Source organism: Pelodiscus sinensis, chromosome 27, assembly GCF_052426305.1.
Source record: "Pelodiscus sinensis isolate ZL-2025 chromosome 27, ASM5242630v1, whole genome shotgun sequence".
NCBI classification, from domain to species: Eukaryota; Metazoa; Chordata; order Testudines; family Trionychidae; genus Pelodiscus; species Pelodiscus sinensis.
In genome coordinates, this window is record NC_143078.1 from 18,607,265 (window position 1) to 18,677,204 (window position 69,940).

The 69,940-nt window shown below is 52.1% G+C and overlaps 2 protein-coding genes across 2 annotated transcripts in view; one reads left to right on the plus strand and one right to left on the minus strand.

Annotated features, from left to right (window-relative positions):
* The window catches only part of ALX3 (ALX homeobox 3), a 7,413-nt gene extending 3,138 nt beyond the window's left edge, over positions 1 to 4,275 (plus strand). Inside the window, exons 2-3 of the mRNA XM_089773568.1 lie at positions 2,215 to 2,350; positions 3,968 to 4,275. Coding sequence (XP_089629694.1) covers positions 2,215 to 2,350; positions 3,968 to 4,275 — 444 coding nt within the window. The remainder of the gene's footprint in view (positions 1 to 2,214; positions 2,351 to 3,967) is intronic.
* A 12,788-nt stretch (positions 4,276 to 17,063) lies between these two features.
* Positions 17,064 to 37,499, minus strand: STRIP1 (striatin interacting protein 1). The gene is made up of 21 exons (XM_089773575.1): positions 37,344 to 37,499; positions 35,678 to 35,747; positions 32,732 to 32,806; positions 31,939 to 32,073; positions 30,904 to 31,024; positions 30,258 to 30,326; positions 29,188 to 29,294; positions 28,607 to 28,734; positions 26,745 to 26,927; positions 24,188 to 24,405; positions 23,611 to 23,676; positions 23,222 to 23,285; positions 22,800 to 22,871; positions 20,956 to 21,030; positions 20,559 to 20,656; positions 19,781 to 19,907; positions 19,552 to 19,652; positions 19,219 to 19,285; positions 18,798 to 18,902; positions 18,459 to 18,663; positions 17,064 to 18,072 (listed from the first exon to the last, which is right to left on the minus strand). Exons 1-21 carry the CDS (start codon positions 37,458 to 37,460, stop codon positions 17,825 to 17,827), a joined length of 2,451 nt encoding a protein of 816 aa, XP_089629701.1. The 5' UTR covers positions 37,461 to 37,499; the 3' UTR covers positions 17,064 to 17,824.
* Between the last annotated feature and the right edge of the window lie 32,441 nt (positions 37,500 to 69,940).

Below are 69,940 nucleotides of genomic sequence, written 5' to 3' on the forward strand. Positions count from 1 at the left end.
TGGGGTATGTCTACACTACAGAGTTAGTTCGAACTAACTTTCATAGGCGCTACACTAGCGCTCCATTCGAACTTAATTCGAACTAACGGAGCGCTTAGTTCGAACTAGATAATCCTCATTCCACGAGGATTAAGCCTAGTTCGAACTAGCTAGTTCGAATTAAGGGGTGTGTAGCCCCTTAATTCGAACTAGTGGGAGGCTAGCCCTTCCCAGGTTTCCCTGGTGGCCACTCTGGCCAACACCAGGGAAACTCGTCTGCCCCCCTCCCGGCCCCGGACCCCTTAAAGGGGCACGGGCTGGCTACGGTGCCCGTGCCAGGTGCAAGCCTGCCAGCACCCAGCCAGCAGACCCTGCACCTGGCACGGATCGAGCCACCCACCCGATGCCCCCCAGCCCTCCCACTCTTCCCAGGACCAGGCTGGCGGCTCCCGGGAGCTTGCCCGGGACCACAAGAGGCGGGCACCCGCCTGGGCTAGTGTGGACATCGTGGACCTCGTCCACGATCTCCGCACTAGGCACAGGAAAGTGGCTGGCTAGGGCAGGAGAGCTGCCAGCCTGGCCACCCAGGAGCAGGTGTGCATGAAAATCAAGGGGGTCCACTGAGACCCCCAACCCTGAGCCCTGAGCTTACAATGGCCGTCCTGGGTCAGACCAAAGGTCCATCTAGCCCAGTAGCCTGTCTGCCGACAGCGGCCAACCCTAGGTACCCTGGAGGGGATGGACCGAAGACAGTGACCAAGCCATTTGTCTCGTGCCATCCCTCTCCAGCCTTCCACAAACCTTGGGCAGGGACACCATTTCTACCCCCTGGCTAATACCACTCCATGGACCCAACCTCCATGACTTGATCTCACTTCCCTTTAAACTCTGTTCCAGTTCTAGCCTTCACAGCCTCCTGCAGCAAGGAGTTCCACAGGTTGACTCTTTGCTTTGTGAAGAACAACTTTCTGTTACTAGTTTGAAGCCTGCTACCCATTCCTTTCCTTTGGTGTCCTCTAGTCCTTCTTTATGGGAACTAATGAACTTTTCTGTATGCACCCTCTCCACCCAACTCCTGCTTTTAGAGACCTCTATCCTGTCCCCCCTCCGTCTCCTCTTTTCTAAGCTGAAAAGTCCCAGTCGCTTTAGCCTCTCTTCATATGGGACCTGTTCCCAACCCCTGATCATTTTTGTTGCCCTCCCCTCTCCCAGCCTCTCTCTTCCCCTCTCCCACCTCCCAGTCTCCCCCAGTTTTGTTCAATAAAGACAGATTCCATTTTGGAAGACACGTTATCTTTATTTTGTACATCAGGAAAGGGGGCTAGGGAAGGGTAAGTGGAAGGAGGTGAGGGAGGAATGGGGTACGAGACCCCGATGAGGAGGACTGGGCTGGCTCTGCGGGCTTCTGGGGGTGGAAGCTCTCCTGCAGCCCCCCAATTGCCCCCTCTCCCCAGATGGCAGCCTGCGGCAAGTGCAGCCGGGCTGATGGCCGAGTGCTGTGATGTGCCGAGTGTGGGTACTCCGGGCACTCCAAGCCAGGACTGCTTTACAAGCGGGGAACCCTGAGAACTGTCTGTCCGGGGTGGGGGTCGGGACCCTTTAAGCACAGCCCTCGGCTAGCCTGAGGCAGCATCTCCACGCTCTAAGTCCTCCTCTGATTCCAGCCATCCTTAAGCCCAGTTCAGGATCCACTTAATGTGGACGCGCTAGTTCGAATTAGCAAAATGCTAATTCGAACTAGTTTTTAGTTCTAGATGCGTTAGTTCGAATTAGCGCTGTAGTGTAGATGTACCCTGGGAGACTACCCAGGGGAGAGCCAAATGCCGCCCAGCTGATTAGCAGAGCGCCCACAGCCAGCAGGGTGTGTGTCTCCTGGTGGTGCACATCCACACAGGCCTCAGTGTGCAGAACAGAATTTATTCCACATATAGATGGAAAACATGAATGGAAACATTGTGTGAGTACCGCACATTTCACTGCAGAATCCCCCCTTAGCAGCCAAAATAAGTCCTCTGCACCATACCTCATATGACACAGACCCCCTGGATACTGCAGTGCTCCCTAAGGCCCTGCCACATATTCCTTGGGGGTCTCTTATCTCCTGCCCCTGTAAGCCCTTGGTAGGTCTAAAGTTGATCCCTTTCCACTGGGGCTCTGCTAGCGCTGCCCCTTGGCTGGCTCCATGTCTCTGTGAATGACAGTCCGAGCTCACCTGGCATTTGCACCGTTTCCCAGGTTTGGTTCCAGAATCGGCGAGCCAAGTGGCGGAAACGGGAACATTATGGGAAAATCCAGGAGGCGAGGCATCCCTTCGCAGCCACCTACGGCCTCTCTGTGCTGCCCAGGGCTGACAGCTACCCTCAGGTACAGGGCCAGCCCTCACTCCCCTCAGAACACACTGGGTCGCATTCGGGTCTCACGTCCACAGGTGTAACCTGGGGGTGCGGTTACTGCTGCCTGCGGCCGTGTGAATGGGCAGGCCAGTAGGCCCCGGCTCCCTCCGAAAGGGGAAAACTGCAGCAGTGGACAATGTCGTTTCCACAAAACTGACATCTTCCAAGGGGAGATTTTTGTTTTTTTCCTAAAATTGTTTGATTTTTGGTCAAGGAAAAACTGGAACAAACTCTCTGGGGCCGTTCTACCTGACTCAGCGCTTCTCCCTCGGGGGAGCGGCCGCACCGTTCTTCCCTCACCCTGGCACCCCGTCTAAGCTGGCCTCCCTCTTTCCCAGCCACTACCCAGCTCTCCCCCCGGCTGGGTTTCTTCTTCCTCTGTAACAAGGCCTGGCCGCCCTGCCGGTGGCTGGGATTATTGGCCTCTCTCATAGACTCAGACTCCTAGACTGTAAGGTCAGAAGGGACCATTCTGATCATCTAGTCTGACCCCCTGCACAGTGCAGGCCACAGAATCTCACCCACCCCTCCCAGAATAATCCTCTCACCGATATCTCCGATATTGAAGCCTTCAAATACTTTGAAGACCCCAAGACGCAGAGAATCCTCCAGCTGTGATCTGTGCCCCATGCTACAGAGGAAGGCAAAAAACCTCCAGGGCCGCTGCCACTCTACCCTGGAGGAAAATTCCTTCCCGACCCCAAATATGGCGACCAGCTAAACCCTGAGCATGTGGGCAAGACTCACCAGCCAGACACCCAGAAAGTTCTCTATAGTAACTTCTATCATCCCTCCATTGACCTATTTCCACTGATAATGAATGGTCAATTAGTTACCAAGATCCTGTTATCTCATCAACCCATCCCCTTCATAAACCCATCTAGTTTAATCTTGAAGCCAGATAGATCTTTTGCCCCCACTGCTTCCCTTGGAAGGCCGTTCCAGAACCTCACTCCTCTAATGGTTAGAAACCTTCGTCTAATCTCGAGTCTAAACTTCCTACTAGCCAGCTTATATCCATTTGTTCTTGTGTCCACATTGGTATTAAGCTTAAATAATTCCTCTCCCTCCCTGGTATTTATCCCTCTAATATATTTAAAGAGTGCAATCATGTCCCCCCTCAGCCTTCTTTTGGTTAAAGTAAACAAGCCAAGCTCCTTGAGTCTCCTCTCGGGTCCACATTAACCCGTAGAGCCAGGTGTACAGCCCCCCCAGCACAATCTCTCATGATCCCCCGAGTCTCCCCACCGGTGGAGTGGCATCATGGGAAACGTAGTCCATCAAGGGCATTCTAGGGCCCAAACGGCCACGCCCAGGAGGCAGCGGCCCCACGTGGGAACACAGGCTAATGCTGAATCGGCTCTTTTTGACATTTCCGACTCAAAATGTCAGTGGTTGTTATGGAAACAGCACCAGGGCAATTCATTGGGGGAAGGGGGTCAGTTCATGGTAAGCCTGGGAAGTTGAAACTGGAATTCCCAGGGAGGGGAGGGATGGAAATTTCCGTTTGCACTCTGCCGCGCTCCAGCCCGGCCGCAGGAGGGACCAGGCGCCCAGCTGCTAACCCAGCCTCCTCTGCCTGTTTCTCGTTTCAGCTGCAGAACAACCTGTGGCCCAGCGCAGGCGCGGGGAGCCCGGCAGGCCCCTGCCTGATGCCCCCGAGAGCGTCCCTTCCCCCTGCGTGTCTCCATACCCCCACGCCCATGGGACCATCGCTGAGTTCATGGGCATCCCTGGTTCTCCCAGCCACCACCACGGGATCAACTCCCTCTGCGGCTTCCCGCCTTCCCTCAGCAGCCCCGGCTTCGAGCCCCTGCCGGACAGCAACCGCAAGTCCCCGGGCCTCGGCACGCTGGGGAGGAGACCCAAAGAGCCCGCCGGCCTGCTGGACTGGACCACGTGAGGACACAGCCGCCCGGCGGGGTGGGGGCAGAGCGCACCCAGGCTGTGCTTTTCCTCCCCTGGCTCAGGACCTGCAGCTGCCGCCTCAGAGGGCCTGACCTACTGTGGAGCCCAGTAGCCCCTGCCTCCTGGTCGTGGTTGTGGTGCCGTGTTGCCAGCCCCAGGGATTCCTGCAGGGCTCTTCCTCTCACGCTCTTCTTTGGTCCCCCTTCCAGAATCCCCAGGGCAGCGCCACATTTTCCACCCTGGCGGCCCCACAGCCAGGGTAGCAAGTGCAGGAGGCCTAGTGTAGACGGGGCACGCTCACGGCGTAGGGCAGGAAAAGGCCAGTGGCCCCGATGCCCTGCCTCCTCTGTGGCCACCACGGTGGCACGGACACAGACACCCGCGTCCTACTCCAGTCGGCCCCTTTGCTCCCACCCAACCCGGAGCCCGAGTAAGAGAAGCCACCTGAGATCCTCCCCCTCCAGCCCACTGCACCACGGCATTGCTGCAAAGCTTTCAATGCTCCATGGGCAGAGACAGGGAGGGGCCGGGCCAGGAGAGAGGCAAGAGCCGACCAGGGAGCGACCACCCCCCATTTACCATGTAGCTGAGGATCTGCTGCTGCCTGTGCTTGGTCCTACCGGAAGAGGAAGGGGGAATCTAGGCCAGGACGGATGGGGGCAGAGTGGAGCCTTGCCCTGTGCCAGGACGGGTGGGGGATTTGCTCCCAAGCTGCAGCTGCCTTTGATGCAGATTTCCTCTGGTTGGAGCCGTTGGCCTGCACTGGAGGCCTTGCTGGGGAAGGGTCATTTCCAATAGGAGGAAACATGGACCACGCAAGGCAGGTACATTCTTCGATGCATCCCTGGTTATTGACTAAGGCCAGGTCTGCATTGGCGGGGAAAACTGCTGCAAGATTCACAACTCCACACAAATTGCATGGCGGGGGCCGACGAACTTAGCAGCAATTTTCTGGGGCAGCCCCACAGCCAGAGGTCGAAGGGAGAAATACTTCTGTCGACTTCCTTCACGCCTCATGACAGCAAGAAGTGCTGGCGAGGATGCCTCAGCATTCAATTTAGTGTGCCTTTACTAGACCCACTAAATCGAACCCTGCAGGGTCAATCACCAGCACGTCAGTCTTCCAGTAAGTAGAGACGTGGTCCTGTTCTCCTGAGCGCTGCAGGAACAAACAACAGCAAGAGGGTCTTTGCTCACAGTCTCCACACTTGCCCCTCCAGCCAACGCTCTGCCCAAAAGTTTTCTTGGTTCTCTCCCAGAGCCACACTCTGCTTTGGCCTCTCGCTGCCTGCTCGCTGTTATTCCCTTCACACACAGCTGCAACCAAAACCAGTTTCCCAGGTCCTGTGCTTGCAGTCGGTATTCAGGGAGACCCCTCATGCTGCTGGGCTTTGCTCAGACCTTGCCTTGCGGGTCAGTGCCTTGAGCGGTGGCTTCTATTGCTTCAGCTATCACTAAGCAAAGGGTACTTAATTGCTCCCTCTGCTTGAATGAAAGCCTTGCCCACTGGCTTCCAGGAAATCTGTGACTGCCCACCGTGGAGCAAAGACCCACTTGCTGGCAGCCCCCAACACAACGATAATAAAAATGTAACGGGAAAGCTAAGGGAGTGTCTATACTGCTGCTGCTACAACAGCACAACTCCAGGGCTACCCTCACAGCTAGAGCACGGCTACAGAGACACTTCCCACGTCAGTGGATGGGGTTTCCATGGATGTAGCTAACCCACCTGTCTGAGAGGCAGTAGCTAGATTGGTGACAGACTCCTTCCATTGCTCTAGTTGTGTCTACTCTGAGGATTAGGTCATCTTAACTGTTCCCATGTGTGATGGCGCGTTGGGGGTCCCCCACCTCCTGCACCCCCGTAATGGCATGGACAGACTCCACCAGCCAGTAGAACAGAGGGAGTTTATTGCTTCTCCAGGATACAGCACAGATGGAATCTGATTACAGGGCAGGCCTAGGATGCCTCAGCCCCCCTTGAGATGGGGGAGCCTGGGCCCCTAAATTCCAGCCCCTTTCCCTAGGCTGCTTCCTCCATGCTCCCAGCCAGAAACTAAACTCACTCATTTCCAGCCCTGCCCCCAGCCAGGGCCCCACTCCCCTTCTTCCCATTGTTCCGCTCCCTGGGAGATAACTGGTCAGACAGGTTTGAAGCCCCCTTGCATAATGACTCATCCCCTGCCCTGCTGCAGACAGCAGCCAGTGGAGGTCACCCACAGCCCGCTGCCCAGCATAGCAACCAGCAAGGTACCCCCACTACATCACACCATGTGCAAAAGGTTTCTCTTGCTCGAGAGACTCAGTGATGTCATCCTCAGTTTTGTGTGTAGACCAAGCCTAAACCATCCCACCAAAAACTGTGTGATCAGAGCAGGAGCCTGTCCCGTGTCTGGAGCAGTTTGCCACCCCAAGCCTCAGAAGGAACTCAGTCTTTGTCCAGAAACCAGCCTACATCAGGGGCTCATACAACTGCACATTTTCTGGTGTGAGCTAGGCCAGCAAGACCCCTCTGACGTTGCATTGGCCAAACTGGGCTGTCTCTGACAGAGGATAAATGGACACGAATCAGGCATCAGAAATGATAACACACAGAAACTTGCAGGGGGCCATTTTAACCTGCCTGCGCACTCACTCCTGGATTGAAAAGTAGCCATTCTTCTACAAAGGAATGTCACTAGCCAGTTAGAGAGAGAGTGCAAAACTGGAATTCATCTGCAAATCCGACACTGCTATGCTGGGTTTGAATAAAGACATGAACTGGATAACGCACTACAAAGCCAATTTCTCCTGCCTTTAACATCCACATTTTCACATCCAAATCTATGAATGGGACTCATCAGGCCACTTAGCTAGCTTCATTAACACAGGTCCTACAACTGACAGGTGGTACTTCTCCTGCTATTAGCTATATCTTGGTTTCTGTTATTTCCACTCCAACTCATTTGATGAGTTGGGTCTTACCCAGGAAAGTTCGCGGTACTGTATGTTTTGGTTAGTCTCTAAGGGTATGTCTACACTACCCCCCTAGTTCGAACTAGAGGGGTAATGTATGCATACCGAACTTGCTAATGAAGCCCGGGATTTGAATTTCCCAGGCTTCATTAACATAAAGCTGGCACCGCCATTTTTAAAAGCCGGCTAGTGCGAACCCCGTGCCGCGTGGCTACACGCAGCACGGACTAGATAGTTCGGATTAGGCTTCCTAATCCGAACTATCTGTACACCTCGTTCCACGTTCCACGAGGCGTACAGATAGTTCGGATTAGAAGCCTAATCCGAACTATCTAGTCCATGCTGCGTGTAGCCACGCGGCATGGGGTTCGCACTAGCCGGCTTTTAAAAATGGCGGTGCCAGCTTTATGTTAATGAAGCCTGGGAAATTCAAATCCCGGGCTTCATTAGCAAGTTCGGTATGTATACATTACCCCGCTAGTTCGAACTAGCGGGGTAGTGTAGACATACCCCCAGGTACTTGTCGTTTTTAAAGTTACAGACTTTTTAACATTGCACAGCTAATCATCCATCCCCGGGGCAGCCAACAGCTTTGAAGCAGGCTCAGCTGAATAAGGTCACACCACAGACCTTTTCTACAGAATTCTACAAGTGGCGGATTACTTTGCGGTGAGAAGCACAGGGCTAGTGGTTCTAGCACAGAGCCAGGGCACAGGGCATAGTTTACTTCTGGATAACAAGCCCAGAAGGGCTCATTAGCTGTTCTGGATCATTTTGTCAGACCTACAATGCAGGCACCTGATCCCCACACTGCCAGCAACCTTGGGTAAGTCACTTACAGGTAGCCTCCATCAGGGGAAAAATAAGGGTCAGCTTTTTGTGCCAATGTGCGGGGCTTTGATCTACCAGCTACTTATCTAATGATTTCCCCCAGCTCTGCTTTTATTTTGGTTTATTCGCGCTCATCAAAAGCAATTAGTCTACAAAGAGGATTGAAAAACATTTCATGGGGAAAAAATTCATTTCCAGACCAATTCTTTACCTCCAAAGTCTCAAGTTCTACCGGGGGGGGGGGGGGGTTCCTGGCAATACTCAGAAGTTCGATTAGAAACTCTTGCAGCCCTTAATTCTCACTCCTGAATAAACGTTTTCTGAGGTAAACGCGCAGCCCTGAAAACACAAGCCACGTTAAGCAGGCCAAATCCAATCCCACCAGCCTTCCCTCCTAATTCAGAGAGGCCAAGCACAGACAAGGCCCCGGTGAGCAGCGCTGGCCCGAGAAACAAAACTTTTTGAAAAAGGGGAGGGGGGAGCAGTAATTTGGCATTAATTTGGGAAACCACCACAAAGACGACTCCAACAAAACCGTGAGGAACAGCCCTGCCCCAAGTGGGCTGGCAAATGCCCTTTTCCGCTCAGGCTTGTAAGGCCAGCAGTGTGAACGTCCCTTCCCACGCCCAGCCCTTCTCTGCACCCCACTCCCAGTCGCTGTCCTTGGTCACTCACCCTCCTTCTGACTTAAGGGTGCTTATGGCAAGTCACCTAGTCTGACCGCGGGCTCCGTGTGGCGCTGCTCCTTTGACGTGCCGCAGCGGCGTTTCAGAGGGGCAGCTCCGCCCTAGCGCCTATTCGATTAGTGAACTACTTGATACTTAACATCCCTATTCTGAATTGTGCCCAGCAGCCTCAAATAAAGCAGGAGCAAACTGAATTTCCATAGAGCCCCCCACTCCCAGGGTGCCCCTCCATTCCAGCTGACTGTGAGGGAAGCCTGCTTCCATAAGTCAGACATGAGCCACTCTCTTCTGCGCTGATCAGGCCTCAGCTGGAGTACTGTGGCCGGTTCTGGGCACTGCATTTTGGGAAAGATGTGGGCAAACTGGAGAAAGTCCAGAGAAGAGCAACCAAACAGATTAAAGGGCTAGAGAGCATGGCCGGGGCAGGGGGAGGGGAGGGAGACGGAAAGAACTGGGTTTGTTTGTGAGAAAGCAGAGGGGACGTGCCAGCAGCTTGCAAGCCCAGAACAGGTTGTTGTGAGGAGGAGGGAGTCAGTTCTTAGCACACACCCCTAGAATCGCGGGGGGGGGGGGACCTCAGGAGGTCCCCGAGCCCAAGCCACGGCGGAAGCAGGGCCGGGTTGCAGACTTTGCTGGGTGATGCTGAGTACGTCAGACCCCCCTCTCGGGGGGGGGGCGCTGTTGCAGGGAGACGGGAGAATCTTTGTCCTAAGCAGCACTGGGCGCACCAATGCAGAGAGCCAAAGCGCCCTGTCCTGGGTGCCCACAAGTGGGTGGCCCGCGCACTAGCCTGGGCTGCCCAGCACTGGGCTACAGAACAGTCCTGCTGTGAGGGCGGGGGACTGGCCCTTTGTTCTGTGCTGTGGATCGCCGGCCGAGGCTCGCAAAGCTCTTAGCAACTGCAGTGAACGTCTCCCAGCCCCCAGTGCCATTCGGGCCTGGCCTGGGGTTGCTGTTTGTGCCCCAGTTCCCAAGGATGGAGCCCCCCAGGGATTTGTGCATCAGAAACACTCCCGGCAGCTTGTCTGCTTCCCCTACAGCTACCTGAGCCCTGGGAAGAGATGAGAGCCAGAGCTTAACTGCTCCATCCTGCCTCCGGGACCCCACCCAGCTCTACAAGCCAAGCTGCACTGGGCCCCGTTCCCCAATAAACACAACCACATTTCTCCAAGATCGGCTGCCCCTCCCCCTCCCCGGCCCGGGAATACAAGGTCACTAAAGGAACTCCACATGCCAAGGCCTGGCCAATCGCTCTGTGCAGCAAGGAGAAACAGGGCGCTAAATACCAGACCTGCCTATCAGTAGTACTCGAGATGGGGGAAACTGAGGCACAATGTGGGGCAGCCAGCCAGGGCCAGGAACAGAACCCAGGTGTCCTGTTGACCAGTCACAGAAGTATTCCTTCCGTCACATGGACCATTGTTCCTCCGTATCCAGGGGCAGAAAGGAAATTTCCATTACTTAGATTGGCATCTCTTTGGGGCACAGACCATCTTTGTGGTTGTACAGTTCCTAACCTGCTCTGTGCTTGGGGCAATGCAGTGGGGACAGGGGTCCAGAGAGACCCAGTGATTTGACCAGGGTCACACAGTGAGTCTGTGGCAGAACTGGGCATTATACCCAGATCCTCCCCAAAATATGCCACTTCACTCTCTGCCAGTCTGGGCACCCAGACCAGAAGAACAGAGCCCAGGCAAGAAAGGGGCTTCGTTTCCCAGCAAACACTGGCTGGGTTAGGAGAGGTTAGAAGCTCTGGAGCTAACTGAAGACAGAAAGACCCCACATGGAGCTAGCAGTGCCCACTGGGAGGGAGCACCAGGACTGCGGAGCCCAGAGGACCCTGAAGTCCGTGAAAGTCCTTGCGTTGCAATGGGCCTGCCACTCCAGTTCCACGGTGTGTTTATGAGACAACCACTTCCCTGCACAGCCTGGCTGGGGGCTACTGAGTGTCTCCGGCTTGAGCTAAAGGGGCAGCTGCCGGAGGCGGCAGTAACTGGACTTACTTCCATGATGGGCCAGGCCACGGAAAGTCACATGCTTATGTCACGCCTGGTGCAGCTCCGGGGTGGCTCTCTGTGGCCAGCCAGCCAGGGCTTATCTACACTGCACACTGAGCCCCGCTGACTCAGGTCACCCCGTCACACACCAATCAGTCTGGCCTGGGCCTAGCCAACACTCGCGACTAGGGTCATAGTGTAGGGATAACATATCAATGTATTGAAAAGGATTCCCCCAAATGGAAGTGACTCCCCAGAATTTGTTCCCCACAAAGTGTTTAGATTTATTATTAATTCTTATTATTATTATTTGTTAAGATTGTTAAATGTTTAGATTTATTATTATTATTGCCCCTTTAGAATATAATGTATTAGGTCATGTAACTTAGAACTGTTAAGAATATAATCCTATGTAGCCAGAAACAGCCCCCCCTCTGTGCCCCAGGGCATGCTCAAGCTTGTGCAAGGGGCTGCTTGAAATTGACATTGCAGAGATACATTGTATCAATGCACTGTCAAGCCACTAACTGCTATGGGAGCCAAGCCCTGTAATTGACTAAGGGCATTGTTACATAATTGACGCCTGTTCTCTTTAAAACATTGTAACTTTACTCAGCACTCGGAGAATGTTTTAAGCAAAACCACCCAGAAACTTTTGTAACTACAACTCTGATATATGTAAAGTTGTTATTATACAAAAATATTGTATGGGAAACATTAATTAGGGAATGTACGTAAGAGAGAGAGTGCTTGGATGATGAGTGAATGGTTCTGAGAGGTGCCAGCCTGAGAATGCAGCAACAAAGGGCTGAAGAAGGCGTCAGGTGCCAGTGCAATCAAAAGGTGTCAAGTGGAGAAAACCAAGTACTGGAGATCCACCCGATGAGATCACTGACCAGCACCTGGCAGCCACCCTGGACATCAGCATGATGCAGCAATTCCCATAGACTGGCCTAGGAAGAAATTCCTATAAGAACTGGACTAAAAAACTATGGAGTCCAAGGTTCTGCTGCCAGCCCACCAGGAGCCTGAGATGCGCATCTGATCAGGACTTCGCTCCCCACTCCCATCACTTGTGTACAGAATACCTGGCCAGTATTCGGTCACAAGCAACTTCCAGGCTGGGAACTATAACAAATACACAGAACCTGAATGAATGTTTCTATGTATATGGGTTAAGAAGTTAAACAACGTTGTTTGCTTCTATCTTTTCTTTATTTTTTTTTATTATTTTTACAATAAATGTGGCTTTTTGCCTTATCCCCCTCATAAGATCCTGCTTGCTTCTATTTGGTATAACAATAGGACCCTGCTAGCAGGGCGGGTCAGCGCTTGAGTCCTGAGGCCAGAGGTGCAAGCCGTGTCATTTTGCAGGGTGGGTGCAGGTCAAGCCATGCACCCAGGTCAGACGGTCTGTGCAGTCTGGACGTGTCTGCACGGCTGTGACACATGGTTCACAATGCAGTGGGGACATGTCCATCTGGACCCCATTAGTGGGGTTTGGGCCCCTTAAGAGAAAACATTTTTCACCAAAAAATGTGGACCGAGGGCAACTGAAACATTCAGAGAATCTGTGCTGCTTTTCCCTGGTTGAATGAACGCGCGTGCACACGCACACACACATGCACACACACACGCACACACAAACACACACACAAACACACACACACGCGCACACACACACACACTTTTTGCTTCTAAATTCCCTCTCAAGTTTTACTTCAGTTTTATTCTAGTAATTTTAAATAGTTTTAACCCCCCCCCCCACACACTAAATGCAACCACCCTTTTTGTTCCATCCGCTCGTGACATGTGAACCCAGCTGGCCACACAGCGCTGGCCCAGCCACCTTGGCTGGCGGGGGAGAGCGGCTCCTTGTGGCAGTCAGTGGTTGTAGCACCTCTAGCCAGCGGGAGCAGGTTCGATCGCTGCTGCCCACGACCCAGCCAAAGACCTGGCGCGGTATTAGCGAGGGTGCAAACGCTGGGATCACAGGGACCGACAGGATGGCGGGAAAGCCCCAGGAGAAAATCTAAGGGGGCTTTGGAGTAGGCCTTCGATGCAGACAGCGGCCACAGGGCATGTATGGGCGCAGCCGTTCTCAGCCCCTTCCAACTCCACGAGCCCCGGAGGGGGGGCTAACGCCTGAGCCACCCGAGCCCGGCTGCCCCAGGCGGGGGGTCCAAGTACTGGAGCCCCTGCAGGGGCCTGTAACCTGAGGCCTATTGTCCAGGGCCGAAGCCAAACGCCAACACCTGATCGTAGGGCTGATGCCCCGGGGCTTTGGCGCCAGACCTCAGCAAGTCTAAGGGCAGCCCTGGTGACCCTATGAAAACAGCCCCCCCACTTTGGGCTCCCGGCACTGAGAGCTGCTGGGTTAAACCCTGCCTGGGACCCCCTCTGCACTCCCGGGGCACCGTGTCCTGGCACATCCCCTGGGAGGCAGAGGGGCCGGACGGATCCGTGATCTGCACCAGATGGACAGCGCCCGACCTGCCCTGAGCAGCTGGGAACGGGGTCCCTGGCAGAGCGGGGCTGTTTCATCTCCGCCAGGCCAGGGAATTCAGCAGGGAGACGCGGGCCGAGCTCAAGAACCAAGAGAACTCTCGGTGCAAACAATCATCTGGTTCCAGGGCAGGCCTAGGATGCCTCAGCCCCCTGGAGAGGGGGGAGCCTGGGCCCCTAAATCCCAGCCCCTTGCTTAGGCTGCTTCCTCCATGATTCCAAACAGAAACTAAAACTCTCTCCCAGCCCTGCCCCCCAGCCAGGGGCTGGTCTCTGCCCCCCTCCCTTTGTCTCTCCCTGGGGGGCTGAGCCTGGGTGTCTGGTTAATCCACATTTGGGAGAGTCAGTGAGAATCTCCCATCACAGCACAGGGGGACCCTGGGTCACAGAGCAGAGATCCCCCCCCCCGCGCCACAGCGAGCACGGGTCTGTACAGTACAAGATGGGCGTGCGAGTGGGCTGCGACCCACAGCCAGCCGTGCGAGTGCGGGTCTGTGCAGTACAGGATAGGCGTGGGAATGGGCTGCGACCCACAGCCAGGCGTGCGAGTGCGGGTCTGTGCAGTACAGGATGGGCGTGCGAGTGGGCTGCGACCCACAGCCAGACGTGCGAGTGCGGGTCTGTGCAGTACAGGATGGGCGTGCGAGTGGGCTGCGACCCACAGCCAGCCGTGCGAGTGCGGGTCTGTACAGTACAAGATGGGCGTGCGAGTGGGCTGCGACCCACAGCCAGCCGTGCGAGTGCGGGTCTGTGCAGTACAGGATAGGCGTGGGAATGGGCTGCGACCCACAGCCAGGCGTGCGAGTGCGGGTCTGTGCAGTACAGGATGGGCGTGCGAGTGGGCTGCGACCCACAGCCAGACGTGCGAGTGCGGGTCTGTGCAGTACAGGATAGGCGTGGGAATGGGCTGCGACCCACAGCCAGGCGTGCGAGTGCGGGTCTGTGCAGTACAGGATGGGCGTGCGAGTGGGCTGCGACCCACAGCCAGACGTGCGAGTGCGGGTCTGTGCAGTACAGGATAGGCGTGCGAGTGGGCTGCGACCCACAGCCAGGCGTGCGAGTGCGGGTCTGTGCAGTACAGGATGGGCGTGCGAGTGGGCTGCGACCCACAGCCAGGCGTGCGAGTGCGGGTCTGTGCAGTACAGGATGGGCGTGCGAGTGGGCTGCGACCCACAGCCAGGCGTGCGAGTGCGGGTCTGTGCAGTACAGGATGGGCGTGCGAGTGGGCTGCGACCCACAGCCAGGCGTGCGAGTGCGGGTCTGTGCAGTACAGGATGGGCGTGCGAGTGGGCTGCGACCCACAGCCAGGCGTGCGAGTGCGGGTCTGTGCAGTACAGGATGGGCGTGCGAGTGGGCTGCGACCCACAGCCAGGCGTGCGAGTGCGGGTCTGTGCAGTACAGGATGGGCGTGCGAGTGGGCTGCGACCCACAGCCAGGCGTGCGAGAGTGGGTCTGTGCGGTGCAGGATGGGCGTGCGAGTGGGCTGCGACCCACAGCCGGGCGTGCGAGAGTGGGTCTGTGCGGTGCAGGATGGGCGTGCGAGTGGGCTGCGACCCACAGCCAGGCGTGCGAGAGTGGGTCTGTGCGGTGCAGGATGGGCGTGCGAGTGGGCTGCGACCCACAGCCAGGCGTGCGAGAGTGGGTCTGTGCGGTGCAGGATGGGCGTGCGAGTGGGCTGCGACCCACAGCCAGGCGTGCGAGAGTGGGTCTGTGCAGTACAGGATGGGCGTGCGAGTGGGCTGCGACCCACAGCCAGGCGTGCGAGAGTGGGTCTGTGCGGTGCAGGATGGGCGTGCGAGTGGGCTGCGACCCACAGCCAGGCGTGCGAGAGTGGGTCTGTGCGGTGCAGGATGGGCGTGCGAGTGGGCTGTGACCCACAGCCGGGCGTGCGAGAGTGGGTCTGTGCGGTGCAGGATGGGCGTGCGAGTGGGCTGCGACCCACAGCCAGGCGTGCGAGAGTGGGTCTGTGCGGTGCAGGATGGGCGTGCGAGTGGGCTGCGACCCACAGCCGGGCGTGCGAGTGCGGGTCTGTGCAGTACAGGATGGGCGTGCGAGTGGGCTGCGACCCACAGCCAGGCGTGCGAGAGTGGGTCTGTGCGGTGCAGGATGGGTGCGTAAGCGAGGCTGAGACCCGTGGCCGGGAGGGAGACGAGAGGCCAGACCCTGGCAGGGCTGAGCTCATGGCTGACTCAGCCGGTGTTTCTCTGTGCAGCGCCAGTGAACAGCCGCCCGCTTGCCAGCGCCTGACTGAAGGGTAAACCCAGAACCTGCTTCCCGGCCTTCTCTGGGACCTGCCAGCGCTAGGCCGGGGGGCGGAGAACTCAGGCCCAGCACTGGGGAGCCCACGCTGGGACTCCAGTCCCACCGCCACCTGGCGCACACGAACCTTACGAGCCTGGGCTCCCTCCGCTCTGTGCGAGGGGAACGGGACGGGGGGGCTGGCTTGGTTGCTTCTCCCCTGCGTGCAGCCCCCGCCCCAGGAAAGGTCCACGCCCTGTGCTAGGCCACCCTGCCGTGTGGGACTGGAGCCAGGGAACCCGGCTACTCTGGCCCCAAGAGATCTCTGCCAGCTTCCCTCAGGCCTGGGGCTGGGAAAGCAGAGCCGGGGCGGAGGGGGTCCCCAGCCCAGAGCTCTCATCGAACCAGACCTGGATGCACAGCCCTTCCCCCCAGCCCCTCGGGCCCCTGGCTCCAGCCCAGCTGCTCTGTGGCCACCCCGGCTCCCCAGCCTGGTGCCGCTCGCTGGCTGAGCTCAGACGGCTCGTCCCGGGACTGGGCCCCAGGGTCCTCGGGTGCAGGGATAGCGGCACCTCCAGCATCCCAGGAGCCTCGGCTCCTTCTGGCCTCCAGCAAACCTCAGCCCTGTCATTAACCGCCCCAGGGCGGTGGCCCCTGCTTCCCTGGGGGAGGCCCTGCCAGAGGCCGGCAGATTTCAGGTGCATTTTCCCGCAGCCCTCCTTGTGGGCAGGGCAGGGCAGAGCGGTGCGCCACACCCTGCAGCGGTTCCCAGGCGGGTGCAGAACACCTTTTGTTATGTGCACCAAGACAGGGGCAGATGGGCACCACCAGGAGCAACACGCTACGGGCTGGAGGCGCGCCGCTAATCAGCCTGCCGGCCTTGGAGCCTTTGCTAGGCAGCTGCCCAAGTGCTCAGCTTCCAGGGACGGAGCCAGGGGAGGCCAGACGGGGGCGGGGCTGGGGGCTGGCTCCAAGGCCAGACGGGGGCGGGGCTGGGGGCTGGCTCCAAGGCCAGACGGGGGCGGGGCTGGGGGCCGGCTCCAAGGCCAGACGGGGGCGGGGCTGGGGGCTGGCTCCAAGGCCAGACAGGGGCGGGGGCGGGGCCGGCTCCAAGCACTGCAGGGTTGAGGGGCTGGGCTGTTGCCGGGGGCGCCGGCTGTGCGAGGGGGCCAGAGGGGGCTCTGCTGCCAGCCCTAAGCGCCCTTGAGACAGGGGCCCACCGCTACTCTCCCTGCTCGGCGCTGGCCCCAGCCCTGCTCCCAGGCCTGAGCTGCCATTTTACCCAGCCCTGGACAAAGCGTATGGGCCCTGCCCCCCAGAGCCAGGGAGCTGGAGCCACAATGTGATCAGCTACTTGCTGCCCCGGCCCGCGGCTCCGGCCGGCACCCTGCGGCATGGGCTGGCTGAACAGAGCCAGGCGTGTGTGGGAACCCAGCCGAGCGCTGGGTCGCGGCCCAGGAGAAAGCCCTCGTGTGCCAGCTAACGCAGGGCGAGGGAGCAGGGCCAGCTGCCTGGGGAGCCGGGCGCCCAGGCGGGCACGGCCAAAGAGACGGCTGAGGCTGGCCCGGGGCCACAGTAGGACAAGTCCCACCCCTGACTCAGGCCCAGGTCAAGAGGGAGAGACCGTTTAATGGCAAGTGTGGCACAGACATTGAACCCCCGCGGGGAGTTACAAGAGGAACAGGCCCAGGGCTATGTATAGCTACGTACAGCTCCAAGCGCCGCCCCGGGGGCACAGCAGCCCACGGCCCCTGCAGCGGCAGCCGCGTTGCTATTCCCTGCCCTGAACCCCCTCTCCACTCCACCCGCCTCCCTGGCCTCGTGCCTGGCCCCTAGCCCCTGCCTGAACCCCAGGCCGCTGCCCCTGCTTCACCCGCTGCCTCGGCCCTGCTCCCTGGCACCCGCCCCTGCCTGAACCCCAGGCCGCTGGCCCTGCTCCCTGGCGCCCGCCCCTGCCTGAACCCGCTCTCCCCCTCTGCCCAGGCAAGGAGTGTCAGCAAGAAAAGGCAGAAGGGCAGAACGATTGCTCCCCTCCCCGCAGGCCCCGAACCCAGGTGAGGGGGCAAAGCTGGGGCAGACTCACGCTCTGCTGGGGGGGCAGCGCAACACCCTGCCTGGGCGGGAGCGGGGCTGGATTTGCAACAGAACCAGCAGCCACCCTGCCTGCTCAGGAACACGCAGCCCGCAGGTGGGGCTGGCCTCCCCCAGAGCCCTCCCCAGGATCTGCCGGGCCCCGCGGCGCCTGAGACTGGGGACCATGGGGGCGGGATAAAGTCCTTTGGCTGGGTAGCCCAGCTCGGAGCCGCTGCTGGCCCCTGGCGGCACCCGGCTGTTACTGCAGCAGCTCCTCCCAGGAGATGGGCCGGGAGAAGACCTCCCGCTCCAGCCACAGGTCATAGTTCAGCTGGAAGTCCTCCGGCAGCTCCACCCGCTGGCCCAGCACGCTCTGGAGGCAGTTATCCACGGGCAGGAAGTCGGGGTTGCTGTGCGCCCGGTCGTAGCGCCGCGAGTTGAAGCGCTCGATGCTGGCGCGCAGGGCGCACTCCTCTGCCTGGAAGTCCCAGGGCCGTGCGTCCAGGTCTGGGGTGGGAGGGGGGGGGGCACGTTAGGACGGGACAGCGGCATCCTCGTCTCCCCTCCCTTGGCCAGGCAGCTGCCCTGTCCCAGCCTGTAGCTGTGAGCTGGGGGCGGGGGGCAAGAGAACAGCCCTCTGGGGTAGGAATCCCACGTGCCCCTCTCCCAGCATGCAATGCCCCAAGCCAATGCCCTGATCTTTCATGTGGGGCTCAGTCTCCTTGAGACTCCAAGTCCCAGCATGCAATGCTTCCCCTCCACGGTGCATTTCATGCTCATCAGCAGAGTCCCTGGGGCTCCGGACAGACACCAGCCTGGCCGGCTGCCCCGGGCTAAGTGCTCCCGGCGGGGGGAAGGGGCGCGTGCGCGTGTGAGTGCGCGCACACACGTACCGTTTCCATAGGCCCAGTCGTCATTGAGCCGGTGCCGCACTTTCTGGTAGATGGCCGACATGGTCTTCATGTTGCTCTTCCTCCACTGCCGCCCCAGGTACTTGGTCTGCACCTTCAGCAGCTTGAGGACGTAGAGCTGCATCATGGCCTGCTTCACCTTGAGTGCCCGCTTCAGGATGGGCGCCGACTTGAACACCACCAGCATCTAGGGGGCAGCAGACCCGGCACCGGCACACAGGTTTGGCTCAGCCTCACGCGCCGGCTTTGTAAGGCGACAGCCTGCCCAGCTCCCACCCACCAAGGCCTCTGCAGCCTCCCGGCCCAACGGCCCCTCCTCACCATGGTCCTGGAGTGTTTCCACTTGGTCAGCTTGTTCAAGATCCTCAGCAGGTTTATGCAGGAGAACAGGTTCCGCCAGCAGAACTGATTGTTGTCCCCGGCTTCCTGCAGGGACAGAGACCGGGCAGGGGGTGAGCAGCTGGCTGGGGGGAAGGTGCAAGCAGACGGGCAGGGCTGCCTGCGGGAGGAGGCTCCTGCCAAACGGCACGTCTAACGGACGGGACTCGCTTCCCACCTTGCACTACTCAGAGCCGTCCAAGTGCGGGAAAGCCTGGGCTGCCATGGCAGGGCCCGGCCCCGCGCTGCCCCACCCTCTGCAGGGAGCCAACGGGCCGGCTAGGCCTCCCGGTGCCGCAGAGCGCTCTCCGCATTCCCCGGCAGCACCAGGGACACGCGGGCTGGAGGGGAGGGGAGGGCTCACCAGACTCTCTGCCGTCAGCTCAGGAAGCTCGTGCACCACGCAGTAGGGGTAATCCAGGACTGATATGCTGGAAGGAGAAGAGAGGCCTCAGCTCCCCTGCTTGCTCATGCACAGCCCCATCCTTGGAGGGGGGGAGGGTCTGGGGCGTCCTCTGCTGCCCCCAGGGCAGCTCCCTGGAAGATCCCACGCTGGGGACGGCTGACAAGGTGCAGCCGGGAATTGAGCAGTGGGGGAGGGACCAGCGCCCTTCCTGTGGGCCCCACGGCAGGAGCAGCACTGGGGTACCCACGGCAGGGCCAGTGACAGGGCACCCCCAGGGCCCCGCCCTGTTACCTGTTCTTGGCAGTGATGTAGGACATGATGTTCTGATTGAAGAACTTGAGGATGAGCGGGATGCAGTTGGCAAACACCAGGTGCTGGGCCATGTACTCGAACTACGAGCAAGGACAGGCGCAGGTCAGCAAGCGGGCAGGACCACCACCCGCCCCCCCGGGGCGCTGCAGGACCGCCCCCCCCCCCCCCCCCCCCCGGGGCCACTGGGCATGCGGGGTGGAGCCTCTACCTGATACACGTGGTTCAGCTTGAAGTGCTTGAGCAGCAGCAGCAGGACAGCAGAGATGGCCTTGACGATGATCTCTTTGTGGCGGTTCACATCCACGCCCAGCTTCATGCTCTGCAGCACCGTGGTCCTGGAGCACACAGCCCCGGCTCAGCCCGCCTCGGGGGGATGGGAGGAGACAGCCCCCCTCCCCTGTCCACAGTCACCTCCCCGCCACCTGGCCAGCCTTCCCGTAATTCACACACAAGGTTGCATGGGACATTTCAGCCCCAGGATCCCAAGGGCCCAGCTCCGTGGGCGAGGCCCTGGGTGAAAGGCAGCGGCCAGGCCTGGGAATGTCCTAGGGCAGGGAGCGAAGACAGATCCCGTCAGACTGAAGCCAGGAGTTGGACTGGCCCTGGCACTTCCCCAGCTGGAGCCAGGCCAGGAGCTGGGCTAAGGCGCCCTGGCACCTGCCCCTCCGCTCGCACAGTGCGCCTGGAGCTGACTCCCAGGGAAGGTCCCAGTGCTGCCGGGGCTCTGAGCCAGGGTCTAGCCACAGCCAGGCTGCACCCGGCTTCGCCTGGGGCTCCGGCTGAGTCGAGGCCCAGTCCCTAGAGATGCTCCCTTGGCACAGGGAGCCGAGTCCCCTGCCGCGGGCCTAGGACCCCGCAGCGCCGGCGCAACGAGCCGGTCCTCAAAGCGCTGAGCCAGGAGGGGCTGCCACCTACCAGAGACCCCCCGTTATCTCAGCCCCGGTCACCCGGCGGGGCGTCTCCGGCCACCAGAGAAGGGCACTCACGGCATCTCCTCCGGCAGGACATCGGCCAGGATGTTGATGGAATCCGTCTTGGCTTTGGAGGTGGGGGCTGCGGCCAGCAGCAGCTTCAGCAAGGCAATCTGGGAGGGCAGCGGAGAGCGGGGTGAAGGCGGGATGGGCCGCCGGGCGAGGGCAGGAGCGACCAGACACTCGCCAGAGAGAGGGGTCTGACGCAGCCGAGGGCACAGCCAAGCGTATGCCAGGCAGGACGAGGCGCGGGCCAAGGCACGTGGCGAGGACCCGTTCAAGAGGGGACGCGATCACAGGATCAGCCTCCCCCCTGTAAGCCTGGAGAGGAGAGTCCAGCCGTCCTGGCCACGGCGGAGGCATGGGAAGGGGTGGGGCTCTGCCTAGGGTCAGCGGTGTGGCCACAACTCACCATGTACTGTGGCAGGCTGGGAAGGAGGCCCTGGTACAGGGTCTCGGTGGGAACTTGCTTCACTTCCTCTTCCCCCTAGCACAGAGACGAGAGAGAACATCAGAGCGGCCAGACGGGTCAGACCAACAGTCATCCAGCCCGGCGTCCTGTCTGCCCACAGTGGCCAGGGCCAGGTGCCCCAGAGGGAGGGAACACAACAGGGAATCCTCACGTGATCCCTCCCGTCACCCGCCTCCAGACAAACGGAGGCTAAGGACACCATCTCTACCCAGCCTGGCCAGTAGCCACGGATTAATAACCTCCATGAATCTATCTAGCTCTTTTTTCAACCCTGTTGAAGTCCTGGCCTCCATCACATCCTCTGGCGAGGAGTTCCACAGGTTGACTGTGCGCTGAGTGAAGAAAAACTTCCTTGTGTTTGTTTTAAACCTGCTGCCTGTTCATTTCATTTGGTGACCTCTAGTGCTTATATTGTGGGAATAAGTAAATAACTTTTCCTTATTCACTTTTTCCATACCAGTCATGATTGTATAGACTTCTACCCTATCCCCCCCTTAGTCTCCTCTTTTCTAAGCTGAAAAGTCCCCGTCGTCTTAATCTCTCTGCACATGGGACCCGTTCCAAACCCCTCAGCATTTTTGTTGCCCTTTTCTGACCCTTTTCCAATGCCAATAGTTTTTTGGGGGGATGAGGCGACCACATCTGCACGCAGTACTCAAGAAGTGGACGTACCATGGTTTTGTATAGAGGCAATAAGGTACTTTGTCTTATTCTCAATCCCTTTTTTAATGACTCCTAACATGCTATTTGCTTTTTTGACTGCTGCTGCGCACCAAGTGGATGTTTTCAGAGAACCATCCACAATGATTCCATGGTCTCTCGAATAGTTGTAGCCAAATTAGTCCCCACCATATTGAATGCATAGCGGGATTATGTTTTCCAGTGTGCATTACTTTACATTTATCAAGACTGAATTTCATTTGCCATTTTGTGGCCCAATCACTGAGTTTGGTGAGATCTTTTTGAAGCTCTTCACAGTCTGCTTTGGTCTTAACTATCTTGAGCACTTTAGTATCACGTGCAAATGTTGCCACCTCCCTGTTTCCCCCTTTCTCCAGATCATTTATAAATAAGTTGCATAGGACTGGTCCCAGGACAGACCTTGAGGGACCCCACTAGTTACCTCTCTCCACTCAGAAAACTGACCATTTATTCCTACCCTTTGTTTCCTGACTTTTAACCAGTTGTCAATGCATGAAGGGACCTTCCCTCTTATCCCATGACAACTTACTTTACTGAAGAGTCTTTGGTGAGGAACCTTGTCAGAGGCTTTCTGGAAATCTAATTCAATTCCTGATTGAATTTACCTCGTTATCTCCAGCCTGATTCTTGCCTGTGTATTTATACCTGCCTCTGGATATTTCCACTACATGCATCTGACCAAGTGGGTCTTTGCCCACGAAAGCTTCTGCTCCAACAGATCTGTTGGTCTATAAGGTGCCACAGGACTCCTTGTCGCTTTTGCAGATCCAGACTAACAGGGCTACCCCCGACACTGGAAATCTAAGTACACTATAGCCACTGGATCCCCCTTGTCCACGTTTGTTGACTGAGACCCCCCAGAGTCTGTCCTGAGAACAGCTCCAGCCCGGGCAAGGCGGCTCATCCGGGTTGGGCTACAGGGGGCCACCTGGCTCATGGCTCTGCAGAATCAGACACGAGCACTGCTGCCTCCCAGGGCGTGGGCACCCCAAGGGAGGGGCTGGCAGGGAGCACAGGCAGTGACAGGCTCCTGCTGGGGGACCCAAAGGAACCCAGCCCTCGCTGCCCCGTGGCGCACTCACCCCGGAGAGTGGGGAGCGCAGGTACTCCTCCTCCATCTGCACCTGCACCTCTGCGATGGACGTGTACTTGTGCTGCGCAGGGAGCGGGGAGGTTAATGCCAGCGCACAGTGATCCCCCCAGACCCCTGCAGCCTGCACCGTCCCATCTGCCTGCCCTGTGCGGTTTGCTACCACATCACAAGGGGTTCACTCCAACAGGCAAGTGAGTGGGCCTGTCGGGAAACCCTCCACTGGCCTCTCCGGCCCAAGGAGCCCTGCTCCTCAGAGAGCCGGCTCAGCAAGCCATCCCCAGGGGAAGGAACTTGGGGGGGCAGAGGGCAGCCCTGGGAGAACAGGGGAGAGGGCAGGTGGGGGCCCGGCCCAGGCACAGCCGCTCGGTGGCAGGGCGAAAGGCAGCGGGGAGGGGAGCTGCGGGCACTCACCAGTTTCAGGGTTCGGATGCTCTCATGGATGGGTCTGGGCAGCCCCACCACTGTGTTCGTGTCACTAGAGGGAGGAAGGAGCCAGTGTGACACGGAGGCCAGAAACGCCTCCTGCCCCGGCCGGCCAGCGGGGAGAGGGGCAGGGCAGGAGCCAAGCGGGCGCATCACCTTGCTAGCACGTCAGGCCGGCTCTGCCCGGGCCCACAGAGCTGGCGCCTCCCGGCCGGCTCTGCCCGGGCCCACAGAGCTGGCGCCTCCCGGCCGGCTCTGCCCGGGCCCACAGAGCTGGCGCCTCCCGGCCGGCTCTGCCCGGGCCCACAGAGCTGGCGCCTCCCGGCCGGCTCTGCCCGGGCCCACAGAGCTGGCGCCTCCCGGCCGGCTCGACTCACCTCCCCAGCGTGTAGCCGATGAACTTGCTGCGGCTGGACTCCAGGAACATCTCAATGTCCTTCTCCCTGGGGGAGGAGCCATTAGCAGGTGGGCAGGCCCAGGCCGCCGCCCTCCGAGTGAGACCGGAGCCAGCAGAGCCCCCCAGCAGGTCCCACCCCCAGGCAAGCTCAGACAGCAGCACCACGGCTAAAGGTGCCGCCCTCACGGTCCCAGCAGCTCCCGCCAGGACCCTCCCCCCCCTCCCATCACAGCCCCAGGGCAGCCTGCACCCCAAGCCCCTCATCCCCAGCCATAGCCCTGCCCCACACTCTCTGCCCTAGCCCAGTGTCCCTCACACCCTCAGCCTCACCCCAGAGCCTGCCCCTCCCCCTGCCCTCCAGCCCAGAGCCCCCTCAGCCCGTCACCTCCACAGTGGTGACAAACCCACGCTGCACGTCAGGGGGATCGCTGGCCACAGCCCACGCCAATACCCCGTGGCCCAACCGTGGGGCGGCTGCTGGACAGCCGGTTCCCTGCACGGGGCCGGGCTCCTCAGGCACAGCGACCCCAGGGGCCCGACCCCTCGCAGACACTTACCTGACCTTGGGGGCCCAGGGCAGCCCCTTTGGGCAGGTGAGTCTGTCGGTGGGCGGGTGCTGGACGGGGGGCGGCATCACCTCGTCTCGCTCCAGCGGGAAGGGCTCCCCCTCCAGGCTGTTGTCATCGTCGTTCTCCTCCTCGTCCTCCCGCGCGTCGTCCGCTTTGTACGGGTCCCGCTCATTGAAGGCGTCCAGGTTGTCTTGCTTGATCAGCGCCTGGCGCCCCGGGAGAAGGCGGCTGAGCCCGGGGCGCTCGCAGGACTCCCCAGCATGCCTTGTGCAAGGAGCTGGCTGCCCTGCGCAACCCTCCATCTCCCTGGCCCCTTAGGGCAGGGGCCACCAGGCAGTCGGGATCCTGGCTGGTTTGGCCAAGAGGCTCAAGTGCAGCGCTTCAGCTGCCCCTTCCCCCACTGCTGTGCACCCCCTGCCCTTTGCCTTGGAGTTAGCTCTCCCCCCCACCTCCCCGAGCTTGCTGGGCAGGGCAGGGCGAGGAGGACGCCCACCTTGGAGTCTATCTCCACAGAACAGAGGGGGCACAGCAGGGCTTGGGACAGAGTTTGCTGGCTGCTTTGGGGAGTGGGGCAGGGCCAGGGCGGGGGTGAGTCGCCTTAGCCCCACTGCACCACCTGGGGTAAGCGGTGTCCAGCTGAGCCTGCACCCTGAACCCCTGCCCCAGCCCCGAACCCCTCCTGCACCCCAACCCCTGCCCTGAACCCCTCCTGCACCCCAACCCCTGCCCTAGCCCTGAACCCCTCCTGCACCCCAACCCCTGCCCCGAACCCCTCCTGCACCCCAACCCCTGCCCTAGCCCTGAACCCCTCCTGCACCCCACCCCCTGCCCCGAACCCCTCCTGCACCCCAACCCCTGCCCCGAACCCCTCCTGCACCCCAACCCCTACCCTAGCCCCGAACCCCTCCTGCACCCCAACCCCTGCCCCGAACCCCTCCTGCACCCCAACCCCTGCCCTAGCCCTGAACCCCTCCTGCACCCCAACCCCTACCCTAGCCCTGAACCCCTCCTGCACCCCAACCCCTGCCCCGAACCCCTCCTGCACCCCAACCCCTACCCTAGCCCTGAACCCCTCCTGCACCCCAACCCCTGCCCTAGCCCTGAACCCCTCCTGCACCCCAACCCCTGCCCCGAACCCCTCCTGCACCCCAACCCCTACCCTAGCCCTGAACCCCTCCTGCACCCCAACCCCTGCCCCGAACCCCTCCTGCACCCCAACCCCTGCCCTAGCCCTGAACCCCTCCTGCACCCCAACCCCTGCCCTGAACCCCTCCTGCACCCCAACCCCTGCCCTAGCCCTGAACCCCTCCTGCACCCCAACCCCTGCCCTGAACCCCTCCTGCACCCCAACCCCTGCCCTAGCCCTGAACCCCTCCTGCACCCCAACCCCTGCCCTGAACCCCTCCTGCACCCCAACCCCTACCCTAGCCCTGAACCCCTCCTGCACCCCAACCCCTGCCCCGAACCCCTCCTGCACCCCAACCCCTACCCTAGCCCTGAACCCCTCCTGCACCCCAACCCCTGCCCTAGCCCTGAACCCCTCCTGCACCCCAACCCCTGCCCCGAACCCCTCCTGCACCCCAACCCCTACCCTAGCCCTGAACCCCTCCTGCACCCCAACCCCTGCCCCGAACCCCTCCTGCACCCCAACCCCTGCCCTAGCCCTGAACCCCTCCTGCACCCCAACCCCTGCCCTGAACCCCTCCTGCACCCCAACCCCTGCCCTAGCCCTGAACCCCTCCTGCACCCCAACCCCTGCCCTGAACCCCTCCTGCACCCCAACCCCTGCCCTAGCCCTGAACCCCTCCTGCACCCCAACCCCTGCCCTGAACCCCTCCTGCACCCCAACCCCTACCCTAGCCCTGAACCCCTCCTGCACCCCAACCCCTGCCCCGAACCCCTCCTGCACCCCAACCCCTACCCTAGCCCCGAACCCCTCCTGCACCCCAACCCCTGCCCCGAACCCCTCCTGCACCCCAACCCCTGCCCTAGCCCTGAACCCCTCCTGCACCCCAACCCCTACCCTAGCCCTGAACCCCTCCTGCACCCCAACCCCTGCCCCGAACCCCTCCTGCACCCCAACCCCTGCCCCGAACCCCTCCTGCACCCCAACCCCTACCCTAGCCCTGAACCCCTCCTGCACCCCAACCCCTGCCCCGAACCCCTCCTGCACCCCAACCCCTACCCTAGCCCTGAACTCCTCCTGCACCCCAACCCCTGCCCCGAACCGCTCCTGCACCCCAACTCCTGCCCTAGCCCTGAGCCCGCTGAACCCAAACTCCCTCCCAAAGGCTGCCCCCCCCCACACCCCAACTCCCTGCCCCAGGCTCAGCTCAGAGCCCCTCCCACTCCAAATCCCTTAGCCCAAGACCAGAGCCTGCGCCCCAGCCCCCTGCCCCACCTGCTGAAAGTGAGGGAGGCTGGAGTGAGCAGGGGCGGGCCCTTGGAGAGGGGGCGGGGTATTTGGGTTTGATCTCGTGCTTAGAGGTTGGAGCGCCCAACCTTAGGGCCGGGCGACAATGCCCGCGGCCCCGCTCTGCCAGACCTTGTGCTCCCGCCGCCCGCGTTTCTGCTGCTGCTCGATGAGGTCGGAGGCGGAGGCCGGCGGGGACGCGGCCCGCATGCTGCGGATCACTTTGATGCTGTCCTCCGGGAGGGGCGGGAGGCCCAGTATCTCCCGCTTCTCAGCCTTCATGGCCTGCAGCTCCTCGAAGCCTCCCAGCGTGCACTGCGGCAGAGAAGGCCCCGGTGACGGCAGGGACACGGCTCCCTCCTCGCTCCTCCGCCAGGCAGGAAGTCACATGGACAGAGCCCAGCGACGAGGGGCTCTGCCCACAAAGCCGTACGCACAGGCCTGCCATTTCACGTCGAGCCTGGCTGTACCCTCGAGTATCGGGCACCGCGCTGTCTGAAGGCAGCCGCCAAGCCAACGGCTGGAAAGCTGCAGAGGCACCGCTGGGTTCTAGCTACAGGACATCCCAGGTCTAGAAGTCACAGACGCACTTCCCCTTGGTCAGTAAGCCATTCAGGAAAGAAGGATCTGGTCTAGAGGTGGGAGCCCAGAGCTGCTCTAATCCCACTGCTGACACCATCTCCCCTCTTGCACCCTGAGCATCCAGGACTCTTGGCACCCCAATCCCCCATCTGGACCATGAGGATAGCAGGCCTCCCCACAGAGGGAGAGGACCTCTGCGGAGCAGTGACTATGGGCTACTGCTCCAGGGCCCTACCGTTCTCTCTCCTCTGTTTGCTCCAGGACACAGCAGTATGCTGCACAAGGGAAGCTGGAGTCCAAGACTGCAGAAAGTCAGTCACACAACCCTTGTTATTCATACCCAGAAGGTGCCTTCAGCTGTGACTGCTGGTGATGTGTTTAGCAGCATGGGGAGGGGGATTGTGGAATTTCACCAGCCCCAAGCCACGGCCTGGGGACTGCCCACGTTACGGCGCTACGGAGAATGACACCATCTGGACCTCACACTGTGCGTCCAGCCAGTTATCACGTCACTCCTTGTGGCCAGGGGTGACGTGATACGACTGCCTGTGAGCAAAGCCGCCACTCGCTTGTTCCGACGGCTGTTTGCTCTCCCTGTCACAAACACCGTTTGTCCCTGTTCCAGCCAGCAGGCGTACAGCTTCAATTCCCAGCCACTGGACCCTGCTCGGCCTCTCTCAGGTCTATCAAGGACTCCAATATTACACGTGAATGCCTGTAATGGATGGTCACCACGTCACCCAGTCCCCTTCTCAGCTAACTAGATCGACGTCCCTGAGTCAATCGTGCCGAGGCAGCTTCTCTAACCCTTCATGCGTTCGAGATTCTTCTCGGACTCCTCCAATTTGCACGGGACACGCATTTCCAGCGGCGGTGGCAAGAACTCCTGCGCTCCTACTCGAGATGCCCATCTGTGCCACCCAAGCCACATCGGCCCTTTCGACCGGCACGCTGGGCCAGGAGCTCGCGGAGCTGTGTCCACCACAACCCGCAGCTCTTTTCCAAAGCTGTCGCTTCCCCCGCTCCTGTCGCTTTGACCTGCGCTTTGTCTCCAGGGGGACCCGCTGGCGTCTAGCTGCACTCGAAGGCTCAGCTCGCCAAGCGGCAGACTGCGCCGACTCTTCACCCCTCGCCCCAGTGTGCGTCATTTGCACGCTTGCGCAGGGATGGTTCTCGTGGACAAGTGTCAAAGAGCGAACTGGTCCCAGCAGGACCCCGCTGGAAGGCCCCCAGGCCATGACGCCCCCGGTCATGGTCACTCAGCTGTGCGCAGGGCAGACGGACACAGCATGCCAGTCAATGCCTCGGGCCTGCTTCAGGCCGAGTGGGTCCCAGCTTTCCTGCCAAGGAGAGACTCACTGGAGGCCAGCTCCAGGCTCGCGGGCTCCCTGCTCCCACCCCGGGGCTCTTACCAGCACGGTTTTCCAGAGCAGCAGCAGCACCTTCTTCATGGGGAAGTGCGGGGCGTGGCCGCTGCAGAACTTGGTCACCATCCCGAAGAGCATCACGGAGAAGGGCTCGTGGGTGTGCTGCGGGGCTCCTGGAAGCACGCACACCATGACAGCCACGCTGGCCTGGAGAGCCCCGCCCCCGGCCTCTCAGACACCCTGCCAGCTCCTAACCTCCCCTCCAGTGGCTCTTTCCTCCCCCTGCGTGGCCACAGCAGAGATGCAAGCCGGGCAGTGGGGATGCCGGCCTGCTTGGCTCCGCCCCCGCATGCTAAGCCCCGCTCCAGAGAATTCTCTGCCAAACGCCAAAGGATCCTGTCTCCACGGCTCATTCAAGCATCGGCGGATTTGCCCAGACAGACGAGGAGCAGCCCTGGGAGCGGAGTCCATGGCTCCTAGGCACTGGGAGGGGGCCCAGGAATCCACACGGCCGAGAGGACCTGGGCCAGATCTGAATTACGAGGGAGCTTCCAGGTCCCAGCTCAGCATCTTTAGAGGACACTGCGGTGGCCTGCCCGGCCCTGCTTCCCGCCCCAGGCTCGTACCTAGCTCCGCTCGGAAGGTCTCCCTCATCGTCTTCCACTCCGCCTTGTCTCCCTCAGCCTCCTGCCGGACGGTCTCCACGGCCAGGTACATGATGTTCAGCAGCACCCTGCAAAGCGCGGCATCAGACAGAACCGGGCAGGAGCCAGGGCAGGCAGGTCTCAGCCAAGCTGCCGAGAGCCTTCTGGATCCAACAGCACATCAAAGGCAGCGCTACGCTCTGCTCCCCCGAGGCACGGCTCAGCTCAGGTCCTGGAGCTGGGGGCGAGGAAGCCTCCAGAGGCGCGCACGTTCCCCAACTGGCAGGCCACAGCCTCCAGGGCAGGGGAAGGAGCCCAGGATGAGGAACATTTTGCTCCAATCTAAAGCCAAGACTCTTTTCCCCTCCCCACACAGATCCTTCAAGGTGACAGAGCTTAAGGCCAGAAGGGTCCCCAGCAGATCCGTCTGACAGGCTGTACGTGACAGCCGCCGAACAAGCCCCCGGTCAGCCCCGCACCAAGCCAACAACTGGAATTAGACCAAAGCATCACGACCTTCCCAAGCCAAAGCACCGCGCGCCCCAGGCCGAAAACTGGGCAGGCTCCCCTTTCCGACAAACCAGCCCCGCTCCGGAGCAGTCTCCCTGACGCACGCGCTATTCTCAGCGAAGCGTGTAGCTTCCGAAAGGGCCACCAACCCGAGCAGAGCGCTCCCTCCGCCCCGGCTTTTGACCCAGGCAAAGTGAGTCCCTGCGTGCGCACGCACTGGCTTAGGACACGGTCTGCCCGTCTGGCAGTCCTACTTGCCCGTCAATCCAGCCTCCAGCCTGGCATTAACGCTGCTAGCACGGAGCCCAACTCGCCGTGACAAGGCGGGTCTCAGGCCCGTCGCGTAGGTGGGGTAAACGAGGCGCAGAGCCCATGGCGAGTCCGCACTCCGGAAAGAGCGCCTGGCCTGCGGGCCACCCCGCCCCTCAGAGGAAGGAAACACTCCCGAGCGCCCCCGGCAGAGCTCCTTTCTGAACCCCCGGCCGTGAGGCCTGACCTTCAGGAGCCTCTCCTCACCCTGCCCCAGGACAAAGGCCACTCACCTCAGGTCCGTGCTGTCGGCCAGGGAGATGGCCGGCTTCCTCACGGCACTGCTGCAGGCGGCACTGTTACTGAGGCAGGAGAGAGTCAGAGCCCCGCATCAGGATGTGCACATCTCCCCGGGGAGGTCTCACCACCGCCGTCAGCCACCCGAGAGAACACACAGGAGAGCTGGCCACTTCCCCCTACGCCCCCCGGCACTGGGCGACCAAGTCCCTCAGCCCCAGCCCCTCAGAGCCAGAGGAAGGACACGCCTCTCCGAGGGGCACAAAATCACATTAGCAGTTGCTGCAGCTGCGCTTCCTCAACGGCTCCCGAACCCCCTCCCCCGACTGAGCCCATTCTCAGATGGAGCCAGACACGGCACGCAGGGATCCGCCTGCCTCTCCACAGGATGCCACCTCAGGGCCAGGACTCCTGGCTCCCAGGCCTGTCTCAGAAACCCTCCCTCCCACGCAAAACTGCCCCCTGCGGCGCCAGCTGCTGACGTGCCAGGGCAGATTCTCCCCACGAGGGACTTGCAGCCGTGAACCTGGCGCCGATGGGAACGGGATTGGGGGCAGAGCTGCTAGCGAGGGGGCATCTTCCTCAGACTGGACACACAGCCAAGCGAGCTGCTCAGGGGCACCCCTGCGCCAGGGTACTCACTCAATCTCCATGTTCAGAAGCTCCACCAAAGCATTGAAGGTCCCAACTTCCAGCAGCAAGAAAATGTTATAGCGCATCCAGGCCTGCACTTCCGCCTCGGAGCCACACTCCCCGAAGGTGCCTGCAACAACGGGACTATTGGCCCCTCTGCCGACCCCGCCAGGGATCCTCGCCTCGCAGGCAGGCAGGCCCGCACCGAGAGCGGGGGAGGGCTTGCTCCAGGGGCCAGCAGGGAAAAGTAAAGTAGCGGCTGAACTGGGCAAAGGATGCAACAGACTCCCATCCCGGCGGCCCAGCGCCTGCACTGGAAGCTGGACAAGTATTTAAGAGAAATGCTTTTCGGTTCAAAGGATCCAGCTGGAGTTAAAGATTCCCCTGAAGCTTTCACAACACTGAGCGAGTGCAAGAGAACCAGGGGCCAGATTCTGGCCCAGCCCAGAGGCGCTTGGGGCACTTCTCCTGTGGCAGCTGGGTGCGGCTCAGGTGCACGGCCATGCTGCCCGAGCAGCAGACACCAGGGCTGGGGGCGCGGGAGAGAGTGTCTGTAGCGTTCAGCATCACGGCCACTCTGGGCTCCGCAGCATTCCACCGGCAGCCAAAGGGAGGCTACTTCTAGCCCCCAAGCTGCTCCTAACTTGGCTGGGGCCACATCAGCCCTTGGTGCAGGCAGAAGGTGGGGACAGCCCAGGTGGCTTTTAAACATCATTGTTATTATTAGAGGCCCCTCTGGAGAGTGCATCTCGGCAGCTCAAATCCACCTTTGCCTAGACAGACGCCCCCGTCGGCCACATTGGGGGGTCTGTGCTGTGCTTCCGAATCCGGCCCTAAGCAAGACTCCAGCTGGGAACAAAGGGGAAACTGACTATGTGACGTTGTTGCCCGGCCTGAGTAAGAGGCACAAAGAGATGGCGGCAGCAGGCAGGGGCGGGAAGCTGGTTATAGACAGATGGTTCTAACCTAAGTGTCCCGTTAGCACAGAAAAGCTCACAGGGATTTCAGAAGAGGACCCAAGCTTTTCCCAACACTGCAACGCACCTTGCGCGACGTAGAGGATGGCTCGGGCCACCTTCAGCCTCTTCTCCCTGGCAGTGACCTCCAGCCCATCGAGGAGCCGCATGGCATGAGTACGATGCTGGTTGTGGTCCAGCTCGGTCCATTTTTTATCCGGCACTGAAAAGCCGAGCACAGGTCGTTTTAGGAGACGTGGTTCCCCGGGACGTATCTTCATCTCTCCAAGAGCAGGGAACGAGAAAGCAGGTAGAGCTGCAATTCTCTCATAGGACGTAAGATGGAGAGAGAAGATACAGAGCATTCACCGGAGATGGAGAGCCAAACCCTCAACTGCAGGGCCGAGCCTTGGGACAGCATTGCAGGGCCAGCAGAGAGAAGAGTTTAAAGCCTTCTAGCAGGCCAAGATTAATCAGCCTCTGTCTGACTCCGCATCAGAAGTCAGAACAGCCAACAGCCTTCTTGCAAGGAGATGGCTGTTCTTAATGGGCAAACTTGCCAATTTTACAGCACAGCTAAGGCGGACCCAATTAACCACCTCGTCTATCGAAGCGTGCTAAGTGCAGAGCAGGTCCCAGCTGCTAACCTCCTCTTTCTGCTCCAATTCACAGAAGCAGCACATCACAACATGTCTGGTGAACACTGAAGTTCGTCAGCAAACCCAACCTATGGGAAGCAAGGAATCAATGCATGTGGCTGGTTCCTTCCTTCTGGCACAGGGACAGTGGCACATCCACCCTTCTGTTTCCTATTTATGATGTTCTAGTACAGGTGACAACACCCCCCCAGTACAACGTGGGAGGGAAGAGAATTCTCTTACCATGGACCCTAAAATCCTCCTCAAAGCATTTTCGATTCAGCTGGAACTCTGGACCCTCCGTGTAACTGTACAGTTCTGCCAAGAGAGCATCACTGGTGTCACTTTAGTGTCACTTTATTTCCGTATCCAACTAGAAAACACCTCCCAAAAACTAACCAGTACTCAACTGTGAAACTAAGGAGCACAGATTGCATTTTTGTCCCTATCGCTCCTCATGCTTATTTTAATCTGAGACCATTAGAATCTGTATGGGGATGTCTACACAGCAAAGTTATTTCGAAATAACTTTACTAGCGCTTACACAGCCAAACCGCTATTTCAAAATGAATTCGAAATAGCAGAGTGCTTATTTCAGATTTGGTAAACCTCTTGGTAACTAATTGACCATTCATTTCCAGTTGGAAATAGGTCAATGGAGGGATGATAGGAGTTGCTATAGGGAACTTTCTGGGTGTCTGGCTGGTGAGTCTTGCCCACATGCTCAGGGTTTAGCTGATCGCCATATTTGGGGTCAGGAAGGAATTTTCCTCCAGGGTAGATTGGCAGAGGCCCTGGAGGTTTTTCGCCTTCCTCTGTAGCATTGGGCACAGATCACAGCTGAAGGACTCTCTGCATGTTGGGGCCTTCAAAGTATTGGAAGGCTTCAATATCTGAGACATAGGTGAGAGGATTATTCTAAGAGGGGTGGGCGAGATTCTGTGGCCTGCACGGTGCAGGGGGTCAGACTAGATGATCATAATGGTCCCTTCTGACCTTAAAGTCTATGAGTCTATGAGTCATTCCATGAGGAACAATGCCAAATTCGAAATAGCTATTTCGAAACAAGTGCTGTGTGGACACTTATTTCAAAATAGGGGGCCTTCAGCCTTCGAGGGTGCCCTGGTGGCCACTCCAGCCTCAACCAAGAACACTCCTCTCCCTCCCCCATTCTCCGGAGCCCTTAAGGGGTAGACTCTGGCCACAGCACCTGTGTCAGCTCCAAGCCTGCCAGCTGAGAGCCAGCAGTCACTGCCCCTGACCCAGTGGCCCCAAAACATGAGCCAGCAAGCCACTGGCAGCCAGCCCTCCACCGCTCCCCAGGAGCAGTGTGCCAGCTCCCAGGAACCTGCCAGGGCTCGGAGAAGGCAGGCGCCTTCCTGGTCCAGGGTGGAGATCACGGACCTTATTCAGGTTTGGGGGGGATGCCCCCAAAGTCCATGATCTCTGCACTGGACAGAGGAACGCGGCCACCTATGGCAGGGTAGCTGCCAGCCTGGCCACCAAAGGCCACATATGAACCCAGGAGCAGGTTTGCATGAAAATCAAGTTGGTCCGGCGAGACCCCCAACCCTGAGCTTCCCCTCCCCCTTCTTCCTCTTGCTTCCCCCTTCTAGCTCTCTCCTCCCAGGTTTCCCCTCCCCTCTCCTACCCTCTCCCGCCTCCTTTCCCCAGTCTCACCAGAGTTCCATTCCCCCCACCCCAGTTTTGTTAAATAAAGAGAGTTTGTGTTCATGAAAATACGTGTATTTTATTTGACATCAGGAAGGGGGGTTAGGAAGGGGTAAGTGGAAGGACGTGAGGGAGGAATGAGGCACAAGCCCCCAGTGGGGCAGACCAGGGAGGCCCTTAGTGCTCCTCTGGGTGGAAGCTCTCTCACAGGGCCTCCTGGATACTGACAGCCCCCAGATGGACCTCCTGGATTGCAGCCTGCAGAAAGTGCAGCCAGGCTCGCAGCAACGCGTCCAAGAGAAGCACCAGCGTGCCCAGGGGCAGCTCTGGCTCCATGTTGCAGAGTGCTGTGGTGTCCCAAGTGAGGGCAACCAGAGCACGCAGAGACAAAATGCTTTGCAGTACCTCAGGGTATGTCTACACTAGCCCTCTAGTTCGAACTAGAGAGGCTAATGTAGGCATTCGAAGGTGCAAATCAAGCCTGGGATTTAAATATCCCGCGCTTCACTTGCATCTTCCCGGCTGGTCGCCATTTTTGAAATTTACAAGTCCGGACTAACTGTCCGCGTCTACACACGGCAGGGACCCAGTAGTTTGAATTAAAGCCCTAGTTCGAACTACCTGTTATTCCTCCTGGAATGAAGTTTAACAGGTAGTTCGATTTAGGGGCTTTAAATCGACCGGCTGGGAAGATGCAAATCAAGCGCGGGATATTTAAATCCCAGGCTTGATTTGCACCTTCGAATGCCTACATTAGCTTCCCTAGTTCAAATTAGGGGGCTAGTGTAGACATACCCTCATTGAGGTAGGCAAGCAAGCAGGGAAACCTGAGACCGGCTGGCCTTAAATGCGATTCAGCATCCACTCAGTGTGGATGCGCTATTTCAAAATAGCAAAATGCTATTTTGAAATGCATTTTGTGTGCAGACGTGTTATTTCGAATCAGCTATTTCGAAATAACTATTTCAAAATAACGCTGTAGTGTAGACATACATACCATAGGTGGTTTTACCTGTCTCCTGCAAATTACTGCTCAGGTTTTTCTTTCCCCCTACTCACGATTCTATTCATTTTTAATTTTTTTTAAAGGGGTTGCTCATCACTGAAGTTTTATATACTCAAAGGTTCAAAACAAGAGATGTCAGAATAATGCTTTGCATACATGAAATTCAATAGAAATATATATTTAAAATATTATTTCCAGTGGAAAGTTTGCCTGAATAGAGTTTCTCAGATATTTGGGATTCAAACAGGACATTCACTAGGATGAAAACTGAATGCTGAAACTGACAAGCAAGTCAAGTGATACTGACTAGCTTGGTTGTCCAATATAGGAAATACAAAAACAAAACAAAAACAAACAGCGTATATAGCAAAAATTATTAGTCAGTAAATGTTAATAAGATTTTAATGTTTTATTAAACTAAAACAGTCATATGAAAATGTATTATTTTTGAGTTAATAATGTTCTTTTGATAACCAGTGAGCAAAAACCAACATGAGGTTTAATTTCCATACCTGACAGCTCTGCAAACCATTTATCTGTGTCTGCATATTCGAATTCCAAATCTGGGGATTCAGAATAGCCCTGACAGCAGAAGGAAAACAATTATAATGAGTCACTATTCATTAAAAAAAAAATCACTATCCATAGCTTTCAAAATTGACCCTGTTCAGTACTGTATTTTCAGTCTAACAAATATGACATTTGCCAGCCCATCAACAATACCAAGGTAACCTTCTAAGATGGCTTCTCTATTTTGCATGGGTCTAATATTCATCACTTCTTGTTCCCATCCAATAGTGTAACGTTGCTCTATGCTGTGGAAAAATCACGTTCCATTAGATTGCATTTCAGTGGCGAGTGACTCCTGTTTGTAGACAATCTATAAAGCACTCTGGGATCCTTTGAAATGAAAGGCACTATGTAAAATTGCATATATCCATCCACAGGCTTATTTAATCCTAGGATTGGAGCAAACTATCTGGACAACAGAACTCTCCAAACTTGTCAATTTAGAATAAATTTGAGCCACTTTGAAAGCCTAGGACACTACCTACCAGAGTCCAAACCCTCACCCTTGTCTTTCGGTACAAACAGAATGAATATCTATCTATAATTTGGAGGCAATATTACAAAGGCTGGGAAAAGACCCAGAATGCACAAAACGCGTTAACAGAGGGGAACACGCTTAAGGACGTCCCCTCAGCTCAGCGCTGCACGAACCGTGTCTCCTCCTCCGGCGAGTGGGACGCGCGTTCCCCGTGGGGCTGGGATTCGATCCCACAGCAACAGCCACTGACTCGTTTTAGGGCAGTTCTCGGCCCGTCGCTGGGGCCTGCAGGCAGCGGTCTCTGCCCCCCCCCCCGGACACGCAGCCCGCGCGGCGCTGGGGGTGTCAGGGGGGGGGTCCTGCGGGTCCCAGACTGCCCGGCATCGCCCCCCCCCCGGACACGCAGCCCGCGCGGCGCTGGGGGTGTCCGGGGGGGGGGTCCTGCGGGTCCCAGACTGCCCGGCATCGCCCCCCCCCCGGACACGCAGCCCGCGCGGCGCTGGGGGTGTCAGGGGGGGGGTCCTGCGGGTCCCAGACTGCCCGGCATCGCCCCCCCCCCGGACACGCAGCCCGCGCGGCGCTGGGGGTGTCCGGGGGGGGGTCCTGCGGGTCCCAGACTGCCCGGCATCGCCCCCCCCCCCGGACACGCAGCCCGCGCGGCGCTGGGGGTGTCAGGGGGGGGGTCCTGCGGGTCCCAGACTGCCCGGCATCGCCCCCCCCCCCGGACACGCAGCCCGCGCGGCGCTGGGGGTGTCCGGGGGGGGGTCCTGCGGGTCCCCCCCTGCCCGGCATCGCCCCCCCCCCCGGACACGCAGCCCGCGCGGCGCTGAGGGTGTCCGGGGGGGGGGGTCGCTGCGGGTCCCAGACTGCCCGGCATCGCCCCCCCCCCCGGACACGCAGCCCGCGCGGCGCTGGGGGTGTCAGGGGGGAGTCCTGCGGGTCCCCCCCTGCCCGGCATCGCCCCCCCCCGGCAAAACTTGTTGAGCAAAAAAAAAGTGGGGGGGGGACTGGGGCAGCAACATTTGATGGGGGGGCTGGGTCGCCTCACGCCTCCGGGCGGACCCCCCCGTGTGGGAAGCCTGAGGGAGGCCTGACCCCCCCGCCCAGAGGCCGCAGTGACGGGCGCCCACCTCGGAGTCCTTGCGCTGGTTGCGGGTGAACTCGCGTCCCTTGCCCGGCGCCAGCCCGCCCCGCGCCTTGTTGTTCCCGGGCAGCGGCCCCGGGCCCCCGACACCGCCCGGCTCCATCTTCCCCGCCCGCCGCGCTCTCGCGGGAACGCTCGTCCCGTCTCGCGAGATCGGCGGGGGCGCCGGGCGGCCATGTCTGGTGTGGCCTCGTGCGGCCGCCATGTTGGGAGTGGCGCTCCAGAGAGTGGCCCTGGAGCCCCCCCCCGCCCCGGCCGCAGCGCGCTGGGCGGAGCCACGCACCGCAGGGTCCGCCCCCGCCCCGCCCCGCCCCCGCGCTAAGCCCTGGGCACGCGGCGAGGCGACCCGGCCCATCAGCGCCCTGCCCCCCTCCCCCTCCCCGCAGAAGGGACCCGGTGTATAGGCAAAAAGGGAAACCGCTCCGGTTTTGTGACGGTCACAGTTTCTGTCAAACAAACCTGACATTCGGTACAACTGCTCAGGAATTGCTGCCTTTGCTGGCTGGGTGCAAATTCAGAGGAACTGTGTTTTTTGGTAGAAAAATCTCTCAATTTGCTACCTCCTGTCTAACGGACTCAGGGGATGCTGGTGTTTTGCCTTGGGCGGGGGCCTTTTGCTCCTGGTCCATGGGTCACAAATTCAGAGGGACTGTATTTTTTGGCAGAAAAATCTCTCAATTTTCTACCTCCTAACGGACTCAGGGGTCACAAATTCAGAGGAACTGGGGTTTTTGGCAGAAAAATCTCTCAATTTGCTACCTCCTGTCTAACGGACTCAGGGGTCACAAATTCAGAGGGACTGTGTTTTTTGGTAGAAAAATCTCTCAATTTGCTACCTCCTGTCTAACGGACTCAGGGGTCACAAATTCAGAGGAACTGTGTTTTTTGGTAGAAAAATCTCTCAATTTGCTACCTCCTAACGGACTCAGGGGTCACAAATTCAGAGGAACTGTGTTTTTTGGTAGAAAAATCTCTCAATTTGCTACCTCCTGTCTAACGGACTCAGGGGTCACAAATTCAGAGGAACTGTGTTTTTTGGTAGAAAAATCTCTCGATTTGCTACCTCCTTGCTAACGGACTCAGGGGATGCTGGTGTTTTGCCTTGGGCGGGGGCCTTTTGCTCCTGGTCCATGGGTCACAAATTCAGAGGAACTGTATTTTTTGGCAGAAAAATCTCTCAATTTGCTACCTCCTAACGGACTCAGGGGTCACAAAATCAGAGGAACTGTATTTTTTGGCAGAAAAATCTCTCAATTTGCTACCTCCTAACGGACTCAGGGGTCACAAATTCAGAGGAACTGTGTTTTTTGGTAGAAAAATCTCTCAATTTGCTACCTCCTGTCTAACGGACTCAGGGGTCACAAATTCAGAGGGACTGTGTTTTTTGGTAGAAAAATCTCTCAATTTGCTACCTCCTAAAGGACTCAGGGGTCACAAATTCAGAGGAACTGTGTTTTTTGGTAGAAAAATCTCTCAATTTGCTACCTCCTGTCTAACGGACTCAGGGGTCACAAATTCAGAGGAACTGTGTTTTTTGGAAGAAAAATCTCTCAATTTGCTACCTCCTGTCTAACGGACTCAGGGGTCACAAATTCAGAGGAACTGTATTTTTTGGTAGAAAAATCTCTCAATTTGCTACCTCCTGTCTAACGGACTCAGGGGTCACAAATTCAGAGGAACTGTGTTTTTTGGTAGAAAAATCTCTCAATTTGCTACCTCCTAACGGACTCAGGGGTCACAAATTCAGAGGGACTGTGTTTTTTGGTAGAAAAATCTCTCAATTTGCTACCTCCTTGCTAACGGACACAGGGGATGCTGGTGTTTTGCCTTGGGCGGGGGCCTTTTGCTCCTGGTCCATGGGTCACAAATTCAGAGGAACTGTATTTTTTTGGCAGAAAAATCTCTCAATTTGCTACCTCCTAACGGACTCAGGGGTCACAAATTCAGAGGAACTGTGTTTTTTGGTAGAAAAATCTCTCAATTTGCTACCTCCTGTCTAACGGACTCAGGGGTCACAAATTCAGAGGGACTGTGTTTTTTGGTAGAAAAATCTCTCAATTTGCTACCTCCTTGCTAACGGACTCAGGGGATGCTGGTGTTTTGCCTTGGGCGGGGGCCTTTTGCTCCTGGTCCATGGGTCACAAATTCAGAGGAACTGTATTTTTTGGCAGAAAAATCTCTCAATTTGCTACCTCCTGTCTAACGGACTCAGGGGTCACAAATTCAGAGGAACTGTGTTTTTGGTAGAAAAATCTCTCAATTTGCTACCTCCTGTCTAACGGACTCAGGGGTCACAAATTCAGAGGGACTGTGTTTTTTGGTAGAAAAATCTCTCAATTTGCTACCTCCTGTCTAACGGACTCAGGGGTCACAAATTCAGAGGAACTGTGTTTTTTGGTAGAAAAATCTCTCAATTTGCTACCTCCTAACGGACTCAGGGGTCACAAATTCAGAGGAACTGTGTTTTTTGGTAGAAAAATCTCTCAATTTGCTACCTCCTGTCTAACGGACTCAGGGGTCACAAATTCAGAGAGACTGTGTTTTTTGGTAGAAAAATCTCTCAATTTGCTACCTCCTGTCTAACGGACTCAGGGGTCACAAATTCAGAGGGACTGTGTTTTTTGGTAGAAAAATCTCTCAATTTGCTACCTCCTGTCTAACGGACTCAGGGGTCACAAATTCAGAGGAACTGTGTTTTTTGGTAGAAAAATCTCTCAATTTGCTACCTCCTGTCTAACGGACTCAGGGGTCACAAATTCAGAGGGACTGTGTTTTTTGGTAGAAAAATCTCTCAATTTGCTACCTCCTAACGGACTCAGGGGTCACAAATTCAGAGGAACTGTGTTTTTTGGTAGAAAAATCTCTCAATTTGCTACCTCCTGTCTAACGGACTCAGGGGTCACAAATTCAGAGGAACTGTGTTTTTTGGTAGAAAAATCTCTCGATTTGCTACCTCCTTGCTAACGGACTCAGGGGATGCTGGTGTTTTGCCTTGGGCGGGGGCCTTTTGCTCCTGGTCCATGGGTCACAAATTCAGAGGAACTGTATTTTTTGGCAGAAAAATCTCTCAATTTGCTACCTCCTAACGGACTCAGGGGTCACAAATTCAGAGGAACTGTATTTTTTGGCAGAAAAATCTCTCAATTTGCTACCTCCTAACGGACTCAGGGGTCACAAATTCAGAGGAACTGTGTTTTTTGGTAGAAAAATCTCTCAATTTGCTACCTCCTGTCTAACGGACTTAGGGGTCACAAATTCAGAGGAACTGTGTTTTTTGGTAGAAAAATCTCTCAATTTGCTACCTCCTGTCTAACGGACTCAGGGGTCACAAATTCAGAGGGACTGTGTTTTTTGGTAGAAAAATCTCTCAATTTGCTACCTCCTGTCTAACGGACTCAGGGGTCACAAATTCAGAGGAACTGTGTTTTTTGGTAGAAAAATCTCTCAATTTGCTACCTCCTTGCTAACGGACTCAGGGGTCACAAATTCAGAGGGACTGTGTTTTTTGGTAGAAAAATCTCTCAATTTGCTACCTCCTGTCTAACGGACTCAGGGGTCACAAATTCAGAGGAACTGTGTTTTTTGGTAGAAAAATCTCTCAATTTGCTACCTCCTGTCTAACGGACTCAGGGGTCACAAATTCAGAGGAACTGTGTTTTTTGGTAGAAAAATCTCTCAATTTGCTACCTCCTGTCTAACGGACTCAGGGGTCACAAATTCAGAGGGACTGTGTTTTTTGGTAGAAAAATCTCTCAATTTGCTACCTCCTAACGGACTCAGGGGTCACAAATTCAGAGGGACTGTGTTTTTTGGTAGAAAAATCTCTCAATTTGCTACCTCCTTGCTAACGGACACAGGGGATGCTGGTGTTTTGCCTTGGGCGGGGGCCTTTTGCTCCTGGTCCATGGGTCACAAATTCAGAGGAACTGTATTTTTTTGGCAGAAAAATCTCTCAATTTGCTACCTCCTAACGGACTCAGGGGTCACAAATTCAGAGGAACTGTGTTTTTTGGTAGAAAAATCTCTCAATTTGCTACCTCCTGTCTAACGGACTCAGGGGTCACAAATTCAGAGGGACTGTGTTTTTTGGTAGAAAAATCTCTCAATTTGCTACCTCCTTGCTAACGGACTCAGGGGATGCTGGTGTTTTGCCTTGGGCGGGGGCCTTTTGCTCCTGGTCCATGGGTCACAAATTCAGAGGAACTGTATTTTTTGGCAGAAAAATCTCTCAATTTGCTACCTCCTAACGGACTCAGGGGTCACAAATTCAGAGGAACTGTATTTTTTGGCAGAAAAATCTCTCAATTTGCTACCTCCTAACGGACTCAGGGGTCACAAATTCAGAGGAACTGTGTTTTTTGGTAGAAAAATCTCTCAATTTGCTACCTCCTGTCTAACGGACTTAGGGGTCACAAATTCAGAGGAACTGTGTTTTTTGGTAGAAAAATCTCTCAATTTGCTACCTCCTGTCTAACGGACTCAGGGGTCACAAATTCAGAGGGACTGTGTTTTTTGGTAGAAAAATCTCTCAATTTGCTACCTCCTGTCTAACGGACTCAGGGGTCACAAATTCAGAGGAACTGTGTTTTTTGGTAGAAAAATCTCTCAATTTGCTACCTCCTTGCTAACGGACTCAGGGGTCACAAATTCAGAGGGACTGTGTTTTTTGGTAGAAAAATCTCTCAATTTGCTACCTCCTGTCTAACGGACTCAGGGGTCACAAATTCAGAGGAACTGTGTTTTTTGGTAGAAAAATCTCTCAATTTGCTACCTCCTGTCTAACGGACTCAGGGGTCACAAATTCAGAGGAACTCTGTTTTTTGGTAGAAAAATCTCTCAATTTGCTACCTCCTGTCTAACGGACTCAGGGGTCACAAATTCAGAGGGACTGTGTTTTTTGGTAGAAAAATCTCTCAATTTGCTACCTCCTGTCTAACGGACTCAGGGGTCACAAATTCAGAGGAACTGTGTTTTTGGTAGAAAAATCTCTCAATTTGCTACCTCCTGTCTAACGGACTCAGGGGTCACAAATTCAGAGGAACTGTGTTTTTTGGTAGAAAAATCTCTCGATTTGCTACCTCCTTGCTAACGGACTCAGGGGATGCTGGTGTTTTGCCTTGGGCGGGGGCCTTTTGCTCCTGGTCCATGGGTCACAAATTCAGAGGAACTGTATTTTTTGGCAGAAAAATCTCTCAATTTGCTACCTCCTGTCTAACGGACTCAGGGGTCACAAATTCAGAGGAACTGTGTTTTTTGGTAGAAAAATCTCTCAATTTGCTACCTCCTAACGGACTCAGGGGTCACAAATTCAGAGGAACTGTGTTTTTTGGTAGAAAAATCTCTCAATTTGCTACCTCCTGTCTAACGGACTCAGGGGTCACAAATTCAGAGGAACTGTGTTTTTTGGTAGAAAAATCTCTCAATTTGCTACCTCCTTGCTAACGGACTCAGGGGATGCTGGTGTTTTGCCTTGGGCGGGGGCCTTTTGCTCCTGGTCCATGGGTCACAAATTCAGAGGAACTGTATTTTTTGGCAGAAAAATCTCTCAATTTGCTACCTCCTAACGGACTCAGGGGTCACAAAATCAGAGGAACTGTATTTTTTGGCAGAAAAATCTCTCAATTTGCTACCTCCTAACGGACTCAGGGGTCACAAATTCAGAGGAACTGTGTTTTTGGTAGAAAAATCTCTCAATTTGCTACCTCCTGTCTAACGGACTCAGGGGTCACAAATTCAGAGGAACTGTGTTTTTTGGTAGAAAAATCTCTCAATTTGCTACCTCCTGTCTAACGGACTCAGGGGTCACAAATTCAGAGGGACTGTGTTTTTTGGTAGAAAAATCTCTCAATTTGCTACCTCCTGTCTAACGGACTCAGGGGTCACAAATTCAGAGGAACTGTGTTTTTTTGGTAGAAAAATCTCTCAATTTGCTACCTCCTGTCTAACGGACTCAGGGGTCACAAATTCAGAGGGACTGTGTTTTTTGGTAGAAAAATCTCTCAATTTGCTACCTCCTGTCTAACGGACTCAGGGGTCACAAATTCAGAGGAACTGTGTTTTTTGGTAGAAAAATCTCTCAATTTGCTACCTCCTGTCTAACGGACTCAGGGGTCACAAATTCAGAGGAACTGTGTTTTTTGGTAGAAAAATCTCTCAATTTGCTACCTCCTTGCTAACGGACTCAGGGGATGCTGGTGTTTTGCCTTGGGCGGGGGCCTTTTGCTCCTGGTCCATGGGTCACAAATTCAGAGGAACTGTATTTTTTGGCAGAAAAATCTCTCAATTTGCTACCTCCTGTCTAACGGACTCAGGGGTCACAAATTCAGAGGGACTGTGTTTTTTGGTAGAAAAATCTCTCAATTTGCTACCTCCTGTCTAACGGACTCAGGGGTCACAAATTCAGAGGAACTGTGTTTTTTGGTAGAAAAATCTCTCAATTTGCTACCTCCTGTCTAACGGACTCAGGGGTCACAAATTCAGAGGAACTGTGTTTTTTGGTAGAAAATCTCTCAATTTGCTACCTCCTGTCTAACGGACTCAGGGGTCACAAATTCAGAGGAACTGTATTTTTTGGCAGAAAAATCTCTCAATTTGCTACCTCCTGTCTAACGGACTCAGGGGTCACAAATTCAGAGGGACTGTGTTTTTTGGTAGAAAAATCTCTCAATTTGCTACCTCCTGTCTAACGGACTCAGGGGTCACAAATTCAGAGGGACTGTGTTTTTTGGTAGAAAAATCTCTCAATTTGCTACCTCCTAAAGGACTCAGGGGTCACAAATTCAGAGGAACTGTGTTTTTTGGTAGAAAAATCTCTCAATTTGCTACCTCCTGTCTAACGGACTCAGGGGTCACAAATTCAGAGGAACTGTGTTTTTTGGAAGAAAAATCTCTCAATTTGCTACCTCCTGTCTAACGGACTCAGGGGTCACAAATTCAGAGGAACTGTGTTTTTTGGTAGAAAAATCTCTCAATTTGCTACCTCCTAACGGACTCAGGGGTCACAAATTCAGAGGGACTGTGTTTTTTGGTAGAAAAATCTCTCAATTTGCTACCTCCTTGCTAACGGACACAGGGGATGCTGGTGTTTTGCCTTGGGCGGGGGCCTTTTGCTCCTGGTCCATGGGTCACAAATTCAGAGGAACTGTATTTTTTTGGCAGAAAAATCTCTCAATTTGCTACCTCCTAACGGACTCAGGGGTCACAAATTCAGAGGAACTGTGTTTTTTGGTAGAAAAATCTCTCAATTTGCTACCTCCTGTCTAACGGACTCAGGGGTCACAAATTCAGAGGAACTGTGTTTTTTGGTAGAAAAATCTCTCAATTTGCTACCTCCTAACGGACTCAGGGGTCACAAATTCAGAGGAACTGTGTTTTTTGGTAGAAAAATCTCTCAATTTGCTACCTCCTGTCTAACGGACTCAGGGGTCACAAATTCAGAGAGACTGTGTTTTTTGGTAGAAAAATCTCTCAATTTGCTACCTCCTGTCTAACGGACTCAGGGGTCACAAATTCAGAGGGACTGTGTTTTTTGGTAGAAAAATCTCTCAATTTGCTACCTCCTGTCTAACGGACTCAGGGGTCACAAATTCAGAGGAACTGTGTTTTTTGGTAGAAAAATCTCTCAATTTGCTACCTCCTGTCTAACGGACTCAGGGGTCACAAATTCAGAGGAACTGTGTTTTTTGGTAGAAAAATCTCTCGATTTGCTACCTCCTTGCTAACGGACTCAGGGGATGCTGGTGTTTTGCCTTGGGCGGGGGCCTTTTGCTCCTGGTCCATGGGTCACAAATTCAGAGGAACTGTATTTTTTGGCAGAAAAATCTCTCAATTTGCTACCTCCTAACGGACTCAGGGGTCACAAATTCAGAGGAACTGTATTTTTTGGCAGAAAAATCTCTCAATTTGCTACCTCCTAACGGACTCAGGGGTCACAAATTCAGAGGAACTGTGTTTTTGGTAGAAAAATCTCTCAATTTGCTACCTCCTGTCTAACGGACTTAGGGGTCACAAATTCAGAGGAACTGTGTTTTTTGGTAGAAAATCTCTCAATTTGCTACCTCCTGTCTAACGGACTCAGGGGTCACAAATTCAGAGGGACTGTGTTTTTTGGTAGAAAAATCTCTCAATTTGCTACCTCCTGTCTAACGGACTCAGGGGTCACAAATTCAGAGGAACTGTGTTTTTTGGTAGAAAAATCTCTCAATTTGCTACCTCCTGTCTAACGGACTCAGGGGTCACAAATTCAGAGGGACTGTGTTTTTTGGTAGAAAAATCTCTCAATTTGCTACCTCCTGTCTAACGGACTCAGGGGTCACAAATTCAGAGAGACTGTGTTTTTTGGTAGAAAAATCTCTCAATTTGCTACCTCCTAACGGACTCAGGGGTCACAAATTCAGAGGAACTGTGTTTTTTGGTAGAAAAATCTCTCAATTTGCTACCTCCTGTCTAACGGACTCAGGGGTCACAAATTCAGAGGAACTGTGTTTTTTGGTAGAAAAATCTCTCAATTTGCTACCTCCTGTCTAACGGACTCAGGGGTCACAAATTCAGAGGGACTGTGTTTTTTGGTAGAAAAATCTCTCAATTTGCTACCTCCTGTCTAACGGACTCAGGGGTCACAAATTCAGAGGAACTGTGTTTTTTGGTAGAAAAATCTCTCAATTTGCTACCTCCTTGCTAACGGACTCAGGGGATGCTGGTGTTTTGCCTTGGGCGGGGGCCTTTTGCTCCTGGTCCATGGGTCACAAATTCAGAGGAACTGTATTTTTTGGCAGAAAAATCTCTCAATTTGCTACCTCCTGTCTAACGGACTCAGGGGTCACAAATTCAGAGGAACTGTGTTTTTGGTAGAAAAATCTCTCAATTTGCTACCTCCTGTCTAACGGACTCAGGGGTCACAAATTCAGAGGGACTGTGTTTTTTGGTAGAAAAATCTCTCAATTTGCTACCTCCTGTCTAACGGACTCAGGGGTCACAAATTCAGAGGGACTGTGTTTTTTGGTAGAAAAATCTCTCAATTTGCTACCTCCTGTCTAACGGACTCAGGGGTCACAAATTCAGAGGAACTGTGTTTTTTGGTAGAAAAATCTCTCAATTTGCTACCTCCTGTCTAACGGACTCAGGGGTCACAAATTCAGAGGGACTGTGTTTTTTGGTAGAAAAATCTCTCAATTTGCTACATCCTAACGGACTCAGGGGTCACAAATTCAGAGGAACTGTGTTTTTTGGTAGAAAAATCTCTCAATTTGCTACCTCCTTGCTAACGGACTCAGGGGATGCTGGTGTTTTGCCTTGGGCGGGGGCCTTTTGCTCCTGGTCCATGGGTCACAAATTCAGAGGAACTGTATTTTTTGGCAGAAAAATCTCTCAATTTTCTACCTCCTAACGGACTCAGGGGTCACAAATTCAGAGGAACTGGGGTTTTTGGCAGAAAAATCTCTCAATTTGCTACCTCCTGTCTAACGGACTCAGGGGTCACAAATTCAGAGGAACTGTGTTTTTTGGTAGAAAAATCTCTCAATTTGCTACCTCCTGTCTAACGGACTCAGGTGTCACAAATTCAGAGGAACTGTGTTTTTTGGTAGAAAAATCTCTCAATTTGCTACCTCCTGTCTAACGGACTCAGGTGTCACAAATTCAGAGGAACTGTGTTTTTTGGTAGAAAAATCTCTCAATTTGCTACCTCCTGTCTAACGGACTCAGGGGTCACAAATTCAGAGGGACTGTGTTTTTTGGTAGAAAAATCTCTCAATTTGCTACCTCCTGTCTAACGGACTCAGGGGTCACAAATTCAGAGGAACTGTGTTTTTTGGTAGAAAAATCTCTCAATTTGCTACCTCCTAACGGACTCAGGGGTCACAAATTCAGAGGAACTGTGTTTTTTGGTAGAAAAATCTCTCAATTTGCTACCTCCTGTCTAACGGACTCAGGGGTCACAAATTCAGAGAGACTGTGTTTTTTGGTAGAAAAATCTCTCAATTTGCTACCTCCTGTCTAACGGACTCAGGGGTCACAAATTCAGAGGGACTGTGTTTTTTGGTAGAAAAATCTCTCAATTTGCTACCTCCTGTCTAACGGACTCAGGGGTCACAAATTCAGAGGAACTGTGTTTTTTGGTAGAAAAATCTCTCAATTTGCTACCTCCTGTCTAACGGACTCAGGGGTCACAAATTCAGAGGGACTGTGTTTTTTGGTAGAAAAATCTCTCAATTTGCTACCTCCTAACGGACTCAGGGGTCACAAATTCAGAGGAACTGTGTTTTTTGGTAGAAAAATCTCTCAATTTGCTACCTCCTTGCTAACGGACTCAGGGGATGCTGGTGTTTTGCCTTGGGCGGGGGCCTTTTGCTCCTGGTCCATGGGTCACAAATTCAGAGGAACTGTATTTTTTGGCAGAAAAATCTCTCAATTTGCTACCTCCTAACGGACTCAGGGGTCACAAATTCAGAGGAACTGTATTTTTTGGCAGAAAAATCTCTCAATTTGCTACCTCCTAACGGACTCAGGGGTCACAAATTCAGAGGAACTGTGTTTTTTGGTAGAAAAATCTCTCAATTTGCTACCTCCTGTCTAACGGACTTAGGGGTCACAAATTCAGAGGAACTGTGTTTTTTGGTAGAAAAATCTCTCAATTTGCTACCTCCTGTCTAACGGACTCAGGGGTCACAAATTCAGAGGGACTGTGTTTTTTGGTAGAAAAATCTCTCAATTTGCTACCTCCTGTCTAACGGACTCAGGGGTCACAAATTCAGAGGAACTGTGTTTTTTGGTAGAAAAATCTCTCAATTTGCTACCTCCTGTCTAACGGACTCAGGGGTCACAAATTCAGAGGGACTGTGTTTTTTGGTAGAAAAATCTCTCAATTTGCTACCTCCTGTCTAACGGACTCAGGGGTCACAAATTCAGAGGGACTGTGTTTTTTGGTAGAAAAATCTCTCAATTTGCTACCTCCTAACGGACTCAGGGGTCACAAATTCAGAGGAACTGTGTTTTTTGGTAGAAAAATCTCTCAATTTGCTACCTCCTGTCTAACGGACTCAGGGGTCACAAATTCAGAGGAACTGTGTTTTTTGGTAGAAAAATCTCTCAATTTGCTACCTCCTGTCTAACGGACTCAGGGGTCACAAATTCAGAGGGACTGTGTTTTTTGGTAGAAAAATCTCTCAATTTGCTACCTCCTGTCTAACGGACTCAGGGGTCACAAATTCAGAGGAACTGTGTTTTTTGGTAGAAAAATCTCTCAATTTGCTACCTCCTGTCTAACGGACTCAGGGGTCACAAATTCAGAGGGACTGTGTTTTTTGGTAGAAAAATCTCTCAATTTGCTACCTCCTGTCTAACGGACTCAGGGGTCACAAATTCAGAGGAACTGTGTTTTTTGGTAGAAAAATCTCTCAATTTGCTACCTCCTGTCTAACGGACTCAGGGGTCACAAATTCAGAGGAACTGTGTTTTTGGTAGAAAAATCTCTCAATTTGCTACCTCCTTGCTAACGGACTCAGGGGATGCTGGTGTTTTGCCTTGGGCGGGGGCCTTTTGCTCCTGGTCCATGGGTCACAAATTCAGAGGAACTGTATTTTTTGGCAGAAAAATCTCTCAATTTGCTACCTCCTGTCTAACGGACTCAGGGGTCACAAATTCAGAGGAACTGTGTTTTTTGGTAGAAAAATCTCTCAATTTGCTACCTCCTGTCTAACGGACTCAGGGGTCACAAATTCAGAGGGACTGTGTTTTTTGGTAGAAAAATCTCTCAATTTGCTACCTCCTGTCTAACGGACTCAGGGGTCACAAATTCAGAGGAACTGTGTTTTTTGGTAGAAAAATCTCTCAATTTGCTACCTCCTGTCTAACGGACTCAGGGGTCACAAATTCAGAGGGACTGTGTTTTTTGGTAGAAAAATCTGTCAATTTGCTACCTCCTAACGGACTCAGGGGTCACAAATTCAGAGGAACTGTGTTTTTTGGTAGAAAAATCTCTCAATTTGCTACCTCCTTGCTAACGGACTCAGGGGATGCTGGTGTTTTGCCTTGGGCGGGGGCCTTTTGCTCCTGGTCCATGGGTCACAAATTCAGAGGAACTGTATTTTTTGGCAGAAAAATCTCTCAATTTGCTACCTCCTGTCTAACGGACTCAGGGGTCACAAATTCAGAGGGACTGTGTTTTTTGGTAGAAAAATCTCTCAATTTGCTACCTCCTAACAGACTCAGGGGTCACAAATTCAGAGGAACTGGGGTTTTTGGCAGAAAAATCTCTCAATTTGCTACCTCCTGTCTAACGGACTCAGGGGTCACAAATTCAGAGGAACTGTGTTTTTTGGTAGAAAAATCTCTCAATTTGCTACCTCCTGTCTAACGGACTCAGGGGTCACAAATTCAGAGGGACTGTGTTTTTTGGTAGAAAAATCTCTCAATTTGCTACCTCCTGTCTAACGGACTCAGGGGTCACAAATTCAGAGGGACTGTGTTTTTTGGTAGAAAAATCTCTCAATTTGCTACCTCCTAACGGACTCAGGGGTCACAAATTCAGACGAACTGTGTTTTTTGGTAGAAAAATCTCTCAATTTACTACCTCCTGTCTAACGGACTCAGGGGTCACAAATTCAGAGGAACTGTGTTTTTTGGTAGAAAAATCTCTCAATTTGCTACCTCCTGTCTAACGGACTCAGGGGTCACAAATTCAGAGGGACTGTGTTTTTTGGTAGAAAAATCTCTCAATTTGCTACCTCCTAACGGACTCAGGGGTCACAAATTCAGAGGAACTGTGTTTTTTGGTAGAAAAAGCTCTCAATTTGCTACCTTCTTGCTAACGGACACAGGGGATGCTGGTGTTTTGCCTTGGGCGGGGGCCTTTTGCTCCTGGTCCATGGGTCACAAATTCAGAGGAACTGTATTTTTTGGCAGAAAAATCTCTCAATTTGCTACCTCCTGTCTAACGGACTCAGGGGTCACAAATTCAGAGGGACTGTGTTTTTTGGCAGAAAAATCTCTCAATTTGCTACCTCCTGTCTAACGGACTCAGGGGTCACAAATTCAGAGGAACTGTGTTTTTTGGTAGAAAAATCTCTCAATTTGCTACCTCCTGTCTAACGGACTCAGGGGTCACAAATTCAGAGGAACTGTGTTTTTTGGTAGAAAAATCTCTCAATTTGCTACCTCCTGTCTAACGGACTCAGGGGTCACAAATTCAGAGGGACTGTGTTTTTTGGTAGAAAAATCTCTCAATTTGCTACCTCCTAACGGACTCAGGGGTCACAAATTCAGAGGAACTGTGTTTTTTGGTAGAAAAATCTCTCAATTTGCTACCTCCTTGCTAACGGACTCAGGGGATGCTGGTGTTTTGCCTTGGGCGGGGGCCTTTTCCTCCTGGTCCATGGGTCACAAATTCAGAGGAACTGTATTTTTTGGCATATTTTGTATCTCCTGTCTAACGGACTCAGGGGTCACAAATTCAGAGGGACTGTGTTTTTTGGTAGAAAAATCTCTCAATTTGCTACCTCCTAACGGACTCAGGGGTCACAAATTCAGAGGAACTGTGTTTTTTGGTAGAAAAAATCTCTCAATTTGCTACCTCCTTGCTAACGGACTCAGGGGTCACAAATTCAGAGGGACTGTGTTTTTTGGTAGAAAAATCTCTCAATTTGCTACCTCCTGTCTAACGGACTCAGGGGTCACAAATTCAGAGGAACTGTGTTTTTTGGTAGAAAAATCTCTCAATTTGCTACCTCCTAACGGACTCAGGGGTCACAAATTCAGAGGAACTGTGTTTTTTCGTAGAAAAATCTCTCAATTTGCTACCTCCTGTCTAACGGACTCAGGGGTCACAAACTCAGAGGGACTGTGTTTTTTGGTAGAAAAATCTCTCAATTTGCTACCTCCTAACGGACTCAGGGGTCACAAATTCAGAGGAACTGTGTTTTTTGGTAGAAAAATCTCTCAATTTGCTACCTCCTTGCTAACGGACTCAGGGGATGCTGGTGTTTTGCCTTGGGCGGGGGCCTTTTGCTCCTGGTCCATGGGTCACAAATTCAGAGGAACTGTATTTTTTGGCAGAAAAATCTCTCAATTTGCTACCTCCTGTCTAACGGACTCAGGGGTCACAAATTCAGAGGAACTGTGTTTTTTGGTAGAAAAATCTCTCAATTTGCTACCTCCTGTCTAACGGACTCAGGGGTCACAAATTCAGAGGAACTGTGTTTTTTGGTAGAAAAATCTCTCAATTTGCTACCTCCTGTCTAACGGACTCAGGGGTCACAAATTCAGAGGGACTGTGTTTTTTGGTAGAAAAATCTCTCAATTTGCTACCTCCTGTCTAACGGACTCAGGGGTCACAAATTCAGAGGAACTGTGTTTTTTGGTAGAAAAATCTCTCAATTTGCTACCTCCTGTCTAACGGACTCAGGGGTCACAAATTCAGAGAGACTGTGTTTTTTGGTAGAAAAATCTCTCAATTTGCTACCTCCTAACGGACTCAGGGGTCACAAATTCAGAGGAACTGTGTTTTTTGGTAGAAAAATCTCTCAATTTGCTACCTCCTGTCTAACGGACTCAGGGGTCACAAATTCAGAGGAACTGTGTTTTTTGGTAGAAAAATCTCTCAATTTGCTACCTCCTGTCTAACGGACTCAGGGGTCACAAATTCAGAGGGACTGTGTTTTTTGGTAGAAAAATCTCTCAATTTGCTACCTCCTAACGGACTCAGGGGTCACAAATTCAGAGGAACTGTGTTTTTTGGTAGAAAAAGCTCTCAATTTGCTACCTCCTTGCTAACGGACACAGGGGATGCTGGTGTTTTGCCTTGGGCGGGGGCCTTTTGCTCCTGGTCCATGGGTCACAAATTCAGAGGAACTGTATTTTTTGGCAGAAAAATCTCTCAATTTGCTACCTCCTGTCTAACGGACTCAGGGGTCACAAATTCAGAGGGACTGTGTTTTTTGGTAGAAAAATCTCTCAATTTGCTACCTCCTGTCTAACGGACTCAGGGGTCACAAATTCAGAGGAACTGTGTTTTTTGGTAGAAAAATCTCTCAATTTGCTACCTCCTGTCTAACGGACTCAGGGGTCACAAATTCAGAGGAACTGTGTTTTTTGGTAGAAAAATCTCTCAATTTGCTACCTCCTTGCTAACGGACTCAGGGGATGCTGGTGTTTTGCCTTGGGCGGGGGCCTTTTGCTCCTGGTCCATGGGTCACAAATTCAGAGGAACTGTGTTTTTTGGTAGAAAAATCTCTCAATTTGCTACCTCCTGTCTAACGGACTCAGGGGTAACAAATTCAGAGGAACTGTGTTTTTTGGTAGAAAAATCTCTCAATTTGCTACCTCGTTGCTAACGGACTCAGGGGATGCTGGTGTTTTGCCTTGGGCGGGGGCCTTTTCCTCCTGGTCCATGGGTCACAAATTCAGAGGTACTGTATTTTTTGGCAGAAAAATCTCTCAATTTGCTACCTCCTGTCTAACGGACTCAGGGGTCACAAATTCAGAGGGACTGTGTTTTTTGGTAGAAAAATCTCTCAATTTGCTACCTCCTGTCTAACGGACTCAGGGGTCACAAATTCAGAGGAACTGGGGTTTTTGGCAGAAAAATCTCTCAATTTGCTACCTCCTGTCTAACGGACTCAGGGGTCACAAATTCAGAGGGACTGTGTTTTTTCGTAGAAAAATCTCTCAATTTGCTACCTCCTGTCTAACGGACTCAGGGGTCACAAATTCAGAGGGACTGTGTTTTTTGGTAGAAAAATCTCTCAATTTGCTACCTCCTAACGGACTCAGGGGTCACAAATTCAGAGGAACTGTGTTTTTTGGTAGAAAAATCTCTCAATTTGCTACCTCCTTGCTAACGGACTCAGGGGATGCTGGTGTTTTGCCTTGGGCGGGGGCCTTTTGCTCCTGGTCCATGGGTCACAAATTCAGAGGAACTGTATTTTTTGGCAGAAAAATCTCTCAATTTGCTACCTCCTGTCTAACGGACTCAGGGGTCACAAATTCAGAGGGACTGTGTTTTTTGGTAGAAAAATCTCTCAATTTGCTACCTCCTGTCTAACGGACTCAGGGGTCACAAATTCAGAGGAACTGTGTTTTTTGGTAGAAAAATCTCTCAATTTGCTACCTCCTGTCTAACGGACTCAGGGGTCACAAATTCAGAGAGACTGTGTTTTTTGGTAGAAAAATCTCTCAATTTGCTACCTCCTAACGGACTCAGGGGTCACAAATTCAGAGGAACTGTGTTTTTTGGTAGAAAAATCTCTCAATTTGCTACCTCCTGTCTAACGGACTCAGGGGTCACAAATTCAGAGGAACTGTGTTTTTTGGTAGAAAAATCTCTCAATTTGCTACCTCCTGTCTAACGGACTCAGGGGTCACAAATTCAGAGGGACTGTGTTTTTTGGTAGAAAAATCTCTCAATTTGCTACCTCCTAACGGACTCAGGGGTCACAAATTCAGAGGAACTGTGTTTTTTGGTAGAAAAAGCTCTCAATTTGCTACCTCCTTGCTAACGGACACAGGGGATGCTGGTGTTTTGCCTTGGGCGGGGGCCTTTTGCTCCTGGTCCATGGGTCACAAATTCAGAGGAACTGTATTTTTTGGCAGAAAAATCTCTCAATTTGCTACCTCCTGTCTAACGGACTCAGGGGTCACAAATTCAGAGGGACTGTGTTTTTTGGTAGAAAAATCTCTCAATTTGCTACCTCCTGTCTAACGGACTCAGGGGTCACAAATTCAGAGGAACTGTGTTTTTTGGTAGAAAAATCTCTCAATTTGCTACCTCCTGTCTAACGGACTCAGGGGTCACAAATTCAGAGGAACTGTGTTTTTTGGTAGAAAAATCTCTCAATTTGCTACCTCCTTGCTAACGGACTCAGGGGATGCTGGTGTTTTGCCTTGGGCGGGGGCCTTTTGCTCCTGGTCCATGGGTCACAAATTCAGAGGAACTGTGTTTTTTGGTAGAAAAATCTCTCAATTTGCTACCTCCTGTCTAACGGACTCAGGGGTAACAAATTCAGAGGAACTGTGTTTTTGGTAGAAAAATCTCTCAATTTGCTACCTCCTTGCTAACGGACTCAGGGGATGCTGGTGTTTTGCCTTGGGCGGGGGCCTTTTCCTCCTGGTCCATGGGTCACAAATTCAGAGGTACTGTATTTTTTGGCAGAAAAATCTCTCAATTTGCTACCTCCTGTCTAACGGACTCAGGGGTCACAAATTCAGAGGAACTGTGTTTTTTGGTAGAAAAATCTCTCAATTTGCTACCTCCTGTCTAACGGACTCAGGGGTCACAAATTCAGAGGAACTGGGGTTTTTGGCAGAAAAATCTCTCAATTTGCTACCTCCTGTCTAACGGACTCAGGGGTCACAAATTCAGAGGAACTGTGTTTTTGGTAGAAAAATCTCTCAATTTGCTACCTCCTGTCTAACGGACTCAGGGGTCACAAATTCAGAGGGACTGTGTTTTTTGGTAGAAAAATCTCTCAATTTGCTACCTCCTAACGGACTCAGGGGTCACAAATTCAGAGGAACTGTGTTTTTGGTAGAAAAATCTCTCAATTTGCTACCTCCTTGCTAACGGACTCAGGGGATGCTGGTGTTTTGCCTTGGGCGGGGGCCTTTTGCTCCTGGTCCATGGGTCACAAATTCAGAGGAACTGTATTTTTTGGCAGAAAAATCTCTCAATTTGCTACCTCCTGTCTAACGGACTCAGGGGTCACAAATTCAGAGGGACTGTGTTTTTTGGTAGAAAAATCTCTCAATTTGCTACCTCCTAACGGACTCAGGGGTCACAAATTCAGAGGAACTGGGGTTTTTGGCAGAAAAATCTCTCAATTTGCTACCTCCTGTCTAACGGACTCAGGGGTCACAAATTCAGAGGGACTGTGTTTTTTGGTAGAAAAATCTCTCAATTTGCTACCTCCTGTCTAACGGACTCAGGGGTCACAAATTCAGAGGGACTGTGTTTTTTGGTAGAAAAATCTCTCAATTTGCTACCTCCTGTCTAACGGACTCAGGGGTCACAAATTCAGAGGAACTGTGTTTTTTGGTAGAAAAATCTCTCAATTTGCTACCTCCTGTCTAACGGACTCAGGGGTCACAAATTCAGAGGAACTGTGTTTTTTGGTAGAAAAATCTCTCAATTTGCTACCTCCTAACGGACTCAGGGGTCACAAATTCAGAGGAACTGTGTTTTTGGTAGAAAAATCTCTCAATTTGCTACCTCCTGTCTAACGGACTCAGGGGTCACAAATTCAGAGGAACTGTGTTTTTTGGTAGAAAAATCTATCAATTTGCTACCTCCTTGCTAACGGACTCAGGGGATGCTGGTGTTTTGCCTTGGGCGGGGGCCTTTTGCTCCTGGTCCATGGGTCACAAATTCAGAGGAACTGTATTTTTTGGCAGAAAAATCTCTCAATTTGCTACCTCCTGTCTAACGGACTCAGGGGTCACAAATTCAGAGGGACTGTGTTTTTTGGTAGAAAAATCTCTCAATTTGCTACCTCCTGTCTAACGGACTCAGGGGTCACAAATTCAGAGGAACTGTGTTTTTTGGTAGAAAAATCTCTCAATTTGCTACCTCCTTGCTAACGGACTCAGGGGATGCTGGTGTTTTGCCTTGGGCGGGGGCCTTTTGCTCCTGGTCCATGGGTCACAAATTCAGAGGAACTGTGTTTTTTGGTAGAAAAATCTCTCAATTTGCTACCTCCTGTCTAACGGACTCAGGGGTAACAAATTCAGAGGAACTGTGTTTTTTGGTAGAAAAATCTCTCAATTTGCTACCTCCTTGCTAACGGACTCAGGGGATGCTGGTGTTTTGCCTTGGGCGGGGGCCTTTTCCTCCTGGTCCATGGGTCACAAATTCAGAGGTACTGTATTTTTTGGCAGAAAAATCTCTCAATTTGCTACCTCCTGTCTAACGGACTCAGGGGTCACAAATTCAGAGGAACTGTGTTTTTTGGTAGAAAAATCTCTCAATTTGCTACCTCCTGTCTAACGGACTCAGGGGTCACAAATTCAGAGGAACTGGGGTTTTTGGCAGAAAAATCTCTCAATTTGCTACCTCCTGTCTAACGGACTCAGGGGTCACAAATTCAGAGGAACTGTGTTTTTTGGTAGAAAAATCTCTCAATTTGCTACCTCCTGTCTAACGGACTCAGGGGTCACAAATTCAGAGGGACTGTGTTTTTTGGTAGAAAAATCTCTCAATTTGCTACCTCCTGTCTAACGGACTCAGGGGTCACAAATTCAGAGGGACTGTGTTTTTTGATAGAAAAATCTCTCAATTTGCTACCTCCTAACGGACTCAGGGGTCACAAATTCAGAGGAACTGTGTTTTTTGGTAGAAAAATCTCTCAATTTGCTACCTCCTTGCTAACGGACTCAGGGGATGCTGGTGTTTTGCCTTGGGCGGGGGCCTTTTGCTCCTGGTCCATGGGTCACAAATTCAGAGGAACTGTATTTTTTGGCAGAAAAATCTCTCAATTTGCTACCTCCTGTCTAACGGACTCAGGGGTCACAAATTCAGAGGGACTGTGTTTTTTGGTAGAAAAATCTCTCAATTTGCTACCTCCTAACGGACTCAGGGGTCACAAATTCAGAGGAACTGGGGTTTTTGGCAGAAAAATCTCTCAATTTGCTACCTCCTGTCTAACGGACTCAGGGGTCACAAATTCAGAGGGACTGTGTTTTTTGGTAGAAAAATCTCTCAATTTGCTACCTCCTGTCTAACGGACTCAGGGGTCACAAATTCAGAGGGACTGTGTTTTTTGGTAGAAAAATCTCTCAATTTGCTACCTCCTGTCTAACGGACTCAGGGGTCACAAATTCAGAGGGACTGTGTTTTTTGGTAGAAAAATCTCTCAATTTGCTACCTCCTGTCTAACGGACTCAGGGGTGACAAATTCAGAGGAACTGTGTTTTTTGGTAGAAAAATCTCTCAATTTGCTACCTCCTGTCTAACGGACTCAGGGGTCACAAATTCAGAGGGACTGTGTTTTTTGGTAGAAAAATCTCTCAATTTGCTACCTCCTGTCTAACGGACTCAGGGGTCACAAATTCAGAGGAACTGTGTTTTTTGGTAGAAAAATCTCTCAATTTGCTACCTCCTAACGGACTCAGGGGTCACAAATTCAGAGGAACTGTGTTTTTTGGTAGAAAAATCTCTCAATTTGCTACCTCCTGTCTAACGGACTCAGGGGTCACAAATTCAGAGGAACTGTGTTTTTGGTAGAAAAATCTCTCAATTTGCTACCTCCTTGCTAACGGACTCAGGGGATGCTGGTGTTTTGCCTTGGGCGGGGGCCTTTTGCTCCTGGTCCATGGGTCACAAATTCAGAGGAACTGGGGTTTTTGGTAGAAAGGAGGTAGCAAATTGAGAGATTTAACGGACTCAGGGGTCACAAATTCAGAGGAACCGTGTTTTTTGGTAGAAAAATCTCTCAATTTGCTACCTCCTGTCTAACGGACTCAGGGGTCACAAATTCAGAGGAACTGTGTTTTTTGGTAGAAAAATCTCTCAATTTGCTACCTCCTGTCTAACGGACTCAGGGGTCACAAATTCAGAGGGACTGTGTTTTTTGGTAGAAAAATCTCTCAATTTGCTACCTCCTGTCTAACGGACTCAGGGGTCACAAATTCAGAGGGACTGTGTTTTTGGTAGAAAAATCTCTCAATTTGCTACCTCCTAACGGACTCAGGGGTCACAAATTCAGAGGAACTGGGGTTTTTGGCAGAAAAATCTCTCAATTTGCTACCTCCTGTCTAACGGACTGAGGGGTCACAAATTCAGAGGGACTGTGTTTTTGGTAGAAAAATCTCTCAATTTGCTACCTCCTAACGGACTCAGGGGTCACAAATTCAGAGGAACTGGGGTTTTTGGCAGAAAAATCTCTCAATTTGCTACCTCCTGTCTAACGGACTCAGGGGTCACAAATTCAGAGGAACTGTGTTTTTTGGTAGAAAAATCTCTCAATTTGCTACCTCCTGTCTAATGGACTCAGGGGTCACAAATTCCGAGGGACTGTGTTTTTTGGTAGAAAAATCTCTCAATTTGCTACCTCCTGTCTAACGGACTCAGGGGTCACAAATTCAGAGGAACTGTGTTTTTTGGTAGAAAAATCTCTCAATTTGCTACCTCCTGTCTAACGGACTCAGGGGTCACAAATTCAGAGGGACTGTGTTTTTTGGTAGAAAAATCTCTCAATTTGCTACCTCCTAACGGACTCAGGGGTCACAAATTCAGAGGAACTGTGTTTTTTGGTAGAAAAATCTCTCAATTTGCTACCTCCTTGCTAACGGACTCAGGGGATGCTGGTGTTTTGCCTTGGGCGGGGGCCTTTTGCTCCTGGTCCATGGGTCACAAATTCAGAGGAACTGTATTTTTTGGCAGAAAAATCTCTCAATTTGCTACCTCCTGTCTAACGGACTCAGGGGTCACAAATTCAGAGGGACTGTGTTTTTTGGTAGAAAAATCTCTCAATTTGCTACCTCCTGTCTAACGGACTCAGGGGTCACAAATTCAGAGGGACTGTGTTTTTTGGTAGAAAAATCTCTCAATTTGCTACCTCCTGTCTAACGGACTCAGGGGTCACAAATTCAGAGGGACTGTGTTTTTTGATAGAAAAATCTCTCAATTTGCTACCTCCTAACGGACTCAGGGGTCACAAATTCAGAGGAACTGTGTTTTTTGGTAGAAAAATCTCTCAATTTGCTACCTCCTTGCTAACGGACTCAGGGGATGCTGGTGTTTTGCCTTGGGCGGGGGCCTTTTGCTCCTGGTCCATGGGTCACAAATTCAGAGGAACTGTATTTTTTGGCAGAAAAATCTCTCAATTTGCTACCTCCTGTCTAACGGACTCAGGGGTCACAAATTCAGAGGGACTGTGTTTTTTGGTAGAAAAATCTCTCAATTTGCTACCTCCTAACGGACTCAGGGGTCACAAATTCAGAGGAACTGGGGTTTTTGGCAGAAAAATCTCTCAATTTGCTACCTCCTGTCTAACGGACTCAGGGGTCACAAATTCAGAGGGACTGTGTTTTTTGGTAGAAAAATCTCTCAATTTGCTACCTCCTGTCTAACGGACTCAGGGGTCACAAATTCAGAGGGACTGTGTTTTTTGGTAGAAAAATCTCTCAATTTGCTACCTCCTGTCTAACGGACTCAGGGGTCACAAATTCAGAGGGACTGTGTTTTTTGGTAGAAAAATCTCTCAATTTGCTACCTCCTGTCTAACGGACTCAGGGGTGACAAATTCAGAGGAACTGTGTTTTTTGGTAGAAAAATCTCTCAATTTGCTACCTCCTGTCTAACGGACTCAGGGGTCACAAATTCAGAGGGACTGTGTTTTTTGGTAGAAAAATCTCTCAATTTGCTACCTCCTGTCTAACGGACTCAGGGGTCACAAATTCAGAGGAACTGTGTTTTTTGGTAGAAAAATCTCTCAATTTGCTACCTCCTAACGGACTCAGGGGTCACAAATTCAGAGGAACTCTGTTTTTTGGTAGAAAAATCTCTCAATTTGCTACCTCCTGTCTAACGGACTCGGGTCACAAATTCAGAGGAACTGTGTTTTTTGGTAGAAAAATCTATCAATTTGCTACCTCCTTGCTAACGGACTCAGGGGATGCTGGTGTTTTGCCTTGGGCGGGGGCCTTTTGCTCCTGGTCCATGGGTCACAAATTCAGAGGAACTGGGGTTTTTGGTAGAAAGGAGGTAGCAAATTGAGAGATTTAACGGACTCAGGGGTCACAAATTCAGAGGAACCGTGTTTTTTGGTAGAAAAATCTCTCAATTTGCTACCTCCTGTCTAACGGACTCAGGGGTCACAAATTCAGAGGAACTGTGTTTTTTGGTAGAAAAATCTCTCAATTTGCTACCTCCTGTCTAACGGACTCAGGGGTCACAAATTCAGAGGGACTGTGTTTTTTGGTAGAAAAATCTCTCAATTTGCTACCTCCTGTCTAACGGACTCAGGGGTCACAAATTCAGAGGGACTGTGTTTTTGGTAGAAAAATCTCTCAATTTGCTACCTCCTAACGGACTCAGGGGTCACAAATTCAGAGGAACTGGGGTTTTTGGCAGAAAAATCTCTCAATTTGCTACCTCCTGTCTAACGGACTGAGGGGTCACAAATTCAGAGGGACTGTGTTTTTGGTAGAAAAATCTCTCAATTTGCTACCTCCTAACGGACTCAGGGGTCACAAATTCAGAGGAACTGGGGTTTTTGGCAGAAAAATCTCTCAATTTGCTACCTCCTGTCTAACGGACTCAGGGGTCACAAATTCAGAGGAACTGTGTTTTTTGGTAGAAAAATCTCTCAATTTGCTACCTCCTGTCTAACGGACTCAGGGGTCACAAATTCCGAGGGACTGTGTTTTTTGGTAGAAAAATCTCTCAATTTGCTACCTCCTGTCTAACGGACTCAGGGGTCACAAATTCAGAGGAACTGTGTTTTTTGGTAGAAAAATCTCTCAATTTGCTACCTCCTGTCTAACGGACTCAGGGGTCACAAATTCAGAGGGACTGTGTTTTTTGGTAGAAAAATCTCTCAATTTGCTACCTCCTAACGGACTCAGGGGTCACAAATTCAGAGGAACTGTGTTTTTTGGTAGAAAAATCTCTCAATTTGCTACCTCCTTGCTAACGGACTCAGGGGATGCTGGTGTTTTGCCTTGGGCGGGGGCCTTTTGCTCCTGGTCCATGGGTCACAAATTCAGAGGAACTGTATTTTTTGGCAGAAAAATCTCTCAATTTGCTACCTCCTGTCTAACGGACTCAGGGGTCACAAATTCAGAGGAACTGTGTTTTTTGGAAGAAAAATCTCTCAATTTGCTACCTCCTGTCTAACGGACTCAGGGGTCACAAATTCAGAGGGACTGTGTTTTTTGGTAGAAAAATCTCTCAATTTGCTACCTCCTGTCTAACGGACTCAGGGGTCACAAATTCAGAGGAACTGTGTTTTTTGGTAGAAAAATCTCTCAATTTGCTACCTCCTTGCTAACGGACTCAGGGGATGCTGGTGTTTTGCCTTGGGCGGGGGCCTTTTGCTCCTGGTCCATGGGTCACAAATTCAGAGGAACTGTATTTTTTGGCAGAAAAATCTCTCAATTTGCTACCTCCTAACGGACTCAGGGGTCACAAATTCAGAGGGACTGTGTTTTTTGGTAGAAAAATCTCTCAATTTGCTACCTCCTGTCTAACGGACTCAGGGGTCACAAATTCAGAGGAACTGTGTTTTTTGGTAGAAAAATCTCTCAATTTGCTACCTCCTGTCTAACGGACTCAGGGGTCACAAATTCAGAGGGACTGTGTTTTTTGGCAGAAAAATCTCTCAATTTGCTACCTCCTGTCTAACGGACTCAGGGGTCACAAATTCAGAGGGACTGTGTTTTTTGGTAGAAAAATCTCTCAATTTGCTACCTCCTGTCTAACGGACTCAGGGGTCACAAATTCAGAGGGACTGTGTTTTTTGGTAGAAAAATCTCTCAATTTGCTACCTCCTGTCTAACGGACTCAGGGGTCACAAATTCAGAGGAACTGTGTTTTTTGGTAGAAAAATCTCTCAATTTGCTACCTCCTGTCTAACGGACTCAGGGGTCACAAATTCAGAGGGACTGTGTTTTTTGGTAGAAAAATCTCTCAATTTGCTACCTCCTGTCTAACGGACTCAGGGGTCACAAATTCAGAGGAACTGTGTTTTTTGGTAGAAAAATCTCTCAATTTGCTACCTCCTAACGGACTCAGGGGTCACAAATTCAGAGGAACTGTGTTTTTTGGTAGAAAAATCTCTCAATTTGCTACCTCCTGTCTAACGGACTCAGGGGTCACAAATTCAGAGGAACTGTGTTTTTTGGTAGAAAAATCTCTCAATTTGCTACCTCCTTGCTAACGGACTCAGGGGATGCTGGTGTTTTGCCTTGGGCGGGGGCCTTTTGCTCCTGGTCCATGGGTCACAAATTCAGAGGAACTGGGGTTTTTGGTAGAAAGGAGGTAGCAAATTGAGAGATTTAACGGACTCAGGGGTCACAAATTCAGAGGAACCGTGTTTTTTGGTAGAAAAATCTCTCAATTTGCTACCTCCTGTCTAACGGACTCAGGGGTCACAAATTCAGAGGGACTGTGTTTTTTGGTAGAAAAATCTCTCAATTTGCTACCTCCTGTCTAACGGACTCAGGGGTCACAAATTCAGAGGGACTGTGTTTTTGGTAGAAAAATCTCTCAATTTGCTACCTCCTAACGGACTCAGGGGTCACAAATTCAGAGGAACTGTGTTTTTTGGCAGAAAAATCTCTCAATTTGCTACCTCCTGTCTAACGGACTGAGGGGTCACAAATTCAGAGGGACTGTGTTTTTGGTAGAAAAATCTCTCAATTTGCTACCTCCTAACGGACTCAGGGGTCACAAATTCAGAGGAAGTGGGGTTTTTGGCAGAAAAATCTCTCAATTTGCTACCTCCTGTCTAACGGACTCAGGGGTCACAAATTCAGAGGAACTGTGTTTTTTGGTAGAAAAATCTCTCAATTTGCTACCTCCTGTCTAACGGACTCAGGGGTCACAAATTCAGAGGAACTGTGTTTTTTGGTAGAAAAATCTCTCAATTTGCTACCTCCTGTCTAACGGACTCAGGGGTCACAAATTCAGAGGGACTGTGTTTTTTGGTAGAAAAATCTCTCAATTTGCTACCTCCTAACGGACTCAGGGGTCACAAATTCAGAGGAACTGTGTTTTTGGTAGAAAAATCTCTCAATTTGCTACCTCCTTGCTAACGGACTCAGGGGATGCTGGTGTTTTGCCTTGGGCGGGGGCCTTTTGCTCCTGGTCCATGGGTCACAAATTCAGAGGAACTGTATTTTTTGGCAGAAAAATCTCTCAATTTGCTACCTCCTGTCTAACGGACTCAGGGGTCACAAATTCAGAGGGACTGTGTTTTTTGGTAGAAAAATCTCTCAATTTGCTACCTCCTGTCTAACGGACTCAGGGGTCACAAATTCAGAGGGACTGTGTTTTTTGGTAGAAAAATCTCTCAATTTGCTACCTCCTATCTAACGGACTCAGGGGTCACAAATTCAGAGGAACTGTGTTTTTTGGTAGAAAAATCTCTCAATTTGCTACCTCCTGTCTAACGGACTCAGGGGTCACAAATTCAGAGGGACTGTGTTTTTTGATAGAAAAATCTCTCAATTTGCTACCTCCTAACGGACTCAGGGGTCACAAATTCAGAGGAACTGTGTTTTTTGGTAGAAAAATCTCTCAATTTGCTACCTCCTTGCTAACGGACTCAGGGGATGCTGGTGTTTTGCCTTGGGCGGGGGCCTTTTGCTCCTGGTCCATGGGTCACAAATTCAGAGGAACTGGGGTTTTTGGTAGAAAGGAGGTAGCAAATTGAGAGATTTAACGGACTCAGGGGTCACAAATTCAGAGGAACCGTGTTTTTTGGTAGAAAAATCTCTCAATTTGCTACCTCCTGTCTAACGGACTCAGGGGTCACAAATTCAGAGGAACTGTGTTTTTTGGTAGAAAAATCTCTCAATTTGCTACCTCCTGTCTAACGGACTCAGGGGTCACAAATTCAGAGGGACTGTGTTTTTTGGTAGAAAAATCTCTCAATTTGCTACCTCCTGTCTAACGGACTCAGGGGTCACAAATTCAGAGGGACTGTGTTTTTGGTAGAAAAATCTCTCAATTTGCTACCTCCTAACGGACTCAGGGGTCACAAATTCAGAGGAACTGGGGTTTTTGGCAGAAAAATCTCTCAATTTGCTACCTCCTGTCTAACGGACTGAGGGGTCACAAATTCAGAGGGACTGTGTTTTTGGTAGAAAAATCTCTCAATTTGCTACCTCCTAACGGACTCAGGGGTCACAAATTCAGAGGAACTGGGGTTTTTGGCAGAAAAATCTCTCAATTTGCTACCTCCTGTCTAACGGACTCAGGGGTCACAAATTCAGAGGAACTGTGTTTTTTGGTAGAAAAATCTCTCAATTTGCTACCTCCTGTCTAACGGACTCAGGGGTCACAAATTCCGAGGGACTGTGTTTTTTGGTAGAAAAATCTCTCAATTTGCTACCTCCTGTCTAACGGACTCAGGGGTCACAAATTCAGAGGAACTGTGTTTTTTGGTAGAAAAATCTCTCAATTTGCTACCTCCTGTCTAACGGACTCAGGGGTCACAAATTCAGAGGGACTGTGTTTTTTGGTAGAAAAATCTCTCAATTTGCTACCTCCTAACGGACTCAGGGGTCACAAATTCAGAGGAACTGTGTTTTTTGGTAGAAAAATCTCTCAATTTGCTACCTCCTTGCTAACGGACTCAGGGGATGCTGGTGTTTTGCCTTGGGCGGGGGCCTTTTGCTCCTGGTCCATGGGTCACAAATTCAGAGGAACTGTATTTTTTGGCAGAAAAATCTCTCAATTTGCTACCTCCTGTCTAACGGACTCAGGGGTCACAAATTCAGAGGGACTGTGTTTTTTGGTAGAAAAATCTCTCAATTTGCTACCTCCTGTCTAACGGACTCAGGGGTCACAAATTCAGAGGGACTGTGTTTTTTGGTAGAAAAATCTCTCAATTTGCTACCTCCTGTCTAACGGACTCAGGGGTCACAAATTCAGAGGAACTGTGTTTTTTGGAAGAAAAATCTCTCAATTTGCTACCTCCTGTCTAACGGACTCAGGGGTCACAAATTCAGAGGGACTGTGTTTTTTGGTAGAAAAATCTCTCAATTTGCTACCTCCTGTCTAACGGACTCAGGGGTCACAAATTCAGAGGAACTGTGTTTTTTGGTAGAAAAATCTCTCAATTTGCTACCTCCTTGCTAACGGACTCAGGGGATGCTGGTGTTTTGCCTTGGGCGGGGGCCTTTTGCTCCTGGTCCATGGGTCACAAATTCAGAGGAACTGTATTTTTTGGCAGAAAAATCTCTCAATTTGCTACCTCCTAACGGACTCAGGGGTCACAAATTCAGAGGAACTGTGTTTTTTGGTAGAAAAATCTCTCAATTTGCTACCTCCTGTCTAACGGACTCAGGGGTCACAAATTCAGAGGAACTGTGTTTTTTGGTAGAAAAATCTCTCAATTTGCTACCTCCTGTCTAACGGACTCAGGGGTCACAAATTCAGAGGGACTGTGTTTTTTGGCAGAAAAATCTCTCAATTTGCTACCTCCTGTCTAACGGACTCAGGGGTCACAAATTCAGAGGGACTGTGTTTTTTGGTAGAAAAATCTCTCAATTTGCTACCTCCTGTCTAACGGACTCAGGGGTCACAAATTCAGAGGGACTGTGTTTTTTGGTAGAAAAATCTCTCAATTTGCTACCTCCTGTCTAACGGACTCAGGGGTCACAAATTCAGAGGAACTGTGTTTTTTGGTAGAAAAATCTCTCAATTTGCTACCTCCTGTCTAACGGACTCAGGGGTCACAAATTCAGAGGGACTGTGTTTTTTGGTAGAAAAATCTCTCAATTTGCTACCTCCTGTCTAACGGACTCAGGGGTCACAAATTCAGAGGAACTGTGTTTTTTGGTAGAAAAATCTCTCAATTTGCTACCTCCTAACGGACTCAGGGGTCACAAATTCAGAGGAACTGTGTTTTTTGGTAGAAAAATCTCTCAATTTGCTACCTCCTGTCTAACGGACTCAGGGGTCACAAATTCAGAGGAACTGTGTTTTTTGGTAGAAAAATCTATCAATTTGCTACCTCCTTGCTAACGGACTCAGGGGATGCTGGTGTTTTGCCTTGGGCGGGGGCCTTTTGCTCCTGGTCCATGGGTCACAAATTCAGAGGAACTGGGGTTTTTGGTAGAAAGGAGGTAGCAAATTGAGAGATTTAACGGACTCAGGGGTCACAAATTCAGAGGAACCGTGTTTTTTGGTAGAAAAATCTCTCAATTTGCTACCTCCTGTCTAACGGACTCAGGGGTCACAAATTCAGAGGGACTGTGTTTTTTGGTAGAAAAATCTCTCAATTTGCTACCTCCTGTCTAACGGACTCAGGGGTCACAAATTCAGAGGGACTGTGTTTTTGGTAGAAAAATCTCTCAATTTGCTACCTCCTAACGGACTCAGGGGTCACAAATTCAGAGGAACTGGGGTTTTTGGCAGAAAAATCTCTCAATTTGCTACCTCCTGTCTAACGGACTGAGGGGTCACAAATTCAGAGGGACTGTGTTTTTGGTAGAAAAATCTCTCAATTTGCTACCTCCTAACGGACTGAGGGGTCACAAATTCAGAGGAACTGTATTTTTTGGCAGAAAAATCTCTCAATTTGCTACCTCCTGTCTAACGGACTCAGGGGTCACAAATTCAGAGGGACTGTGTTTTTTGGTAGAAAAATCTCTCAATTTGCTACCTCCTAACGGACTCAGGGGTCACAAATTCAGAGGAACTGGGGTTTTTGGCAGAAAAATCTCTCAATTTGCTACCTCCTGTCTAACGGACTCAGGGGTCACAAATTCAGAGGGACTGTGTTTTTTGGTAGAAAAATCTCTCAATTTGCTACCTCCTGTCTAACGGACTCAGGGGTCACAAATTCAGAGGGACTGTGTTTTTTGGTAGAAAAATCTCTCAATTTGCTACCTCCTGTCTAACGGACTCAGGGGTCACAAATTCAGAGGGACTGTGTTTTTTGGTAGAAAAATCTCTCAATTTGCTACCTCCTGTCTAACGGACTCAGGGGTGACAAATTCAGAGGAACTGTGTTTTTTGGTAGAAAAATCTCTCAATTTGCTACCTCCTGTCTAACGGACTCAGGGGTCACAAATTCAGAGGGACTGTGTTTTTTGGTAGAAAAATCTCTCAATTTGCTACCTCCTGTCTAACGGACTCAGGGGTCACAAATTCAGAGGAACTGTGTTTTTGGTAGAAAAATCTCTCAATTTGCTACCTCCTAACGGACTCAGGGGTCACAAATTCAGAGGAACTGTGTTTTTTGGTAGAAAAATCTCTCAATTTGCTACCTCCTGTCTAACGGACTCAGGGGTCACAAATTCAGAGGAACTGTGTTTTTTGGTAGAAAAATCTATCAATTTGCTACCTCCTTGCTAACGGACTCAGGGGATGCTGGTGTTTTGCCTTGGGCGGGGGCCTTTTGCTCCTGGTCCATGGGTCACAAATTCAGAGGAACTGGGGTTTTTGGTAGAAAGGAGGTAGCAAATTGAGAGATTTAACGGACTCAGGGGTCACAAATTCAGAGGAACCGTGTTTTTTGGTAGAAAAATCTCTCAATTTGCTACCTCCTGTCTAACGGACTCAGGGGTCACAAATTCAGAGGAACTGTGTTTTTTGGTAGAAAAATCTCTCAATTTGCTACCTCCTGTCTAACGGACTCAGGGGTCACAAATTCAGAGGGACTGTGTTTTTTGGTAGAAAAATCTCTCAATTTGCTACCTCCTGTCTAACGGACTCAGGGGTCACAAATTCAGAGGGACTGTGTTTTTGGTAGAAAAATCTCTCAATTTGCTACCTCCTAACGGACTCAGGGGTCACAAATTCAGAGGAACTGGGGTTTTTGGCAGAAAAATCTCTCAATTTGCTACCTCCTGTCTAACGGACTGAGGGGTCACAAATTCAGAGGGACTGTGTTTTTGGTAGAAAAATCTCTCAATTTGCTACCTCCTAACGGACTCAGGGGTCACAAATTCAGAGGAACTGGGGTTTTTGGCAGAAAAATCTCTCAATTTGCTACCTCCTGTCTAACGGACTCAGGGGTCACAAATTCAGAGGAACTGTGTTTTTTGGTAGAAAAATCTCTCAATTTGCTACCTCCTGTCTAACGGACTCAGGGGTCACAAATTCCGAGGGACTGTGTTTTTTGGTAGAAAAATCTCTCAATTTGCTACCTCCTGTCTAACGGACTCAGGGGTCACAAATTCAGAGGAACTGTGTTTTTTGGTAGAAAAATCTCTCAATTTGCTACCTCCTGTCTAACGGACTCAGGGGTCACAAATTCAGAGGGACTGTGTTTTTTGGTAGAAAAATCTCTCAATTTGCTACCTCCTAACGGACTCAGGGGTCACAAATTCAGAGGAACTGTGTTTTTGGTAGAAAAATCTCTCAATTTGCTACCTCCTTGCTAACGGACTCAGGGGATGCTGGTGTTTTGCCTTGGGCGGGGGCCTTTTGCTCCTGGTCCATGGGTCACAAATTCAGAGGAACTGTATTTTTTGGCAGAAAAATCTCTCAATTTGCTACCTCCTGTCTAACGGACTCAGGGGTCACAAATTCAGAGGGACTGTGTTTTTTGGTAGAAAAATCTCTCAATTTGCTACCTCCTGTCTAACGGACTCAGGGGTCACAAATTCAGAGGGACTGTGTTTTTTGGTAGAAAAATCTCTCAATTTGCTACCTCCTGTCTAACGGACTCAGGGGTCACAAATTCAGAGGAACTGTGTTTTTTGGAAGAAAAATCTCTCAATTTGCTACCTCCTGTCTAACGGACTCAGGGGTCACAAATTCAGAGGGACTGTGTTTTTTGGTAGAAAAATCTCTCAATTTGCTACCTCCTGTCTAACGGACTCAGGGGTCACAAATTCAGAGGAACTGTGTTTTTTGGTAGAAAAATCTCTCAATTTGCTACCTCCTTGCTAACGGACTCAGGGGATGCTGGTGTTTTGCCTTGGGCGGGGGCCTTTTGCTCCTGGTCCATGGGTCACAAATTCAGAGGAACTGTATTTTTTGGCAGAAAAATCTCTCAATTTGCTACCTCCTAACGGACTCAGGGGTCACAAATTCAGAGGAACTGTGTTTTTGGTAGAAAAATCTCTCAATTTGCTACCTCCTGTCTAACGGACTCAGGGGTCACAAATTCAGAGGAACTGTGTTTTTTGGTAGAAAAATCTCTCAATTTGCTACCTCCTGTCTAACGGACTCAGGGGTCACAAATTCAGAGGGACTGTGTTTTTTGGCAGAAAAATCTCTCAATTTGCTACCTCCTGTCTAACGGACTCAGGGGTCACAAATTCAGAGGGACTGTGTTTTTTGGTAGAAAAATCTCTCAATTTGCTACCTCCTGTCTAACGGACTCAGGGGTCACAAATTCAGAGGGACTGTGTTTTTTGGTAGAAAAATCTCTCAATTTGCTACCTCCTGTCTAACGGACTCAGGGGTCACAAATTCAGAGGAACTGTGTTTTTTGGTAGAAAAATCTCTCAATTTGCTACCTCCTGTCTAACGGACTCAGGGGTCACAAATTCAGAGGGACTGTGTTTTTTGGTAGAAAAATCTCTCAATTTGCTACCTCCTGTCTAACGGACTCAGGGGTCACAAATTCAGAGGAACTGTGTTTTTTGGTAGAAAAATCTCTCAATTTGCTACCTCCTAACGGACTCAGGGGTCACAAATTCAGAGGAACTGTGTTTTTTGGTAGAAAAATCTCTCAATTTGCTACCTCCTGTCTAACGGACTCAGGGGTCACAAATTCAGAGGAACTGTGTTTTTTGGTAGAAAAATCTATCAATTTGCTACCTCCTTGCTAACGGACTCAGGGGATGCTGGTGTTTTGCCTTGGGCGGGGGCCTTTTGCTCCTGGTCCATGGGTCACAAATTCAGAGGAACTGGGGTTTTTGGTAGAAAGGAGGTAGCAAATTGAGAGATTTAACGGACTCAGGGGTCAC

What these genes read in the sequence shown, in the direction of transcription:
- STRIP1 (XM_089773575.1), bottom strand. Translation starts at nt 37,460, where the DNA reads ATGGAGCCGGGCGGTGTCGGGGGCCCGGGGCCGCTGCCCGGGAACAAC. An exon ending in CATCCTCTACGTCGCGCAAG is followed by an intron (nt 31,025 to 31,938) that starts GTGCGTTGCAGT and finishes CCGTTGTTGCAG; the next exon opens with GCACCTTCGGGGAGTGTGGC. An exon ending in GGAAACACTCCAGGACCATG is followed by an intron (nt 18,664 to 18,797) that starts GTGAGGAGGGGC and finishes GCTGCCCCCTAG; the next exon opens with ATGCTGGTGGTGTTCAAGTC.